Source organism: Xenopus tropicalis, chromosome 10, assembly GCF_000004195.4.
Source record: "Xenopus tropicalis strain Nigerian chromosome 10, UCB_Xtro_10.0, whole genome shotgun sequence".
In the NCBI taxonomy this organism is placed as follows: Eukaryota; Metazoa; Chordata; class Amphibia; order Anura; family Pipidae; genus Xenopus; species Xenopus tropicalis.
Window position 1 is genome coordinate 14,201,245 of NC_030686.2, and position 72,089 is coordinate 14,273,333.

Genomic DNA, 72,089 nt, shown 5'->3' on the forward strand with positions numbered 1-72,089 from the left:
GTAATATTAGTGTGTACGTAGACATTTCAGGACATTGTGCCTGATCCTGAGCTTTTATAAAGAACCAGCACTTCACAATGGAACTGCTTTCAGATAAGCTATTGTTTCTCCTACTCAGTGTAACTGGAGGAGTCATGACTTGGCTGTGCCAACTTGTTTTTTTTCTATTGAGTGATATTATCTACCACTAGGTGGGGTATGGGAGCATTTTTTTCACATTACTGTATAGGTGTCAGGGAGATGTTTTCTTGCTACCTTCCCATTGTTTTGCTGATGGGTTATTGGGAGGGAAAGGAGGGGTGATATGTCACATGACTAGGGGCAACTGGGAAACCAAGAATATGCCTAGCCCCATGGACATGAAACTGCTGTGTCAGGCCCATTGTTATATGTTCATAGGGTTGACCCCCTTACTGAGAAGAATTCAGGATAATAGAGTCTCTCTGGGTTGGAGATCAGGGAAAGGCATTTGAAAATCCCTTTAAAGGAACAGTAACACCAAAAAATGAAAGTGTATAAAAGTAACTAAAATATAATGTGCTGCTGCCCTGCACTGGTAAAAGTTGTGTGTTTACTTCAGAAAGTCTACTATAATTTATATAAATAAGCTGCTGTGTAGCCATGGGGGCAGCCATTCAAAGGCACAGGCACATAGCAGATAACAGATAAAACACTTTTGTATTCTACAGAACTAATATGTTATCTGCTATGTAACCTGTGCCGTTTCTCCTTTTTTCCAGCTTGAATGGCTGCCCCCATGGCTACACAGCAGCTTATTATATAAATTATAGTAGTGTTACTGTAGCAAACACACCAGTTTTACCAGTGCAGGGCAACAATGCATTATATTTTTATTACTTAAAAGCTCTTTCATTTTTTGGTGTTACTGTTCCTTTAAAAAGAGATTAAAACGGGGATTTAAAAGACATTTGAAAGAAAACTGTTAATATTATTGGTACAACCATTGATTGTGATAATAATGTTATACAAAAGAACTGGGAAGAGAAACTATACATTTGCTTTGGTAAAGTCAAAACATGGAGGAACAAGAAGTGGTCATACTGCAAAAAGATCCCGGCTATTTAGCACTTTTTTCTTCCTCTGTTCATATATATATATATAAATAGCAGCTTGTGTTTCCTTCACCAGATGTGTTGGTTCTGAGAATAACAAGTTCATTCCTTCAGTTTTTGTTGGGTAAGTGCTTGAATTTTGCAAAAAGAATTGTGGTATATGTCCTTAGAAAAGCTGGGGGGGGGGGGGGGGGGGGGGGGCTGGGAATGTTGTGTCCTGAATTGTTTATACATGTGTTAGAACCTTAGAGGGATAAGAAATATTCATGGGGGGTTGGATCTGTTCAAAAAGTAGATAAATGAATTTTTTTGATTTGGGTAACTAATGATAAAATCAAGCAGATGGGGGGGGGGGGGGGGAATATAAGCAGGGTGCAGGGTATACTCAGCAGTACATTCATACACTGATAAAGTGGTGGGTATTAGGGGTCATTTATTATTCCTGCAAGAGCACTTGCACCCTGGGGAATGCTGATCTCTGTGCAAAGTTAGTGCAGGTACGGGACCTGTTATCCAGAATGCTCAGGACCTGGGGTTTTCCAGATAAGGGATCTTTCCGTAATTTGGACATTTTTAGTCTGCTAAAAATCATTTAAATGTTGAATAAACACAATAGGTTTGTTTTGCCACCACCAATAAAGACTTATTATATCTTAGTTGGGATCAAGTACAGGTACTGTTTTATTATTACAGAGAAAAGGGAATCATTTAACCATGAAATAAACCCAATAGGGCTGTTCTGCCCCCAATAAGGGGTAATTATATCTTAGTTGGGATCAAGTACACGGTACTGTTTTATTATTACAGAGAAAAGGGAATCATTTAACCATGAAATAAACCCAATAGGGCTGTTCTGCCCCCAATAAGGGGTAATTATATCTTAGTTGGGATCAAGTACAGGTACTGTTTTATTATTACAGAGAAAAGGGAATCATTTAACCATGAAATAAACCCAATAGGGCTGTTCTGCCCCCAATAAGGGGTAATTATATCTTAGTTGGGATCAAGTACAAGGTACTGTTTTATTATTACAGAGAAAAGGGAATCATTTAACATTAAATAAACCCAATAGGGCTGTTCTGCCCCCAATAAGGGGTAATTATATCTTAGTTGGGATCAAGTACAGGTACTGTTTTATTATTACAGAGAAAAGGGAATCCATTTAACATTAAATAAACCCAATAGGACTGTTCTGCCCCCAATAAGGGGTAATTATATCTTAGTTGGGATCAAGTACAGGTACTGTTTTATTATTACAGGAAAAAGGGAATCATTTAACCATGAAATAACCCCAATAGGGTTGTTCTGCCCCCAATAAGGGGTAATTATATCTTAGTTGGGATCAAGTACAGGTACTGTTTTATTATTACAGAGAAAAGGGAATCATTTAACCATTAAATAAACCCAAAAGGGCTGTTCTGCCCCCAATAAGGGGTAATTATATCTTAGTTGGGATCAAGTACAGGTACTGTTTTATTATTACAGAGAAAAGAGAATCATTTAACCATGAAATAAACCCAATAGGGTTGTTCTGCCCCCAATAAGGGGTAATTTTATCTTAGTTGGGATCAAGTACAAGGTACTGTTTTATTATTACAGAGAAAAGGGAATCATTTAACCATTAAATAAACCCAATAGGGTTGTTCTGCCCCCAATAAGGGGTAATTATATCTTAGTTGGGATCAAGTACAGATACTGTTTTATTATTACAGAGAAAAGGGATCATTTAACCATTAAATAAACCCAATAGGGCTGTTCTGCCCCCAATAAGGGGTAATTATATCTTAGTTGGGATCAAGTACAGGTACTGTTTTATTATTACAGAGAAAAGGGAATCATTTAACCATGAAATAAACCCAATAGGGCTGTTCTGCCCCCAATAAGGGGTAATTATATCTTAGTTGGGATCAAGTACAAGGTACTGTTTTATTATTACAGAGAAAAAGGAAATTATTTTATTAAATTAAAATTATTTGCTTATAATGGAGTCTATGGGAAATTGCCTTTCCATAATTCAGAACTTTCTGGATAACGGGTTTCCGGATCCCATACCTGTAAATGTAAAACAGTGCTGCTAAATGTTCACCTTTGCCTAGCTTCATTATAAATCTCTATGAGGTGGCTCTTGAATTCATCACTGTCAGAAAGTATGTTTCTGGGATTCAGCTATAAAGGCCTGCTTCCTTTTCTTCCCAGAACCCTTTGCTACAGAGAGGATGTGGCTGCTTGATGGATAATTTCATCTAATTTGGCCTGCCTTTGCTCTTTGTGGCCCCAGAATAATGCCATAACAAGGGACATGGGTCAGTGGGATTTTCCTTCCTTACTGGGTGAGAACAGTCAGATTTCCCTCTGCCCACTGCTGCCTTGTTCCTGACAAACCCCAAATGCCCCAGGCCATAAATTCCAGACATCCGTCCATTGCAATCCTATAAGGCTGATTCCTCTTTAGAGACCCCAAATCCCCTGCAGCTGTTTAACTCATGAGACCCTGATACTAAAAGACTTGTCTACACATAAAGGCAAACTATGGCATTTGTAGCCAATGAGCACCAATTGACCAACTTAATCCAGTGACTTTACTTAAGATGACCTTATAATGGTGTGGTTGCCAAATGAGCGTCTCTTTGCCCAATTTGCCTACCCAGGTACATGCCCAAATTGGGCTGATCCAACCTTTGGTGCAGGGGACAATTGGATTATACTGCGGTACTGTGGAGACCCATTAGGTGAAAACTGCATTAATGCCCAAAATATATTTACCTGATGTTTGGACAGGCAGGTCCTCCCAGGAGTACCATACAGGGGCCATTTTAACTGGTTGACGTATGGCCAGCATTATTCCCTGGCTTTCACTGCATATGGAGATAGCTTTCTCACAAAATACATTTGCTTATTTAGTAAATAGGGTGGGGGAGGTGCTTGGCCAGGGGCCACTGGTAATGAGCAGCTTGCTCACTTATTTTGGCAGCAGTTTTTCCTGCTGCAGGGCATAATTGTCTATACACTGCTGTCCCCTAGTTACAGCCATGACAGCCATGACTTTATTCCTAACATATTGCTTTAAATACATGTCAGCCTGTACATATCAGTAAATAACAACAGAAGCAGGCTAAAGACTTTGGTGGTTGGAGAACCTGAACCAAAGAGCTTACATTCTTAATAAGTGCAGCTTCGTCTGATCTACAAACCAGGTTTTAGAATAGTCAGCCCTAATATAAATTTTGCTGAAATATTTTGTCTTTGCTATACACACAATGCTACAGTTACAGCGTCTGCCCCAACGCTGTCTTGCCTTACTATACACACTGTGCCACAACATAAGCTTTTCCCTATTACAGCCCCTTCGCCTGAACCCACTTTGCCTTATGCTACATAATACAGGTATGGGATCCGTTATCCGGAAACCCGTTATCTAGAAAGCTCCGAATTACGGAAAGCCTGTCTCCCACAGACTCCATTTTAATCAAATAATTCAGAATTTTAAAAATGATTTCATTTTTCCCTGTAGTAATAAAACCGCACCTTCTGCTTGACTCCAGTTAAGATATAATTAATCCTTATTGGATACAAAACAAGCCTATTGGGTTTAATTAATGTTTTAGTAGATTTTTTTAGTAGACTTAAGGTATGGAGATCCAAATTACGGAAAGACCCCTTATCTGGAATACCCTTGGTCCTGAGCATTCTGGATAACGGGTCCTATACCTGTACCATATGAATTGCTATACAGGTATAGGACCCATTATCCAGAATGCTCGGGACCAAGGGTATTTCCGTAATTTGGATCTCAATACCTTAAGTCAACTAAAAAATCAATAAAACATTAATTAAACCCAATAGGATTGTTCTGCATCCAATAAGGATTAATTATATCTTAGTTGGAATCAATTACAAGGTTCTGTTTTATTTCTACATAGAAAAAGGAAATCAGTTTTAAAATTCTGAATTATTTGATTAAAATGGAATCTATGGGAGACGGGCATTACGTAATTCGGAGCTTTCTGGATAACGGGTTTCCGGATAAGGGGTCCGATACCTGTACTATGCATTCCCACTATCCCACAGTTACAGAACTTTCTTTAAACCATCGTGCCCGACTTTACCCATAATCGCAGTTACAGCCCTGGGTTTGGCGGGGGGCACTGCAGTGGTGCCACAGTGCCAGCTTGGCAGATTATTTCCCGTTGCAGGCTGCTGCTGCGCAGACAGATGGAAGCAGTGTGCAGAGGCGCAGCTGTAAGTACAGTTCTGCTGTTACACAGGCTTTTTACAAACCCAAAGGGAAAACAGAGAAACTTATTTAAAGACAAGAGTGCTCAGTGTTCTCCCTCCCCATACATGATGTTGTATGATATCTGCCCTTGAGGATATGTAATGGCACCCCCAGACTAATTCCAAGAATGCCTAATGCCTTCCCCCTGGCACCCCTTCCCATTACCTGTGCCCCCTGCCCATTGCTTAAAAGCTCTATTATCTTCCTGCCAAACCCCAAGTGTGCACAGTAAGCCCCACTAAGACAATAAAGAGGAGATCAAGAGAATAAAAAAGGCTGCCTCTTCCTTTTCTTTTTTTCTGTCTCCTAATGAGCAGTTAAGTGTATATGGGGCTCCCATCCAAATAACCTTCCCTAAATCCAATCCCTGCCACCACCAGTCTTTGCTTGTTCAAGAGGCTCTCAGTGTAGAAGGGGAGGGGCTGTGGGTGACAGTGGGCGTGGCCTGTGGGGATGACTGGGCTTGCTGGTGGGAGGACAGCTAAGAGGGTGGTTTTCATAAGCAGAAGGGGATGGATTCTTAAGGCTTAAGGGGCAGGTGTTGCTGAATCCTACAGAGCTGCATTCTGCATCTGCTTATCTGCCCTCAGCCATCAGCTTTATAGGATCAGCATGGAAACCCCTCTGTTTATTATCCTGTGCTGCATGGTAAGTGCCTGAGATGTGCCGGCTGCCTGTGTGTGGGGATTGAACTCTGTAATGCAAGTGGTCCTTCTTGGCTGTCCAATGGGGTATGGAGGATGCTCTGAGCATCTCCCTGTGTGCTGCTTGGGTTATTATCCATACAGCTAAATGTGTGTTAGAATAGGAGTTTCATATTTGATGCTACCATAAAGTGCAGCCACAGCCATCAAGGTTTATTTTTCCTTTGCCTTAATATTTGCTTTTTGCCTAATATCTGGGCTCTAGGGTCACAATTTCATGGCACTAGTATAGTTAAAGTTTTATTGGGGAAGGGGGTCATACAGTTTGCCCTGCAGCCCCCAGCAGTTTATTGGCACTTTGAGTGCCCTGCAGGGGTTAAGACACCCAACGCAGCACCGTGCCATGGGGACTCTGCAGTATTGTATGGATTGTTGTAGTGTTTATGTTTACAGGGTGGGAAGCCCAGGGAAGGGGTGGTCTGAGGTCGGTATCTGCAGTGCACTAGGGTTTGGCTGCTGGATAATGCAGTGGTGATAATTACCTTCCTATTACTGCGCACACAAAATCTCTCCGTGCTCAGATTTCAGCACAAGCGGCACAATGCCTGCTCTTCAGTCCACAAGCTCCCAGGCTTCCACTCAAACCTCCCCCCCTCCTCAGCAAAAATCCATTAATGGAAGGGATGAGCTGGGCTGTCAGATGAATGGACGCTGTCACTGTCCCTTTCCTTGGCACAGTCCATCCTTGCTGGCTTTGGTAACATGTGCCACCCCCTTACTCTCTCACCAAGGGCTGTGTGCCAGTCAAAGGGCTGGGGAGGAGGCGGTGGAATTGTCGGGGATCCCCCTGTTCTGCGTCATCCATGGAACCTGTGCTAAATGAGACTTTGGTTTTCCTCCATCAGTCTCTGGAACTGGTACAGGAGATCTCTGTGTATAACACTAGCGTATGCTGTGGGATAGTGTCCTTATGTGGCACCGTGCCTATTAATACTGTAAAGCACTGAATGGCAATACAAAAGCAATGTAAACATAAATGCATGCAGGTCGCTACTGCTAGAACAGTATAAGAAGGTCCAAGCTGTCTGTCAATTGACTGCAATGTTAATAAAGTGTGCAAATGTGTAGCATTTATATCTAACCAATGCTGGGTTCTATGTGTGTATGGCACTTCCTATCAGTCTGACCCTGGCTGGCTCTGGGTATTTGTGTGCAGAACTATATAGCAAACTCAGTCTGGGTGCATGTGTGTGGGACTTTCTATCTATCTGACTTGGGTGCATGTATGTGGGACTTTCTATCTATCTGACTTGGGTGCATGTATGTGGGACTTTCTATCTATCTGACTTGGGTGCATGTATGTGGGACTTTCTATCTATCTGACTTGGGTGCATGTGTGTGGGACTTTCTATCTATCTGACTTGGGTGCATGTATGTGGGACTTTCTATCTATCTGACTTGGGTGCATGTGTGTGGGACTTTCCATCTATCTGACCCTGGGTGCATGTGTGTGGGCCATTCTGTCTGACCCTGGGTGCATGAGCGTTAAACTTTCTATCTGACTTGGGTGCATGTATGTGGGACTTTCCATCTATCTTACTTGGCTGCATATGCGTGGGACTTTCTATCTATCTGACTTGGGTGCATGTGGGTGGGACTTTCTATCTATCTGACTTGGGTGAATGTGTGTGGGACATTTTATCTATCTGAATCTGGGTGCATGGGTTACACTGGGTGAATGTATCAGTTTATTGTAAATGCTCTATATGCTCTACTTTAAACTGCACCCTGCACCCTGGGTGCATATGTGTGGCATATTATATCAGATTGACTCAGGGTGGTCCTTTATATTACGCTAACTGCTCATACAAATAAGGGCACCACTTCCATGTTATGTTTTATCTGTTGTTAGGAATTTAATAAACAAGTTGGGAAAGGCTAGGCAACGTGAGACATGTTTGTTAGTGAAATACTTGGAAGAGGCTTTTGGATGTTATTGCAGTTTGCCACAGACTTGTTCTGGATGGTGACTTGAGAAGGGAAACTATGAATGTACTTGTGATTTGTAATGGGGTGTCTGCATTGGTTGGCAAGTCTTCTCCTAGATGAGGAGCTCTGGAGATGACAAAGTGGTGAGTTTATGGGTTTATGTGTGAGGCCGCTCTGAATGGACACAAATTGGGCGGGTGCCTCTGTATAGGATAACAATCATAGGTTTATGTGTAAGAGGGGCTGTAATGGGGAGGAAAGTAGATTTTGGATGGAGCTCTGATTTTGGGTGGGAAGTTTTGCAAACTTTTCTGGATAGCCAAGGCTGGGTAAGTGAGTGGGTGTTGTAGATCAACTGCTAAATGCCTGTTGTGTTTTTAGATAAACAAAAACATTCATCCATCACTGTCCTGTTTCCTTGGGCTTCCAAACTTTTCCTTTGCAATTAAACGCTGTAGTCTTATGCCGGCAGAGGGACTGTGGGTTTTGCTAAATTGCCTTTGAGATGTTCAGCAATGGTGGGATTACTGCTCCTCAAAAGCCAGCATTAATTAGGAATGTGGAACTTTATATGGTTTGGCCACAGGCATTCCATTAAGATGACATGCGTAATATTTTACTACTTACTACACCATGGAAAAAATTATATACATAGTTTTGGCTTAGTGGGTTTAGGTAAGGCTTTTTTTTTGTTTATTTTCATTGTTTTTCTCATGTATGTATATATAACATAGAAGATACACGACAGGATAAGGAGAGCAATACTTTCATGTAGAAGACTGATATATCCAGGAATTATCCACATATAGAGGAAATAAATTGTCTAGATTTTCTACAAATGGGGTTCTTGGCATTTCTCTTGGGGGACCCAGATAAAATTGGTATTCTGCTTTGGAACCCAAGAATGCACTTTATTAAAATGAATGCTGTTAAAAGAGATTTAGAAGGATAATAGAGACCCACCCAGAACAGCATGGGGTCCCATTTTTGGATCCCCATGCATATGTTAAGAATACCTGTTCTAGAGAGATCTAGAGGATTTGTGGATTGTGGAAACATGTGAGGGAGCTATGTGTTTATGTCAGCCATGTCTAGTCATTCTTTGAATTCTCACGGAAATGCTTAAAAGAACTTGTAAATGTAGATATTTTGGATTTGTTGTTATAGTAATTGGAATAGTACAGGCTAGATCTTTGGGTTACCAAACAATTCCTGAGCTGTTTATGGTTAGGAAGTAACCATAAGAAAGAAAAGTACATGGTTTTTATTGTGGACATTCAAGGTAGTCTGCACCGCCCAACTCCCAGTTATAGTCTGGAAGCCCAGGATATAATATCCACCATAACTGCATGCTGAGATGCTTGTGCTTATAGCTCTGTTGGTGTGAAGGCTGGCATAGTTTGTATTTTATGGATGCAAGTCCTCCATGTATCTGCTAATAGGGGCTGTTATTTTCTATAGAACATCGAGGTTCTCAGGTAAAACAGTTCCAGATAGCATGAAACCACATTCCAAGCTGCTACTCGTTACCACGCCCAGAGCTAAATGCATTCTGGAGTGGCAGGTAGACAGAGTGACAGCTACTACGGCTGATGGAGTGCGATACACATCGCTCATATGCAGGTTGCGCAGGAATGGGCACGACCAGCCTTCCCACCAGTAAATGTGCTGACTCATAACCATCCCAGCTATTAAATATAGCACTAAAAGCCTTGGTTAAATTAGAAGCAATTGACCCATTATGTAGAGACCAGATAAAAGGCAACCTGAAGAGCATGTGTGGGACTTTTTCCTATTTACTTGTCAGGGCACCCAACCATCTGGCTCTGTGTCAGTCTAATCTATTTTTTATGGCTTTTATTATCAACATTTTTAATTTATTTAGTATACGTATATTGCATAGCAACTTTACTTGGTCCCAGTGGAGCTTACCATCTAATTTCCCTTTCTCTACACAACCACACAATTTGATCTTAAACCCATTAACGTACTAATCTATCTATCTATCTATCTATCATCTATCTATCATCTATCTATCATCTATCTATCTATCTATCATCTATCTATCTATCTATCTATCATCTATCTATCTATCTATCATCTATCTATCATCTATCTATCTATCTATCTATCTATCTATCTATCTATCTATCTATCATCTATCTATCTATCTATCTATTATCTATCTATCTATCATCTATCTATCATCTATCTATCTATCTATCTATCTATCATCTATCTATCTATCTATCATCTATCTATCATCTATCTATCTATCTATCTATCTATCTATCTATCTATCTATCTATCTATCTATCATCTATCTATCTATCTATCTATCTATCTATCTATCTATTATCTATCTATCTATCATCTATCTATCTATCTATCTATCTATCATCTATCTATCTATCTATCTATCTATCATCTATCTATCATCTATCTATCTATCTATCTATCTATCTATCTATCATCTATCTATCTATCTATCTATCTATCTATCTATCTATCTATCTATCTATCATCTATCTATCTATCATCTATCTATCTATCATCTATCTATCTATCTATCTACATCTATCATCTATCTATCTTTTTACTATACCATTCCAATGACAGCAAGATTTCAGGGGGGGATTCACCTCTCTTCATTGTTTTAGGCTCCCTTATTCCATTGTCGCAAAATCTGACCGGACACGGGGCAATAATCCTGCCCCCCCAATGGTGGCCCTGTATGTATTTCTGCATACTGGGTACTTTCTCAGTACAGCTGAGATCCAGACAACTTAATGTGATTAATTCTGTTCTCTGTAAGTGCAAATAGCAAGGATAGAAACATGGGCAGTTAAAGCCACTCTGGACCTAGCTTCATCTGTCCATGCTTGGTGGAGAAATCTGTGCAAGATGGTGCCCACCAACCCCACTGAGCTAATCTTCTTTCCAGAACAAGGTACAACAAGTGAGGACATTTTGGAGGACCCTATTGGTACAGTTCAGGAGGTGGGAATGATGGCTGTGGTGGGAGGCCAAGGTATTGAACAAGCTTTAGTTTAATTCACCTAGCCACTGTGACAACGCTGCCAATTGTAGATATTCAATGGTATTGTATTCCGAGTATTTAGTGACATTCCATCAGTAAATCCCCTGTAAGCAAACACACAGGTGTAACAGTTATGTAAAAGTGCTGTTAGTCAGCAGGCTGAGCCCTCTCACAGCTGATAGCATCGCCTTCCTTTCCTGATCCCCCGAGGGAGAGGTGAGGAGGAGAATCTGAGCAGGTTCGGAGCTGAGTCTTATGATTCATACAGTTTGTTAGAAAAGAAGCAAAGAAAGCTGAAAGATTGTGTGTGTCCTCTTCTGAGGGTGTGTTTGTGGGAACATACCTATGTGCCTACTCAAGCATTATTTGGTAAGCGGGCCCCTGCCCTGCAGAGCTTGCACTCTCATTTCTGAAAAGCAGTTGTATACGAACTCTGGGTCTCTACTTGTTGCAGAAAGGATGCTGAGACATGCAGTTCTGCCAGAAACATTTACAGTACTGCTTATAGAGCCACCATTAACATGCGGTGTCTCAGAAAAATCTCTTTTATGTGCTAATTAGACTCTTCCTTCTTTTTAATAAATATCCTCTTTCTTATTAATGCTTGGTAGGGCTGTATTTAATTTTGCGGGTGAGTCTGCTGAATACCCAAACTTAATGATTCAACTGACTGCTGAACCTTAATTTACATTTATAGATTTGAGCAAAATCCTCACATAATGATCAAATCATAAAAAAAGAGTTGTGTTGAAGTCAGTGGATAAAAGGAACAGCCTCGCAATGGGCAGGCAAGGTAGGTATTAGATTTGTCCGAATTCTAAACAGAATGCTGTATTTGGTGAATTCCCACTTGTTCTCAACTCCACCCCAGTACTATTGGGCACTTAAGGTCCCCATACACGCTGAGATCCGCTCGCTTGGCGAGATCGCCAAGCAAGCGGATCTGCACCCGATATCCCCACCTACGGGTTGGCAATAGCGAGGAGTGTTTAGGTAGGAAAAAAAATAATTTGATCGTTTGTCCCTGGGGCCAAACGATCGGATTATGTGGGGGGCAATGGGGCAGTCGGTTCGGGGACCACATCAACGAGCCGATGCGGTCCCCGATCCGACTGGATTTTCTAACCTGGCCGATTGATATCTGCCCAATTTCAGGCCAGATATCGGTTGGCCAGGCCCCTCGGTTCTGCCCCTACACGGGCTGATAAGCTGCCGAATCGGTCCAAGGGACTGATATCGGCAGCTATAATCAGCCCGTGTATGGTGACCTTTACATGGAGGCCTGGGCAGGAGATTGAAATGGCTGTCAAAATTTCCTTCTCACCTATCCCTAATGCAGGCGCGGCATGCCGCCCTAGGCTTTGGCCCTTTTTGGTCTTCCAAGAAATGGGACCTGAATGATTGGCTGTGAGTGGAACTATAAGCATAGAAATTCTTAACCAAATACTATGCAAATAAAAAATTGGAAAAGTGGGGATTGTCTATGGAGGCATTGCTATATATTGAGCAAAAGTAAAATTCGCTAAAACTGTGACCAACCCCTGAAAATAATAGAAATCAGACATAATTGTATTGATTTACAGAGGTTTAATTTTGTAATATTGGGTTACTCAGCTAGAAAATTTGCACAAAAACAACTATTCTTCTCCAACTCTTATAATTGGCTCAAGCAAGAAAGGGCGGTAACTTGCAGTGGCTCTGCCAGGGGTTGGCTGCAGGACTCCGAGGGGCAGCCTGCCATTTTACATGCCATTGGCTTTGTCCGGGAACAAGAGCACAGTGAAGTTCTTGACCCCTGTATTACAAACAGATGGTGTAGTATATGTATTAGTTACCATGTCTGTAGGGGGGGGGGGGAAGGTTTTCAAATCAGTTGTATATAGCCTGCTGTGATGTAGGTCAGCAATAACAGCCCAGAAATCTGGTCTCAGCGTGGGGCCCCAGGCACAATCCACATTTGCTCCACCTTAAAACTCTCTCTGTACCCATGGGAGACACAGTTGTATGTTTGAGTGTGTGCAGGTCACTAGGTACAGGTGCTTAGCATGACAGGTAACAACACAAAAACGGTACGTCCCATAATGCTCTAGGGCAGAGTCTCTTCACCTGGGAGACATGTGATCTGTGCTCATACAACCTTGGGCTAATGTTGTCCTACAATAACAACACTGACAGTAAGAGGCAGGTCTTGAAACGCAACAAATACACAAGATTTTACGAAAGCCAGAGTCTGTACTAATACTAATCCCATTCCAGGCATTGTCTTCTAAATAATATGATTACAGGCATTAGCAAATGCACATATTTAAATTAGAAGTAAAAACCCCATTAAGTCACCATGGAAACCAAAATATAGCAAAAACACGTCAGAGTGTATCCAAAATGACATAGTCCAGAGCTCAACATCAAATTACATTACAACAAAACAGAACCCTAACCCTGACATTGTTACATGAATAAATAGGGATTATAGGCCTTGTTTTTAATCTCTCCAAAGAGTATAATTATTTCAAAACAAAACTAATGGTAGACAGATAAATAGATATAGATATTATAGATAGATAGATGATATATAGATATATGATAGATAGATAGATAGATAGATAGATAGATAGATAGATGATAGATAGATAGATAGATAGATGATAGATAGATAGATAGATGATAGATAGATAGATGATAGATAGATAGATAGATAGATAGATAGATAGATAGATAGATAGATAAAAAGGTGCTCCACTGTTCTCCCACAATGTAACACTAGTATGTTAAAGGTTTAGGATCAAATTGTATCAATGTGTGGTTGTGTAGCAAAAGGGATGTAAGCTCAACTGGGATTAAGCTAAATTGCTATTCAATTATATACTCGAGTATATACTCGAGTATAAGCCGAGTTTTTGAGCACCAAAAATGGGCTGAAAAATGCAGTCTCGGCTTATACTCGCGTATATACGGTAATGAAGATGTCATTCAAGGCATGCACCAACACCTCCTCCGTGGCCGTAAGTTTGTGCACCCGCCCCCTTGGCTGTACGGTCTTGCGCTTGCCAAAGCCGTATACACTCAAGTATATACCGTATATACTTGAGTGTATACGGCTTTGGCAAGCGCCAGCGCCAGCGCCATCTAAAATAAATAAATTGTGCAATCAATAGTACCGTATATAATATACGGTACTATTGATTGTACAATTTATTTATTTTAGATGCCGCTAGCCAAAGCCGCCATCCCTCCGTCAGCGTGAGGGTGGGGGGTCGGCTGACGGGCGGGAGCGCCAAGTCTGCACATCGAGCTCCGAAGCATTGCGCACTGTTCTCAAGAGGTATCGGGTTTTTTTTTTACACAGTATAGCGCTGTTTTTGCGATCTGCGCCGGAGCGGAGCGACACAAAAGCACATAGTAACCGTGTGCTGCGACAGCTGCCTCTTATGGTTGGTGGGAGCTGGAAGTCGGCAGGAGTTGAAGCGCAGTTTTCCCACCCATTCCTTGTAGTGCTGTGTCCGCTATTACGTGTAAAGGCCTCTGTTTTATTTCAAGGGTAGCCGTGAGCTGAGCGCAACGTGTATAAATAAAGTTTAATTCCCAGTTCTCTATACAGGACATATATTAATTGGGGGCAATAATAAACCCTGAGAATAGGGAAATGATCTATGCAAATAGCTAGTAGTGTCATTTCCCCCCTCACACAAAGTTTTGCAGGGCCCCCACCAATAACCTGCACCTTCAGCAGAAATCCATGGACAGATATATTTTTTGTCTGTGCATAATTAGTGGGAAAGTATTTCTAGGTGCTTATTATTCATTCACTTTGGATACTGTCTTGTTTTTCATTATCTCAAATAATTTTTCTGTCCTTGCTGACCCCCCCCTTTCTAAGTTGTGCCTTTCCTAAGTTGTGCCTTTCCTAAGTTGTGCCTTTCCTAAGTTCACACATGCGAGTGTGCGCTCGCTCCCATGTGTGCCTTTCTAAGTTGGGAGCGCACATGGCAGAAATCTAACAAGGAGTTTTAGTTGCACAGCTCTGAAGGCAAGTTGCACAGCTCTGAAGTCAATGGGAAGCAGACTGTGGTGGGCATCAGGTATTTTTTATGGCAGCTTCCTTAGCCTTCCCAAACTTGCCTGACAGCTACAAAAACTTAGCAGTGGCAGCTGCATTTCCCACCCTAGGCTTATACTCGAGTCAGTACGTTTTTCCAGTTTTCTTAGGTAAAATTAGGTACCTCGGCTTATATTCGGATCGGCTTATACTCGAGTATATACGGTAAGTATTCTAGATAAATTAAGGATAATGATAATAAGAACAATAAGAAATAGATTAGACTGATAGATAGATGGTAGATAGAATAGTATATTAATGGGTTTTGGATCAAATAATACCAATGTGTAGTTGTGTTGGGAACCGGAGGGATAGATAGATAGATAGATAGATAGATAGATAGATAGATAGATAGATAGATAGATGATAGATATGTAAACAGACAGATGATAGATGATAGATAGATAGATAGATAGATAGATAGATAGATAGATAGATAGATAGATAGATAGATAGATGATAGATATGTAAACAGACAGATGATAGATGATAGATAGATAGATAGATAGATGATAGATATGTAAACAGACAGATGATAGATGATAGATAGATAGATAGATAGATAGATAGATGATAGATATGTAAACAGACAGATGATAGATGGTAGATAGATAGATAGATAGATAGATAGATAGATAGATAGAGACATAGATGATAGATAGATAGACAGATAGATAGTGTACAAATGAAGTTGCCCCTAATACTGTTAGTAGTGACTCCCATCACTGGGCAGTGGTTACACTTGTATCGGAATGAAGCTTGTACAGAACTAGATGTTGTCTGTCGATCAACATTCCACTTGGGATCCCCAGAGGCAGAAAGAGATTTTAGCTGATTCACTCTGTATGTCATAAACAGTCAGAAAAGGCAAGGAAGTCTTTTTGGAGCAGAGGCCTGTCGTGAGATACCAAGGATTCCAGACAAAACAGTCTGAGAGAAGGGTAGGCAAAGTTATTTTCCAGGGGGTTACAAAGGAAAAAATATATTTGGCAGGGGCATAATAACATCTTTATATTTTGCATAGAGCTGGTCATTGTTTGCAGCTTACTTTAGGCAAAGTGGTGCACAGATAATAATGGAACGAGTGCCCTTGCTGTTCTCACCAACAAATCAATTTGACCAACATTCTAAGCTTTCTATCTATAAGAGCAAACCTGCATTCTCCACCCTTCTTTCCTTCAGGCTAGCCCCCACAGCCACTGTTTCAGGTTTACTGAGGGCAGCTCCACAGTGTGGTAACCACTGGTCTAAAAAAAAGGCCACACAACTTCCAAAGACCAGCTTTGCCATAGTAGCAATGCACATATACCCTACTATTTGGTGTTCTGGGTAGGTATAGCAAGGAAACTAGTAATTATAACAAGGTGCATACATTTTTTTTGGACCCTAAGAAAGAGGTTTACAGGGTAGTTAACCTTATAATTAATGCTTCCCACGGGAGAAATTTGCTATATAAACCACGTTATGATTATCATTAATAAGAGATCAAAGCTGTGATGGGGAGAGATGCTTTACACAAGTCAGGGCAAGAATCTAAGATCTGTTTGTAGGAATAGACAGAACAGAGATCCCCAACCAATGGCTCGCAAGCAACATGTTGCTCACCAATCCACTGAATATTGCTCCCAGTGACATCAAAGCAAGTGCTTATTTTTGAATTCCTGGCTTGAAGGCAAGTTTTGGTTTCAAAAACAGACCCCTGTAGGCTGCCAGTCCATATGGGGGCCAATAGCCAATCACAGCCTGAATTTAGTCTTTATTCACTTGTGTTGCTCTCCAACTTTTTATGTTTAAAAGTGGCTGATCGGTAAAAAGAAGGTTGGAGTAGAGAAATGCAAGCATTGAAGCCCTGAGCTTTGGGACTGTGGAAAATAGGTAGTAAAGACTAAATGGAATTGTCTGTACTCTGTAGGATAGGACAACCTGTTCAGGAGTATGGCAGATATTACTGGGGATCTTCTAAAGAGAATAATGACTCCTTGTCCGCTGCACTGTGATTAAACCTGCCACAAATCACACTGGGAAAGAACAGGTGGAACAAGAGTTTCAAATGAGACGTCTTGCCCTACTTTTTCTTTCATTCTGTCAAAAATCTTGGAGTCAGGAAGGAATTTTTTCCCCTCAAATTAGAGTGCCTTCCTCTGGATCAACTAGCAGTTAGGCAGGTTATATATAGGCATTATGGTTGAACGTGATGGATATATGTCTTTTTTTCAACCCAACTTACTGTGTTACTATGTTACTATGACTGACAGTGGGTGGGAGGGCCAGGTACAATTAAAAATGTGGTATCACCATAAACCATTGAGAGAAGTCTTATCAGAGTACAGGAATTAAGTGTTTCTTCTAGACATGAGGTAAGGCCAAAACCCCTTTACTTGTCATCGGGGGGGGCTGAGCCGACCGGGCGCCCTTGGCTACCCGGTCGGCCGCCTCGCCCCTGCATCGCGCAAGCCACCCCCCACCCCTTTTGGTTTGACGCGCATGCGCAGTTTGAGAATCGCGCACCACCCCATACCCTTTTGTTTGGCGCGCATGCGCAGTTTGAGAATCGCGCACCCCTGTTTTGTTTGGCGCGCAGTTTGAGAGCGGGGCAATGTGCGGATCGCAGACTAGGGGTAGGCAGGAGAGGCTGCCTAGCGCCCCCCAATCGTTGCGCCCTAGGCAGCTGCCTCTTCTGCCTACCCCTAGTTCCGGCCCTGCTTGTCATCCTTTTACAGAAAACATATGGGGTTTTGTTTCCCAAAAGGAATGGCATATTAGTACGATCGTCAAATGACAAATGCCATGTTGTAATATATATATATATATATAGCAGCTTAGGAAGGTGTATCATTTTGATGATATTTACTCATCCCCCATAGAGTAAGTGAAAGCTTGGCCCAGGGTTTAAGAGTCAGGGCTAAGGATTTTGGTTATGGGATTAATTTTCAGATGGAAGAATTGTTGGGGATCTGGACAGATTACCAGGTTAAATCCAGTTTTACACCCAACTTTTAGGCAACCTCTCCCAATGCCTGCTGTTCTATGGATAGAAAGTTTATGAGCTTGGAAAAGACATGGATATGTGTCCTGTAATATAGAAACTAGACTTGTTATTGACCAAAGGGGAAGAAATACAAGGAGCAGTTGATATACAAATCAAGTATATTTTGCAGAAGGCAAATTCTGTCTGTTTTAATTATACTCAGGACATGTCCTGGGTTTCTTGAGAAAACACAACTTGGACATATCTGTCCTGTCTGTCTTAGAAGGAGACATGTCCTGTGTGTCTCATAGATCCTCAGGGAGAGAAATATTGTATTTTCTTAGGGAGAAGCATGTCCTGTGTATCTCAGGAATATTCAAATAGAGGCTTGTCCTGTTGTCTCAGGAACACTCAGGGGAAGATATGACCTGTGTGTCTTGGGGATACTTATGTGTAGGCTTGTCCTGTCTATCTCAGGGATACTCAGAAGGAGACATGGTCTGTGTGTCTTGGGGATACTTATGTGTAGGCTTGTCCTGTGTATCTCAGGGATACTCAGAAGGAGACATGGTCTGTGTGTCTTGGGGATACTTAAGTGTAGATGTGTCCTGTGTATCTCAGGGATACTCCGAAGGAGACATGGTCTGTGTGTCTTGGGGATACTTAAGTGTAGATGTGTCCTGTGTATCTCAGGGATACTCTGAAGGAGACATGGTCTGTGTGTCTTGGGGATACTTAAGTGTAGATGTGTCCTGTGTATCTCAGGGATACTCCGAAGGAGACATGGTCTGTGTGTCTTGGGGATACTTAAGTGTAGATGTGTCCTGTGTATCTCAGGGATACTCCGAAGGAGACATGGTCTGTGTGTCTTGGGGATACTTAAGTGTAGATGTGTCCTGTGTATCTCAGGGATACTCTGAAGGAGACATGGTCTGTGTATCTTGGGGATACTTAAGTGTAGATGTGTCCTTTGTATCTCAGGGATACTCCGAAGGAGACATGGTCTGTGTGTCTTGGGGATACTTAAGTGTAGATGTGTCCTGTGTATCTCAGGGATACTCCGAAGGAGACATGGTCTGTGTGTCTTGGGGATACTTAAGTGTAGATGTGTCCTGTGTATCTCAGGGATACTCAGAAGGAGACATGATCTGTGAGTCTTGGGGATACTGAGATGAACACATGGCCCCAGGTTCCCCGAGAAGACCAGGTACTAAAGTTTCCAAGTCTGAGCCATCTCCTATGACTTGCACACTATGTTTATCTGGAGCTGAGACTCCCCAGTACTCTGGACTGAAATTTATTACACATTTGACTCTTTTATGGTTATTATAGCTCAGATTTATTTCTGCTCAAGCTCTTTTCCCGCAACTGTTTATTCTTTAATAACATTCCTGTATTAATGCTGACATGTCTTTGCTAAAACCCTTTCTATTAGTGAGCTTTTACATTTTAATTAGTATTTGGCTTACGATACATTTGTTAGATGGCTGACGAGGTGCAAGGGAAACGAAGAGGCTGTTTCTTAGGAATTCTTGCTTGGCTTCGGGCTAAATCTTACCTCTCCAGGATCTACGGGACCTGCTAATGAAGTTTGGGCACTTCCATTCTGTCAGGATCACCCACTTCTCCACTGGAATTCCATCTTATCTGTTATCTCTGGGGGGTTCTTGTTACATATCTGTTTAACCCTGATCCCCATAGTTTATAATTGTCTTGTTTTGCTGGAGGTTTGATCCAGTCTTCATCAAATATAGTTAATTTACTAAAAGAGGTGGTGAATAGTATTGGTATTGTCCCCATTCGCTCGTGGAGTGCCTCAGTGTCACTTCAGCATGCTGCGCACATGTGAGAATCTCTGTAGTATATAATATGGGTTCCTTCTGTGGCAGGAATGCAGCACTCGCTTCTCCTTAACGTTGATATACATCTTGTTCACGGACTGAAGACCCTGTGATCTTTTGCTATGTGTAAACTTTGATGTGGATCATGTCTGCAGGGGAGTTGTTGCAAATAGCTGGGGGCACACATGTGCTTTATATATATATAGGGGATTAGCGAGAGGTAAAACCCATGCAGCCTGGCTTGGAATTGGACTTTATTCTTGGAACCAGATCAGCACTGGCTCTGTTTTGTCTTTTCTTTCCTGATTTATCGGCATCTCTCTCTTCATTTTTTTGTTGTTCCTCTCACCCTCTCAATTTATTGAATGCCAGCCACAGTATCAGCCTGTATTCCATCTGTGCTAACTTTGTGTGTTTTTATGTTGGCTCTGCCGACGTACATGCCTCACATATAGCAATGCACAGGAATGTAGAGAAGTGTTCTGGTTAGTAGTGGTGGGGCCCTGGCCTTTTCTTTCTCAGTCTAGTCAAAATCAGACACATCAGAAGGCAAATTATTAAAAAGGGTAAATTAATAATGAAGACCAGGAAAGTCTTAGACATCAGCCAGCAGGAGATTACCTTATATACTCGAGTATAAGCCGATCCGAATATAAGCCGAGGTACCTAATTTTACCTAAGAAAACTGGAAAAACTTATTAACTCGAGTATAAGCCTAGGGTGGGGAATGCAGCAGCTACTGCTAAGTTTCAATAATCACAATAAAAACCAGTAAATTACATAAATTGAGGCATCAGTGGGGTATATGTTTTTAAGTATTTAATTAAAAGAAAAACCGTAAACTAGCTCTTTAAGTGGAGAAGAGGGTCAACAAAAACAATATGAGTGCTACCCTATGCTCTTTGCGCATTGGCAAACTGGCAGCAGACCCAGTCTCGGAGGACACGTAAGGGGGAATAAGTATTGCGTGGGCCAGGGCACTGGAGGGTCTGGTTGCGGGTGGCCTAATTTGCACACAAAGGACAGAGGGTGCTAGTCTGGAGGGACCCATGGCACCCAACTCGAGTATAAGCACATTTTGGGTGCTGAAAAACTAGGCTTATACTCGAGTATATTTCTTTGGCCATACCTTGTTTTAGCACCCACTCTCCTGTTATGCCTACTCATAGTGAAGGGGATGCCAACACACCACCAGCTTCTCCCCATTTCAGTATATATGTCTTTAAGCCTTTACTAAGTTTTTCAGCCCCAGTGTATGATGGGAATTTTACTTTTCAGCCTCTGCACTGTTTAAAAAAAAAAAAAACAACCTTGGTGCCACCATTGTGAATAAGGCAATGGCAGCGTTAAGATCGAAAGCTGCTATTCTGTGCCCAGAAGCTAATCACTGTGTCTCCAGCTTAGTGCCTTTATATGGACAAGAAGCTCCTTTGGAACATTTAATCTCCCTACTAAAACTAGTATAATGTCTTTAAGTTATAACCCTATAAATGTCTATTGTTTTAGAAAGTGCCAGCTGCAACTTAAAGAGGTCCCTGTTATAATTAAATCCATCAAAGTGTAGCAAACACTTAATACAGGTACAGGACCTGGTATCCAGAATGCTCGGGACCTGGGCTTTTTAGTAGCAGCTACTTGTTGTGGCTACTAAAACAGACTAAAAATGCTGATCATTTACTGATAATTGTCTCTACGTGTGTTTTATTAGAGGCAATTCTCAGTATTGTCTATGGCAGAGGGTTTTCTGGCATTTAGGGCAGTGGCAGACTAGTAGCCCCGCGACAAATCTTCGTTGCCACGGGCGACTAATCTCCCCACAATGCCATCCCACCAACAAGAATGTAAATTGCCGGTGGGATGGCATATGTGTTGCTACAATTTCCCAAAGTCGCCCGAAGTTGCGACAAAGATTTGTCACGGGGCTACTAATCTCCCCGTCTACTGAAAAAGTAGCTGCTACTAGTTGCTCTGTGTGTCTTCACCCTTAAGGTACCCATACACTGGCAGATCCGCTCGCTTGCCGATGTCGCCAAGCGAGTGGATCTTCTCTCGATATCCCCCACCTATGGGTGGGTGATATCGGGAGAATCCAGGGTAATTCGATCAATTGAATTATAATGACGGGCATAGGTAATATCGGTCCGGGGACCGCATCAACGAGCCGATGCAGTCCCCGATCCGACTAGATTTTCTAACCTGCCCGATCGAGATCTGGCCGATTTCAGGCCAGATATTGGCCGGGCAGGCCCGTCGGAAGTGCCCATATCGGCAGCTACTATCAGACCCATATCAGCAGCTACTATCGGCCCGTGTATGGGGACCTTTAGGAATAAAGACACACCTTATCTTGCCACATGTGACTTGTTGCTATAAAACCCACACCCAGAATGTAGTGCATGTTTAATTAATACAAATTGGCTTTATTTTCTATTATAGCTTTTGAAACATGAATGGTTACAATACAGTTTTTTTTGTTTTTTTAAATGGTGCCCCTTTAAATTCGAATATCACATGGAAATGCCTCTGTGTTAGTGTTAGGAAGTCTGGCTTCATGTGGAAGCAATTGTCTATTACCAAAATTTCCCTAAATCTCTCATGTTATTTTTGCGTATGTGAATGGTAATTGCAGTTCCCAGGAAAAAATGTGTTTTTAGTCATTAGGAAGCCAAACAATTTGAGAGTAAATGATGCAGTCTGATAGCAGACTGAAGGAAACAGGACCAGTATGGCTGTCCTAATTATTTTTACAATGTTATCCCTTGGAGCATTTAATAAAGGATTTTAAGGTCCGAAGCTCTGTAGTGAACTAGGACTAGCAGCACTACCAAGATGTAGATGTTAGGCTGGTTTTTAGTTGAACAATACGGTCCACTTGATGGGCATATTTCCTTCTCTGCTTCCCTGTCGAGCATAGACCTGGATAAAAATTGACACTATTTACTGCATTACCCCTATATTCCTCTATCCCAGCGTTTTTTAACCACTGTTCCGCGGCACACTAGTGTGCCACGAGATGTTGCCTGGTGTGCCGTAGGCAGGGCCGCAATTTTTACTTTAAAAAAAAAATCCGGGCCCTGTCATTGGTTGCGCCCCGTGTGTACGGGTGACATCAGTACGCACAGGGCGCAACGTTATAAAAGGGCCTGTGTGCGGTCGCGTGTAGGCAGAAGTGCAGAGGCGGCGCGCGTGAGGGGAAGGTGCTGCTGAAGCCGCCGAAGAGTAAAATGCTGCTGGGCACCAATGTATTAGGGGGGGCCACGGGGCACACTGACTTATGGGGGCACTGCTGCTGGGCACCAATGTACTAGGGGGGCTGGCTCTTGGCACCAATGTACTGGGGGGCACTGTTGCTGGGCACCAATGTACTAGGGGGGCTGGCTCTTGGCACCAATGTACTGGGGGGCACTGCTGCTGGGCACCAATGTACTAGGGGGGCACTGCTCTTGGCACCAATGTACTAGGGGGGCACTGCTGCTGGGCACCAATGTACTAGGGGGGCACTGCTCTTGGCACTAATGTACTAGGGGGGCACTGCTGCTGGGCACCAGTGTACTAGGGGGGCACTGCTCTTGGCACCAATGTACTAGGGGGGCACTGCTGCTGGGCACCAATGTACTAGGGGGGCACTGCTCTTGGCACCAATGTACTGCTGGGCACAGAGTTAAATTTTTTAACATTTTCTAATGGTGGTGTGCCTCGTGATTTTTTTCATGAAACAAGTGTGCCTTTGCCAAAAAAAGGTTGAAAAACACTGCTCTATCCATTGTACAATGACAGTTCTAGTTGGTTGGCCAAGCGGTGAATGTTTGGGTTTATGTTTATGTGTTTCACAATGAATGAAGCTGGCTGGATCCCCGTGTAGTAGCAGTACTGTACGCAATCAGGAATTGTAACAGATGTCAGGCATCCCCGTGCTGAATTGTGACTAATCTTTATTTTACAATACAAATGCTTCAGATTAATGTCCCTAACAAACCGTGATGACCCGGACATACGTTTACTAGAACAGGGAAACAAGCTTTGATAAATTTGCAAACCCATGCCCCCGCCCCCACTGGGTTAGCTGTGACAGTTTGATTTATTTAACTAGTGAACTATTATACAAGGAAGGTTCATTACGTGCTCAGTTTGATGCTCTCTCTTACTGGAATGATCTGTCATGCTTAGAATTGTATGGCACAGGGACAAAATATCCAACTAGTTATTGTCTGTCAACATGTCCTCACCGAATTCACAGACCCTTCTCACTGAATTCATGCTACGCTGTCCTGTGGAATTTTTATTACCCTTAACTAGCAGATTCCTATTACCAAATTCTCACTGGTCTTCCATATCAAATGTTTATTCACTTCTTTTATCAGATTTATATTCTCACTCATCTTTCCTCCCATCTTGGTCTCTTCTAAAACATGTTTCACTTACCAGGTAAACCTGTGTAGAGATAGATGAAATGATAATTTCCATCTGTATGTTTTTCTATATCTGACCTTCAAACCCAACTCTACCACTTCATGTTCCCATATGTATGCCCTGTTCACTACCAGTAGGCTCTTTCTTTTGTTTTTGGCCTGTAGTTTTTGCCAGCTAATTCGCTGAGTTCTACTTTTCCAGAATCTAACCTGTTGTGTTCTCTTTGCAGACATTGCTGAATGCTGAGGAGGAGCCATGTTGGTCAGAGAAATACACAGCAAAAGGGGAATGTTGTATTTCTTGCCCAGCAGGCGAGGGGGTTATGAAGCCCTGTGGAGTAAACCAAACTGTTTGCGAACCTTGCCTTGACAGTAAGTACAAAGCAATTGTACATAAATTGTATGTCTTTGTTATGTATTCTCATTAGTAATACCCTGAAGTATTTTTATTAAACTCCTTATAAGCCGTCATTAGGGAAGATGGACTTCTTTATTACCCGGTATCTATACCTCCCATTTTGCCTGTAACTGACCCCTATTATTTATTCTATTAGTTCTTATAACACTTGTTCCTCCATATAACCCTTCCAATACCTCCTCCTATTGCTCCATGTAACCCTCCCTATAACTCCTCCTATTGCTCCATATAATCCTCCCTATAACTCCTTCTATTGCTCCATATAACCCTCCCTATAACTCCTCCTATTACTCCATATAACCCTCCCTATAACCCCTCCTATTGCTCCATATAACCCTCCCTATAACTCCTCCTATTGCTCCATATAACCCTCCCTATAACTCCACCTATTGCTCCATATAACCCTCCCTATAACTCCTCCTATTGCTCCATATAACCCTCCCTATAACTCCTCCTATTGCTCCATATGGCCCTCCCTATAAATCCTCCCATTGCTCCATATAACCCTCCATATAACCCCTCTTATTGCTTCATATAACTCTCCCTATAACTCCTCCTATTGCTCCATATAGCCTTCCCTATAACTCCTCCTATTGGCTCCATATAACCCTCCCTATAACTCCTCCTATTGCTCCATATAACCCTCCCTATAACTCCTCCTATTGCTCCATATAACTCTTCCAATACCTCCTCCTATTGCTCCATATAACCCTCCCCTATATTTCCTTGTACTGCTTCATGTAATCCAATGATTGCTTTATGTAAACTCTCCCTGTAACTCTAATCCCTAATAGCCCCTTCAGCTAGTTTATACAGCATGACATGAAAGCTTCTTTTAACTTTACCTTTTTTATCTATTATTAGACAACATAAATATTTCTTATAATTGATCTGAATGCATTATAATTACATTTAATGATTACAATTATTATAATTACATTAGTATGTAACTTTTGTTGCTGTTGGCTTTCTATAAAGTAAAATGTTAGCTTTTACCGTTTTTTTTTTGCAAAGAGTTTGGCATAAAGGTGGTTAAACCGGCAGCTGCTGCTCAGACCTGGGCATGATCCTACCCTCCTCTGTGGGAGGGTGGCGCTCCCTTTATGCCCTTCAAATCAAAATCTGGTTTCCATCTGCCATAATGTAAACCTTGTTACTGCAAAATCAATGGCTCACTCCTCTCTTCCTGCTATGTCCTTGCCGGTGACCTTGAGAGGGTAGCTAATGTTCATTGCCATAGACTGGAGCAGACAATCATGTCTAATATCATCAGAAGCTGAATATTGGAGAGCTGTCTCTCTGAATTCATTCTTTTATAGCAGAGCTTGTTGGGTGGCAATGTCACTCTTACAATAAGTAGTGTGGCTCAGCTTGTAGCAGTATAATTGTGCACGTTCCTGAAAGCCAGACAAGTCCACATATACACATCCTTAAGCCTTGTCTTGGGAATTATTGACCAGAAATATAACTTTTCCGTAATGTATGTAACAGCTCAGGCCTAGGCTGGGAACATTAAAATAGCACAGACTATTTTTTACCTTCAACACAACAATGTTAATGCATACGATTAACCATCAGATTATTATATTATATACTGTGCAGTTTCTGAAGAGGTAGGCAAGGCATATAGATGGAGCAGATCTGTGATTTTAATAGGAATAATGAATTCTTCCTATGTGGCACTAAGAATCTTTTATGATCCACTGACATGCAATCCTGGTTGCCTAGCAACAGGGTTACCAATATCTCCACCCCAATATGAGATGCTTATGTTGTAATCTGCCCAGATGTATAAGGTATTTAAGATAAACAGCTCTGCCTTAAGGGATATACTGTAAATACCACATGCGATGGATCTCCTACCTTGTATTTCCTAATAGAGAATTCATTTTAAAATCCTTGTCCCACCTTGGGCTTTAGACTTTTGGGCAGAAATGATCATTAATAATATGTTGGGGATAAGTTGTATATAGGGGGCAGTTGAGTCTGGAGTTGAAGTTGAGTGGAGTGTGTAGCCCCCAAAAATACACTGAGTAGAATGTAGGGGCTATAATGTATGTTCTTCACTGCATACATTGACATCTTTGCTACATAAGAAAATGTACACACAATGTGTCTGCCAATCAGACAGTGGGTGCTCCTGCAGGGGGTGGCTGTACAAAGCATGTTGTAAATACACCACCAGGCTTACAATGGGGTTTGTTGTGGCCATGCCGGGAATTTATTCATATTTATGAATACGTGGTATGATGCCATGCTCGCAAGAGATTGGTTTGCATTCGCCATGCAATTTTAAAAATCTAATTTCTAAGATTGGAGTCAGAGAGCAAAAACCTTTAAAAAGCAACACAATGCTTTATAGTTTCTTACCAAAATGAATTGTTTTGCTGAAAATTCCTGCATAATTACACCTGGGAGATAAGTACACTGAATATCTTCTACATCTTCCCTACATTAAGCCTTTGTGTCTCTATCTTGTCATTAGAAGTTATACGACTCTGCATACCAATGACGGGTCAGTGGCATGTTAGGACCATCTCTATTTTATCTAGAATGCCTCAGTGCCTCCTTCCCATCCCTGGAAAATGATATTTAGATAAGGGACAACCAGAGAATTGAGTTTATTGAGAAAGTACTGAATATGTAAAAAAGAAAGAGAAATGATACCCCCCATATTAGTTATGGGATGGGTGCAGGCATTCTTCCTTTGCATACTTGAAGTTCCTATATACAGGTGTGTGAATAAGCTGACACAAAATATATCAACAGGTTAAGACGCAGTAATAAAATAAGGCAATAAAAAGGCTTAGGATACTAAGATTGGCAAAAGTAACAAAGGTAGCATAGAGCAGCGTTTTTCAACCACTGTTGCCTGGTGTGCCGTAGGCAGGGCACCAATGTACTAGGGGGGCACTGCTCTTGGCACCAATGTACTAGGGGGGCACTGCTGCTGGGCACCAATGTACTAGGGGGGCACTGCTCTTGGCACCAATGTACTAGGGGGGCACTGCTGCTGGGCACCAATGTACTAGGGGGGCACTGCTGCTGGGTACCAGTGTACTAGGGGGGCACTGCTCTTGGCACCAATGTACTAGGGGGGCACTGCTGCTGGGCACCAATGTACTAGGGGGGCACTGCTCTTGGCACCAATGTACTAGGGGGGCACTGCTGCTGGGCACCAATGTACTAGGGGGGCACTGCTCTTGGCACCAATGTACTAGGGGGGCACTGCTCTTGGCACCAATGTACTAGGGGGGCACTGCTGCTGGGCACAGAGTTACATTTTTTAACATTTTCTAATGGTGGTGTGCCTCGTGATTTTTTTCATGAAACAAGTGTGCCTTTGCCCAAAAAAGGTTGAAAAACACTGGCATAGAGAACAGGCAAACACATACATGAAAATCACCTATACATGAAAATCTAAAACTACAGGTATCTCACAGTTGTTCATACCTACCTGAACAGCTCTTGCAATTATTTGCACAATATTTTTAATTTATGTTGTTAAATGTATATTGTATTGTTAATTCATGTTGCATGTATGTAGCATCTTGGTCCTGGAGGAACGCTGTTTGTTTCACTGTGTACTGTACTGTATATGGTTGGAATGACAATAAAAACCTACTTGACTTGACTTGAGAAAGTACAAATAGGCCAATCTGAGCTGCCATAGAACTCTATGGCAGAGAGACACTCAGTGGGGATCATTTACTGAAATGCAATGTGCAAAAAATATAATAAGTTTAACATATTTTTAACTATACTTTAGCCACCTTTCCCACATTAACAGATATTGGAGGCACAAATATTTGTGTTTGTTAATAACTAGCATAGGAACTCTGGCTTTCCAAACCGTTACAGCATTTCTGTGACTCTGCTGCGAAGAGTTTAGAAGCTTGGTGACATGCCTTTACAGACTTTATATAAGTTGGAGAAAAAGGAAAATGAGTTTTAAAGTGTGCATTTTAGAAAACATTAAAAAAACAAAAATAGGTAGCAATTGTAAATAGCCATTATTTGTCGCATACAATCTGGAAATGATACATTTTGTATAGATGAACTTCCCCTTTAAGTGCTCTGTTTTGTTCTTAAGGGAAACCACACAGACCAAGTCCCCATATCACCCTATGTAATAAATCCTAGATACAGCATTTTGGGAGCCTCCCAGCATCCTTTGTGCTGTAACTGTGATTCCATTACCATCTCAGACATCAAATCTTTTCCTTCAACTCAGCAAAAAAAGCTATCACATCTTTTTAAAGTTGGAGGACGTTCTTAATTTTATATCCAGGAATATGTAAGGGTTTAAATGAACTATACTTTACCAGTGGATTTTCCACTAACCCTGCTGATAAAATATACGTATTATATGGTGGACTGCTTTGGTTGAAAAGTACTTAATGTCACAGATTGGGACCAAATAAAAATGGCTTCCTGGACCTGTCAACATGTCAACAGCACGTGACATTTCTAAGTATGAAATTTCTAAGTATAAAACTTTTGAAGGGTGAAACTAATACCATTTGCCTTAATAGTTAACCCGCATTACCCTTTGTTCCAGATTAAGCTGGAAAAGTACAGCTTGACGTGAACAATAGCAATGAGATGTTCGCTGCAGCCCCAGTGAGCCCTGTCAACAAATCTTTACCACGGTGAATGTTCTTTCAGAGGATTAGACCGTACATATTCTTGTCTGTTATTTCAGTTACCCAGGCTTTGGGGATAAGTGTTAAAAAAGCTAGGATTTCCATGATTATGTCCAAAGCTGCATCCCGCTGAGCCTTATCTCTGAAAGTCAATGTAGTTGACCTGAGGGGATCTGCATGTGATCCCAGGCTCAATACCCATTCAGCTGAGGCCTGATTGCCTCTGAGCCCTTTCTGATTTTATCCTGATATCTGGGCCCAGTGTTACCTCAAGCTATGGCCAGTTATCCACAAAGTGAACAAAGTATTTTAATTGTACATTGGATTTTAACAAGACGTTGTATGATAACTACACAACTATGGTAAGAAAAAATGGTTACTTCCTACCATGGGCTATATGGTGTTTGTCCTTCAACATACATGAAGAGTTGCCCCCATTAAACATATATGGGGGGAAGACTATTATACAACAGTGTCATACATGGAGGTCTATGGTGAACTTGGCTATCCTGAGGGCCTCTAGTTAGACAGCCCTGATAAAAAGTGGCACCTCCTTGCCCTACTATTCATGATACCTCCAGCTTCTCTTACACAAATGGTGGCCCCCAAGGCAGTCATCCCTGAGACCCTTCCATAGACAGAGAGTGTCGGCTGCGACAGTCATTGCTCAGCTCAGTTATAGACAATGCCTTAATATTCCCAACAGAGTCTGAAATTGCAAGTTGCAAAAGGGTTTACACTTACCAAGATATTGGAGGTGGTATTGATTAATCTTAGCATGAGTTGCATGGATCTGGAGGTGTTTTTTGTCAGGGGTTTGGTCAACATGCAGTGATTGCTTATGTGGAAGTGTTGGAAGTTATGTTTAAGGTACATCATACATAAGTCACAGTATTTGGCAATGAGACTCTCACTGTTTGAGACCTTTCTACCCTATCCAACTGGTGTTATGGCAAATGAATTGTGGTTATTCCTTACTACAAGTAAGGGGAGTCATCTGGTCAACTTGATGACTTAAAGATATACTGTATTGGACATGAACATTAGTCAAGATCCCTCAGGGCCCTTTATACTACTGGGAATCTTAGCAACTGCTGCCCCTATTGGATCACCTCTGGGCAGAGTTTGCCCTAGTGATGACAGTTCTAAGACTGGGCAAAAAGCAGAAAGAGAAAGGATGGTAATAAAATAACTAATTGCCTTTATACAAGGGTGGCTGTTGCATCTGCACCAGTCCTTGTGTTACGCTTTCATTGTAATACAGGTATAGGACCCGTTATCCAGAATGCTCGGGACCAAGGGTATTCCGGATAAGGGGTCTTTCCTTAATTTGGATCTCCATACCTTAAGTCTACTAAAAAATCAATAAAACCTTAATTAAACCCAATAGGGTTGTTTTGCATCCAATAAGGATTATTTATATCTTAGTTGGGATCAATTACAAGGTACTGTTGCATTATTACAGAGAAAAAGGAAATCAGTTGTAAAATTCTGCATTATTTGATTAAAATGGAGTCTATGGAAGAGGGGCTTTCCGTAATTCGGAGCTTTCTGGATAACGGGTTTCCGGATAAGGGATCCCATACCTGTACTACACTACAAAATTCATTGTGCTATAGTCCTGGGTTCAAGCCCCAGGTTCATCTTTGCGCATAGTGCAAAAAATCAGTGAACTTGTCCTGGTAACCCAGTATTTGCCATGTGTTCAAAGATGGCTACTCTGACTTTTAAGTCTCACAATATTCATCATACAAAAGTGCTGAGCAAACACAGTGTGGTTTCCATTTATGCATCAGCATTATACTGGCTTTCCCAGGGCAGTTAAGCTTTTGCTCTTACATGCACGATATAAGTATCTGCACTGCTGCAGTCTAAATATACCACAGTACATAATATGGCAGCTCTCACTGTTGTGTAATCATGCAGAGAAGCAATGTTATCCTCCCTTATATTCATAATAAATGAAAGCTTATCCTTTTTTATAGGTAAGGTATATATTTATGTTAGGAGTAAGTAGCACTATCACTGTCTACTCAGCTGTTGAGAGAACAAGCCCATTGTAATCAAAGGCACTTTCCAGACAAATGCAACATGCAAAAGCTAATTATCCTTCAAAATGAGCTCAAATACCTTTTCATGTTCAGACCTGGTAAGAACATCAGTACTCTGTGTACATAGAATTAAAATCCATATACTTAAAAAGAAAAAAAAACAGTCAGCCTTGAATCTATCTGATGCCAGAATGGGTAACATATCCCTGTATATCTTATTCCCATATGCATGCAACCAAATGGGTATGAAGTGTCTGATAGTCCCTGTTCTCTGACAATCGACAGGGAAACAGATAAGGGATAATCAATCAGGCTTAGAGTGAATCAGCAGTAATGGCAAGCCGCTACAGAAGCACAGAATGATTTCACTAAACCATATAAAGAGGATATTTTTTCCCGTAATCATGCGTTCAGAGCAATTGGTGGCCCATTTCTGAGAAGGAGACATGCATTTTGTTCCTTGGTGATACTGTTCATATAAATATATACATCGACAAAATCCTGTTAAGCGCATCTTTCGCAGCCCATTGCTTTGTACCATACTGTTAAATGTATATTATTTGTTAACATGGAAGAATTAATCCCCAATTACCATTCCTCCCGACTTGTAAGAGCTAGTTTGTTACTGATTTCACGATGTACATTTTCTCTGCCACTGGAACTTATTATGTGCATTTCACGTTTGATTAGAACCCAATTTCAGAGATGGCCAAGGTACAGCACAAGGTGCCAATTTTACCCTGGCCCTGAGCCTCACATTTATGGCAGAGAACATAATTGCTAAAAATATAAATTATATTTTCATTTAATGCCATAAAAATATTTAATACTCCTTGTGCTTAATAATCCTAGAGTTCTGAGGAGTAAAAATAGGGGCAATTGCTCTTGGCCCCCACAAATAAATGATTGCAGGTTAGAGGAGTGGTCTATAGCAGGTATAGCTGAATAGGATGGCAACAACAACACTTTATATAAGTGTTGCCTAAAGCTGGGAAGAGTTGTTCTTCTGAAAAGTGACGTAGGTTACACAGATCTACTGAACTTATAATCGGCCACTGCAAAAGCTATTTTGCTCTACACCCTTCCACAACTTTAGATGACACATTCCCTGCTTATGGCTGTCCAGCTGTTGATGAGCCTTGGAGGACTTTATGGTCACTCTTGTCCTATTGAGGAAAGGAACTTACAGGGGTTGCAACCAAGCCCACCATGGAAGGCTGCACTGTGAAGTGACATGGTGTTGCCAATCACATGTCTGGGAATGCCCAATTCTGGTTATAGGCCAGCAATAGACATGGGTACCTTAAACCTCCCTTTGCATGTTAAGCGAGCGCTCTTCAGGGCAAGCTGTATGACGTGTATGATTGACCTAGCTGGCACTTTCTTGCATGGCTTTGAAATGAAGTCAGAATGTTTCCTGTCTGGTCCCAGCCTAAATGGTCTAGGCAGAAGAGTAACAAGGGCAGGCAGAACACAGTCAGAGATATTGAGACAGTCAATCTGATCTTGAAAAGGAAGACGGGAAGGCAAAGCACTGAGCATCCATAGAGAAGTGTGTTATGAGCAGGTGCTGCTGATCAATGGGTAATCAGGGCTGCTCAGATCGCTAATCACTGTAGCTTCCGCATCTGTTTATCATGATTAACGGGTGTTTTTGTGCTTTGCTGCAGGCAGCAGCTATCTCAATTCCATATTCAGAAAAATAAGTCTAGCAAACTCTCTCCTTTAGAAACCGCCCTCTCCCCTATAGAGTTTCATCTTAAAATGTTCCTTTTTTTCTACTGAAATGTCGCTCACCCTTGGTTCTCTTTCTTCTACAGAACTCCACCTGGCTCAGGGTTACCATTAATAGAAATGTCTCTTTCACTAGGTTTCACTAGGTATTTCTGCCCTTTTAACAAGGTTTTGAAGCCTCTCCCCCCACCAGATTGTTTAAGAGCCGACTCGACCGCTTGTGATTTCATAATTTTACTATAATCTGATATCAAACAAGTAGTATAGTGAATACATTGGGCCACTATATGAACTATATACAGTGGTGTGAAAAACTATTTGCCCCCTTCCTGATTTCTTATTCTTTTGCATGTTTGTCACACAAAATGTTTCTGATCATCAAACACATTTAACTATTAGTCAAAGATAACACAAGTAAACACAAAATGCAGTTTTTAAATGAGGGTTTTTATTATTTAGGGAGGAAAAAAATCCAAACCTACATGGCCCTGTGTGAAAAAGTAATTGCCCCCTGAACCTAATAACTGGTTGGGCCACCCTTAGCAGCAATAACTGCAATCAAGCGTTTGCGATAACTTGCAACGAGTCTTTTACAGTGCTCTGGAGGAATTTTGGCCCACTCATCTTTGCAGAATTGTTGTAATTCAGCTTTATTTGAGGGTTTTCTAGCATGAACCGCCTTTTTAAGGTCATGCCACAACATCTCAATAGGATTCAGGTCAGGACTTTGACTAGGCCACTCCAAAGTCTTCATTTTGTTTTTCTTCAGCCATTCAGAGGTGGATTTGCTGGTGTGTTTTGGGTCATTGTCCTGCTGCAGCACCCAAGATCGCTTCAGCTTGAGTTGACGAACAGATGGCCGGACATTCTCCTTCAGGATTTTTTGGTAGACAGTAGAATGCATGGTTCCATCTATCACAGCAAGCCTTCCAGGTCCTGAAGCAGCAAAACAACCCCAGACCATCACACTACCACCACCATATTTTACTGTTGGTATGATGTTCTTTTTCTGAAATGCTGTGTTACTTTTACGCCAGATGTAACGGGACACGCACCTTCCAAAAAGTTCAACTTTTGTCTCATCGGTCCACAAGGTATTTTCCCAATCATTGAGATGTTTTTTAGCAAAATTGAGACGAGCCATAATGTTCTTTTTGCTTAAAAGTGGTTTGCGCCTTGGAAATCTGCCATGCAGGCCATTTTTGCCCAGTCTCTTTCTTATGGTGGAGTCGTGAACACTGACCTTAATTGAGGCAAGTGAGGCCTGCAGTTCTTTAGATGTTGTCCTGGGGTCTTTTGTGGCCTCTCGGATGAGTTGTCTCTGCGCTCTTGGGGTAATTTTGGTCGGCCGGCCACTCCTGGGAAGGTTCACCACTGTTCCATGTTTTTGCCATTTGTGGATAATGGCTCTCACTGTGGTTCGCTGGAGTCCCAAAGCTTTAGAAATGGCTTTATAACCTTTACCAGACTGATAGATCTCAATTACTTTTGTTCTCATTTGTTCCTTAATTTCTTTGGATCTTGGCATGATGTCTAGCTTTTGAGGTGCTTTTGGTCTACTTCTCTGTGTCAGGTAGCTCCTATTTAAGTGATTTCTTGATTGAAACAGGTGTGGCAGTAATCAGGCCTGGGGGTGACTACAGAAATTGAACTCAGGTGTGATAAACCACAGTTAAGTTATTTTTTAACAAGGGGGGCAATCACTTTTTCACACAGGGCCATGTAGATTTGGAGTTTTTTTTCTCCCTTAATAACGTAAACCTTCATTTAAAAACTGCATTTTGTGTTCAATTACGTTATCTTTGACTAATAGTTAACTGTTTTTGATGAGCAGAAACATTTAAGTGTGACAAACATGCAAAAGAATAAGAAATCAGGAAGGGGGCAAATAGTTTTTCACACCACTGTATAACTGCTCTATAGAACCATGCCTCTCCTAGATAATCTTCTATAAAACTTCCCCCTTCCTAGAGGTGTCTGTCACCTCTATGGTTATTCTTCAAAACCTTCCCACCCCTAGGGATATCTCTACAAAACTGTCTCACCCTGTCCAAATTTCATAGCAAATAGAACATATCAGTTGATATGAGTGATTTTAAGCTATTGAAACTAATTAGTACATCTGTATTAGTAATACACTTTTTGCCACTTTTGGATGTGAGCCTGCATATAATATGAAATTGTGAAATGCGCACCTTGTCTCTCTTTTAAAAAAGTTTAATCATGCCAATAATGCACTCTGAGCCAGCTTTTCTCTACAATGAATACTTTTTACATACCTATAGAATCAGTGCTTTAAGACAGTAAAATGAATAGCAGAGGAGTGGAAGAAGGGCAATAATAGAAGGAGAGCAATGCAGAAAAATGATGGGGGGGGGTTATAAATGTAGAAGTCAAACCTGGAGCCCTGATTATTTATTGTTTTCAGTTTGCAGTTCAAACAGTCATCTTGCTTGGATCCCTTTGATTTTAGAAATCAGATAATGGTTAGAAAGGCAGACTGTAAGGGCTCTGGCACACGGGGAGATTAGTCGCCCGCGGCAAAACTCCCTGTTCGCGGGCGACTAATCTCCCCGAGTTGCCTTCCCCTGGCATCCCATCGGCGACAATGTAAGTCGCCGGTGGGATGGCAGACGCGGCGGGGCGAATTCTCGGCGATTTGCGGGAAATCGCTCCACCGCGTGTGCCATCCCGCCGGTGGGATGGCAGGGGAAGGCAACTCGGGGAGATTAGTCGCCCGCGAACAGGGAGTTTTGCCGCGGGCAACTAATCTCCCCGTGTGCCAGAGCCCTTAAGGCTGACGACACACAGAGCTACTAGTAGCAGCTACTTGTCACAGCTACAAAACTAGACAATGCTGATCATTTACTGATAATTGTCTCTACGTGTGTTTTATCAGAGGCAATTCTCAGTATTATCTATGGCAGGGGATTTTCTGGCATTTAGTAGCCATGACAAGTAGCTGCTACTAAGTGGCTCTGTGTGTCTTCAGAAGAATAAAAGATCATAAAAAGGAAGATAACAAAATAATAACAATATACATCTTGCCCTAGAATTCATCTTTTTTTGGTTAGCCAGGAAGTAGATAGATTATTAAACCTAGCAATCAGAGAGCAATGTGGAAGGCAAAATGAAAGATGAATAGTAGATGAACTAATTAGAAAGAGAAGCAATTAAAATCTGGAAGGCCAGCTTTTTAGGTGTGAGCTGGAAAGAGGCAGAGTAGGATGATAATAATTAAAAATACATGAACAATAAATAAAGACCAATTGAAAAATGTCTTGAATTAGGTCCATCTCCAAAATAAAGATGACTTCCCCTTTAAATGAAGTACCACAGTGCTAACACAGAATTGTTACAGTGTATTTCATGTCCCATGTTATTGCTCCCCTATGGGTATAACCATTAAACTCTTGAAACATGCTGTTTCCTTGGGTCACTGAGCCCATTAAATCTGTCACAGTCATTAAATGACTTTGTTAGGACAGAGGATGATCTCTGTAACAAAAAGGAGTTACGTTTCATTTCAGAAGAGACAATGGCGATTTTCGGGATTTCCTTGCTAATGAGCAGGTGTCAATGTGAAAATGACAGAGCAATGATTATGACTGTTGTTAAAAAAGCTAGTATGTGTAAAAGGCTTTGCTGTCTCTGCCCTTTTGTAATGGAGCTTAATGACCCTACACAAACCCACAAAACATGATCTGCAATGCACTAAATATGTGAACGTCGTTAGACCACTTTACGATCTCTTGGGACTCACCAAGTAATGCATTAAAGGCATCATTTTAGTCCTATTCAGCATTTGCATGTTTAAAAGATTTCCTAGGCACATGGCTGACCCTTTTTTCTTCCCTTCGTTGCTAGGTGTTACTTACTCAGACACTATCAGTCATACTGAGGCCTGCAAGCCCTGCACAGAGTGTTTCGGCCACAAACGTATGGAAGCACCATGCGTTGAGACTGATGATGCTGTCTGTGCTTGCGCCTATGGATACTTCATGGATGAAGTCAGTGCAGAGTGCAAGCTTTGCAAGAGCTGCCCTGAGGGCTTTGGAATGATGATACCTTGTTCAAGCATTCAGAACACCATCTGTGAGAAGTGTCCAGAAGGGACATATTCAGATGAGGATAATGACAGAGATCCTTGCCTGCCCTGCACTCTCTGTGAAGATGGAGAGATAGAGGAGACAGAGTGTACACCTACATCTGACACAGTGTGTTTTGGTGAGTATCTAGAGTAGTGGCAAATTAAGGACCTCGTCGGCTTATAGCATAAAATTATAATTGACTTTCTCCCCACAAGAGGTGCATATACAGCTTGCCCATGTTAACCAAAAACATACACTAGTAGCTACAATGGCCAATGGAAACACTATTGTTTGGCAGTTGCCAGAACCAATTGATACATTGCATATACATCCACCAATGTAAAAGAGTTATCAGGCCTCATTTTCAAAGCACAGGGCAGGGTGCAAAGTGCAAAACACAGAAATGGAGCACAAGGAGTGCATCTTCCTGTTAGTGGTACAGGGGGTGGGGAGCACATGAGCATCCCTTTGGTCAACCCCTACGTTAAGCATCATGGAAGCTAGGGTGCACCATTGGGTGAAGGAGAGTCCTGTAGTTACTTATGCCTGTGCCAAGCATTAAGTCCAGGGCTGCTTTGTATCATGAAGGATTGCTGTAAATATGTGCCACAAGTCCACAGGTGTCTGTTATCCCAGTTTAAAAATGTGTCTAGGGCCCCTTCTTACTACTATTTAACAGCAACTGTCCTCTGTTTCTTAATTCCACTCCATCATATTCCTCTGTTATTCTCAAGCCTTGTATTTAGCACCTTCATTTGCAATGCTTCTCTCTTCTGGGTTCCTTGAGACCTCAGGTACAATCTTGACTCCTGTAGGTACACCCCTACAGTCATATAGGTATGTAACAAGCTTATTCATACCCATTGTTTTTTTATTAATGAGTCCACAGAAGTTATAGTTCACATTAAAAGCTTAAAGTATGTGGAAGTTTTGGAAACTGTCTTAATTCCCAAAAAATCTTGGCAGGGTATTTGTAGCTCTTGGTCCATTTCCCTTTCCAGACAGCCAAGAAATATGCACAAAAAGCATTAGGGATTCTGCTTTTTTAAAGAAATACTAATGTTTTGAATGTGAGGAAAAACAATGGATAACTGGCAGCAAGGTCACAGTTTTATTAACATTTCATTCCTTAACCCGTCTCCAAAAATATCAATGCAATAGAGAAGTTGAAAGGAGTCATTGATGAAAAGAAAAATGGAAAACTCATATGGAGGATTAGGAGTTATTTGGAGGGATACATGACGCAACCTGTGCTTAAATGTCATACAACAGGCTCAAAAGCTCGGTACTTTAACTGCACACTGTAATCATCCTATCTCAAACATTTTGACCAAGTTACAAATTCTCATCATTCTGTCCCACACATTCACACTATTCCCCACCAAACTGCCCCACACATTCTTATTGTGCTACAGTATTTTGTAAATTTACACTATTCAATCTCATACAAATTCCCACTGTTGTCCCTCACATTGTTTCTGTTATTTCATTGCATCTTTAGTATTCTGTTGCATTGATTCTGACGATTCTATCCTACAGACCCTCACTATTCTATCCCATGCATGATCACATTTTTATCCCTCCCATTTTTCACCATTTGTACCAACACATTGTTACCATTTTCCCCACATATTATCAGTCATTGTTCAGCCCAACATACTAGCTTACACTTTTCCATATAATTTTACAATTTTATCCCACACAAACATTATTACAGTTCTTTCCTACACATTCTTACCATGCTACCTTAAGCATTTTGACCATTGTGCCCTGAATATTTTCACCATGCCATTTCACAAATACCCCCTACTCTGATCCTCACCATTTTAGCTTGTGCATCTTGCCCATATATTATATAGGGATACTGTTATATTTATTACAAGCATCTGATAAGTTTGTGATTCGATATATATATATATCCTAGACATTGTGTATATATACAGTATGTATTGTCAAAAGGGGTTATATTTAAGTTTTCCTACTTCTGCTGGAATTAAGTTCTAATGATCCACTATCCATCGAGTAACATCGCACTGCCTTTCATTACTTCTGAGTTTCCCACCTGAGCACTTCGGGGCATAATCCTTTGTTCTTTCCCCGAACCCTTTGATGTACATATATATATATATATTTCAGTTATATCACACTACTCTCTTTGCTCCTCCAGGCTGTATAAACTTCTTTGAGTCTGTCTTAATTTATTAATTATGTTCTTAAGTGTACAAGAGTATGTGTCATGTTAAATAGATTTTCTTGGAATGGGTCCCATTCTATTGATGTTATTCTAGGGATATGGTATCCAGAACTCTATACTCTAGATGTGGTCTGACTAAAGATAGATAAAGTGAAATTGTGACCTCTGTTTATATTACCATTTTATTATCATCAATATACACCCAAGTGAATTTAACTGGTTTTATTATACATATATATGTTGTGTATATATATATATATGTATATATATATATAGAGAGAGAGAGAGAGAGAAAGAGAGAGAGAGAGAGAGAGAGAGAGTACCGCACTCTCAGGGACTTGGTGCAAAAGAAAAAAGTTTATTGAATAAACTCCAACTTTTTGAGTACAAACAGTACTCTTCTTCAGGAACAAGGTTTGTCCAGGGCTGTTATTTTGGTGATGGGTATGCTCCACTCTGTTCTCTCTCTCTCTCTCTCTCTCTCTCTATATATATATATATATATATATATAATTTGAAACCACAAGGAAGATATCAGAAATGTTAAGAAGGGGTAAAGTTATATGGAGTACAATCTAACCTACATTCACAGTCCTGGCATGAAGATTCAGATTGGTCTAGGCTACTTCTGCTGACCTCTTACAGTGACTTTATTGTGTGACTTAGTGAGGGCAGTAAACAGCCTGGGGGCCATTCCATTGTCTCTATTTGGAAGATCTGTCTAAAACCCTGCAGGGTCTAAATACAATCACATTAACATAATTGGCAGAGGCTGATACAGAAGGAGAACTTCATTAGGACAAAATAGTCCTAAACGTTTCCACAGTTAGTTTAGAACCATCATACCACTCAACATAGAAATAAAGGACTTTAATGTAGGAGGCAAACCTCACTTATGTGTCTCTGGGCCTGATAACTGTGCAGAAATGGACATAGATTGCATTGTGTCCCTGGCTGTGGCGCTGTAAGTATTTCTACAGTCCCCATGGCTGCTCATATTGGCACATTTATGTGTCAGGATTTGAACCCACTTCACTGTACATTTATATTACATTACATTAACATTAACATTTATTTATAAAGCGCCAACATATTCCGCAGCGCTGTACAATAAGTGGGTTACATACATTGGACATACAGAGTAACATATAAAGCAATCAATAACCGATACAAGAGGGGAAGAGAGCCCTGCCCAAAAGAGCTTACAATCTACAAGGAGAAAGGGTTGAGACACAAGGTGTGGGAATGGGCATGACCAGAGTTGTGAGAGGTGGGGCACAGGGTATTGCTAAACTAGATTAGGGTAAGCCTCTCTAAATAAATGTGTTTTTAGAGATTTCTTGAAGGCAGAGAGATTTGGAGAAAGTCTGACAGTTTGTGGGAGCGAATTCCAGAGAAGGGGGGCAGCCCTTGCAAAGTCTTGAATGCGAGCATGTGAGGAGGGAATGAGAGAGGAGTTGAGGAGCAGGTCAGTAGGGAGCGTAACAAGCGGGTTGGATGGTACCTAGAGATGAGTTCAGAGATGTAGGGTGGGGCAGAGTTATGGACTGCTTTAAATGTGAGGGTCAATAGCTTGAATTTTATCCTGGATGGTAGGGGAAGCCAGTGCAGGGATTGGCAGAGCGGCATGGCAGAGGAGGAGCGGTTGGAGAGGTGTATGAGCCTGGCAGCAGTATTCATTATGGACTGGAGAGGGGACAGTCTATGGAGGGGAAGGCCAATTAATAGGGAGTTACAGTAGTCCAGGCGAGAGATTATAAGAGAGTGAATAAGAATTTTGGCAGCATCTTGGGTGATAAATGATCGGATTTTGGAGATATTTCTTAGGTGAAAGTGACATGATTTGATAAGTGATTGGATATGAGGGGTGAAGGACAGGGCAGAATCAAGGATAACCCCAAGGCACTGGGCCTGGGAAGATGGGGTGATGGTAGAATTGTTAACCGTTATAGATACCTCGGGAACAATGTGGGCGTTGGATGGGGGAAAGAGAACCAGTTCAGTTTTAGAGAGGTTTAATTTGAGGTAACGTTGGGACATCCAAGTGGAGATAGCGGACAGGCAGGAAGAGACGTGAGTTAGAAGCTCTGGGTTGAGATCAGGAGAGGAAAGATAGATCTGAGTATCGTCAGCATAGAGGTGGTACTGAAAGCCAAAAGAACTGATTAATTTGCCAAGTGAGGAGGTATAGAGAGAAAATAGTAAGGGGCCCAGGACAGAGCCTTGGGGAACCCCGACAGAAAGAGGCAAGGGAGAAGATGATTCCCCATTGTAAGAGACACTGAAGGATCGACCTGAGAGATAAGATGAAAACCAGGATAAGGCAGTGTCACGAAGGCCAAGAGAGCGGAGAGTCTGGAGGAGAAGAGGGTGATCCACAGTGTCAAAAGCAGCAGAGAGATCGAGAAGTATCAGTAGCGAGTAGTGTTTTTTGGCTTTAGCCGAAAGGAGGTCATTTGTTAGTCGGGTTAGAGCAGTTTCGGTGGAATGTTGTTGTCTAAAACCAGATTGTAGGGGATCCAGGAGGTTATTGTCAGAGAGGAATAGCGCCAGTCGGTTGTATACTAGGCGCTCAAGCAGTTTGGAAATGAATGGGAGCAGAGAGATAGGTCGGAGGTTAGTAGGATTGGAAGGATCAAGGGAGGGTTTTTTCAGAATAGGGGTTACAAGTGCATGTTTCAGTTGGGAGGGAAAGATTCCAGTAGAGAGCGAGAGATTGAATAGATGAGTTAAGGCTTTGATAAGACAGGGGTTGGCATTACGTAGAAGTTTGGTAGGAATGGGATCAAGCGGGCAGGTAGTAAGGTGGGAGGAAGACAGCAGTTTTGAGACTTCCTCTTCAGTCACTGGGGAGAAGGAGCCAAGAAGAGACTGGGGAGCATGTAGGGAGGGAGGGGAATGGTTATGGGGATTTAGTTGTGCAATGTCACTTCGGATGGTGTCAATTTTATTTTTAAAGTGCTCAGCAATAGCTTGAGCAGTGACTGAAGCACACGGAGGTGGCGGAGGAGGGGACAGCAGAGAGTTAAAGGTAGAGAAGAGTTGTGCAGGTTTTTTAGAGAGGGAGTTAATAAGTGCAGTGAAGTAGGTTTGTTTAGCTTGGCAGAGGGTGGTGTTGTAGGAAAGCAGAGCAGATTTGTAGCTGCAGAAATCTGACTCAGACCTTGATTTGCGTGACTGTTTTTGGAGGGATTTGGTATGAGCAGTGTGCCAGGGTTGGAGTGGTTTGGGCCTCACGCATCTATGTCAGTGTACCTCCCCCCAGTTATATCCCTCATGTCCCCCACTCTCTGTGCTATCTTTTTATAATTTTTTCACATGTCCCATTCTCTGTTATCTATCACATTTTTTCTCTCTCGTATCGTTGTCTTTAGCCCACTCTTTGTCTTTGTCTTACATTCATCCACTTCTGCCTCTCTCTCACATACCCTCACTTCCTGTTATCTCTCCCATTCCTCCACTTTGCTGTTATCTTTCACATTCTCTCACTCTATTTTATTCCAGTAACTACTCTTTTGTACATTTCTACACTCTCTCTGTTATCGTCCACATTGCCTGTCTGTTATATCTCCCATTTTCCTCTTCTTTTTACATCTCATATCTCCCCACTCTCTCTCTAATTTCTCTCAGTCCCCCACTTCCTGTTACCTCTCATTCCCTCACTGTCTCTTGTATTTCATAATCACCCACTTCTTGTCACTTCTCATATTCCCTTACACTCTCTCATATCTCACAGCCCCCCACTTCCTGTTACCTCTCATTCCTCACTGTCTCTTGTATTTCATAATCACCCACTTCTTGTCACTTCTCATATTCCCTTACACTCTCTCATATCTCACAGCCCCCCACTTCCTGTTACCTCTCATTCCCTCACTGTCTCTTGTATTTCATAATCACCCACTTCTTGTCACTTCTCATATTCCCTTACACTCTCTCATATCACACAGCCCCCCACTTCCTGTTACCTCTCATTCCTCACTGTCTCTTGTATTTCATAATCACCCACTTCTTGTCACTTCTCATATTCCCTTACACCCTCTCATATCTCACAGTCCCCCACTTCTTGTTCTGGTTATGCCTCCTGAGTGTTTAATAAATAGTACCAAAACACCCAGAATTGCTTGTGATACTGCAGTGGCTATTTCCCAGACCTACATAATGCAATTTTCAGCCTGGGGATTGTTGCACACAAATGCACCAGATAGTGTTTTTGAGCAAAAATGACCAGACCACCCGCATTATTAATTTGTTGGACAATGACCCTGTGTGTGCTGCCCCCTTAGCTGCTGCTCTACTTCCTGTTATCTCTCCCATTCTGTCTCTCTATGATCATCTCTCCCATTTCTGTTACATGCCATATCATTGGCTAACATTCCTTCCCCCATGTTTGTCCTTATCCACTAAGCCATTTCAACCACTCAAATGATTACGTTCTTTAATTGTTACTGTACTAGAACAATAAAAGTGCCAGCTGACTGGGAGCTTTTGCTACCTTTGCCCTGTTACCTCAGTACTCACATGTATTTGTGCTTAGTGGTTGGCTACACTTACATGTATATAATGTAAATATTACAATCTTATATGTCTATTTTATTATCTACTTATAAATATGCTCTTATTTTATTCCTCAGACCCCAACCCCCGCTTTGCTTCAGTGACGCCATCAAACTCGGATATTCCCTACACAATCACGTCTGTTGCGCCTTTTGATTCAAGCAGCACCACTTCAGGAGCCTCCTTTACTGTGTCTCCCCCTGGGGTAGTAGAGAATCTTATACCTGTGTACTGCTCCATCTTGGCAGCTGTCATTGCTGGTCTGGTTGCATTCATTGTTTTTAAAAGGTAAGACCCCATGATGGTATTATCATTATTACTAAATGACTGACAAATTTTATGGGGTTTCTGATTCAGATGTACCTGTCCCTGCCACGGTGTGGTATACTGTATAAGAAATCTTTATTATTTGACCATTTTTAGTGAAAGTCTCCCATTAGACACTATGCTGACAAATGTTTCTGTTTTTTTTCAAGAATTTCTTTTTTTTTCAATGTATTTACAAATAATTTTGAAGTTTCAATAGTATTTCCTGTTCTGTGTGTCTGACTAGTGCCTGTCTATAAACATTTTCTTCAGTTCTGGACAGGCCTCACCCACACCAGACCGGCCATGGTCCCTATCCATTTCATTTTACTGGCATTATAAAGGGGCAGTAAAACAGACAACTTGCCTTTGGAAGTAGAGAAGAGAACAAGAAAATAAAATGCCTTCTACATACCTTACAATGGTCACCAGTAGTCAGTGGCGTAGCGTGGGCTTTCGTCGCCTGGGGCCGACCGGAAATTTGCCGCCCCTCTATTTAGTTATTCTTAAAAAGTTCCCCCAATAGAAAGTGCCCCCATACACAGTGCCCCCATAAACAGTGCCCCCAATTGCCCCATACAAAGTGCCCCCAATAGGAAATGCCCCCATACACAGTGCCCCAATTGCCCCATACACAGTGTCCCCATAGACAATACCCCCCAAAGACCTTGCCCCCCAATAGAAAGTGCCCTCATACACAGAGCCCCAATTGCCCCATACACAGTGCCCCCAATAGGAAGTGCCCCCATACACAATACCCCACAAAGACCTGGCCCCCCCCATGGAAAGTGCCCCAATTTCCCCATAGACAGTAGCCCCCACACAGTGCCCCCAATTTCCCCCATAGTACATACCCCCAACAGACCATCGGCGGCGGCTCCTTCTCTCTTACAGGCAACAGGCGCTTCTATAAGGTTGCGCCTCGTCGCTGACGTGTGACGTCATACGCACGGGTGCAACCTTATAAAAGTGCCTGTTGCCGCGCCATAAGAGAGAAGGAACCGCCGCCGATGGTCTGTTGGGGTTACGTTAAATATCATGGTGATTGCCGCCGCCCCTTCTGATACGCCGCCCGGGGCCATGGCCCCCTCGGCACCCCCCTCGCTACGCCACTGCCAGTAGTCATTATTTAGGCAGGACAGTCCTAAATTTCAGACCCCAGACTGGGCAGGTGTAGAAAGAAGATGGGGTGTTTGGTGGGTTAGGAGGTTAAACATGGCTGGAAAGGTGTACTTACTTATAGAAAAGAAAGATTTAGCCAGCAACGTTGGAAAATGTAACTTAGAATTTACTTGATATGATGAAATATTAAATGGCATCTCCACCTAAAATGTAATATACATTAGTGGAAATGTTTAAGTAGTTTTAAAGTTTTTGACAGCAGTATCTGTGTATATATCTGGCTGTATATATTCTTGGAACTTCTGACTCTGACTCTTGAAATGGTGTAGCAGAAGGAAGCTGATCAGCAGATCTGGAGGAAAACTGACTTCTGATAGAGAATGGTAAAGACAGATAGCTTTTAATCAGGCATCCCTTTTTGTCCTTAAGGGCTCTGGCACACGGGGAGATTAGTTGCCGTGACAAATCTCCCTGTTCGCGGGTGACTAATCTCCCCGTAATGCCATCCCACCAGCGAAAATGTAAATCGCCGGTGGGATAGCATACGCGGCGGCGCGATTTCACTGAAATCACGGAAGTTTCCTCTCAAGGCAACTTTTCACCACGTAAATCACCGGTGGGATGGCATTTCGGGGAGATTAGTCGCCCGAGACATGGGAGATTTGTCGCGGGCGACTAATCTCCCCGTGTCCCAGAGCCCTAAAGAGATACTGACACCAGAAACTAAACTCTTTTTTAACTTTTATCAAAACATTGTTTTTGCAGGCTATTTACAATTTATCTTTAAAGTATTTGCCTACATATCTGATCCCCCATGTTCCTCTATGAGGGGGCTGCCATATTTGTGCAGCAATAGTCCATTAGCATTTGAAGCTATAACTAACAGGCTGAGAAGTGACAGTCAGGTTGGCAAAACAGTCAGGTTTAGGAACTTCAAGTAACAATTACTTACAAAAGCAGCCCTATCAGTAAAAAACAATCAATGCGACCTATAGGTAACTTTTTATGTACATTAATATTTTGAAGAGTAGTTTTTTAATGTCAGTATCACTTTAATTGAAATAGCACCTTCATCTGCAGAACCATTATTCACATCAGCCCCTGCCCCGGTGAATATGAGCCCTGCCCCGGTGAATATGAGCCCTGCCCCGGTGAATATGAGCCCTGCCCCTGCCCCGGTGAATATGAGCCCTGCCCTGGTGAATATGAGCCCTGCCCCTGCCCCGTTGAATATGAGCCCTGCCCCGTGAATATGAGCCCTGCCCCGGTGAATATGAGCCCTGCCCCGGTGAATATGAGCCAAGCCCCTGCCCCAGTGAATATGAGCCCTGCCCCGGTGAATATGAGCCCTGCCCCGGTGAATATGAGCCCTGCCCCGGTGAATATGAGCCCTGCCCCAGTGAATATGAGCCCTGCCCCAGTGAATATGAGCCCTGCCCCAGTGAATATGAGCCCTGCCCCGGTGAAGCTTACAATCAAAGGCCCTTATCGGATCCACACACACTAGGGTCAGTTTTATCAGGAGCCAGTTAACCCATCTGTATGTTTTGGAATCCGGAAAAAATACAATATAGAATATATAAACTCCTTGCCTTGGCAAGGATTCCAGAATTACATTTACACCACAAACTTTGTAATTAATAGATATGAGAGAGTTGGTTACAATTAAATGTATTTTCATTGTGCAAAGTGTTATTCTTGTTTTTACACACAGTAATAAAAGAATACAGGGAGTTAATCTGGCCCAAGGATTTGTGGGTGATGGTATGCAAATATCACCTTTGTTCCTCTGGGCCCTATATTAGCTTAACTGCAGCATAAACAGCACGGTGCACTGAGATGTCCGAGTGATATTAACAACTTGCAGACAAATCTGTTCCATCTGATTAGAGTTTTTTGGGACAAGCAATGAATAGACATCTGCAGTGCGAGGCTTGGGAGCCTATTAAGGTCCCTAAATACTTCCCTTCTCTCCACAGGTGGAACAGCTGCAAACAGAACAAGCAGGGAGGTAACAGCCATCCAGTAAATCAGACTCCATCGCCAGAGGGGGAGAAGTTGCACAGTGACAGTGGAATCTCTGTCAATAGCGATAGCACCGCCGAGCAAACAACAGGACACCCCCAAGGTATTATCCTCACATTGCTTCTTTCGCCTATAGGTTGTGTTCCTCTTATATATTTTTTTTTTTTAGCCCTACTTGGTCATTGCATTCTTATTTTAGGAGTGATGGAACATAAGATGATTCTCCATCATCATCATTTATTTATTTATATAGTACCAGCAAGCCACACGTTACTAAAAGCAAGACTTTAAAGGGTGTCTCTCTCCTAACAGAACTCCATAGGCCCCAATTGTTGGCTTGGGGGCAAAATGATTGAATCAGCCCAATTTGGCCCAGTACAAATAAGGCAAAAATCCACTTATTACAACTTAGTTGACCTTACCATTACCATATGAGCTATCTTCAGCCGTATGGCTTTTTTAAGACAAAAGTCACAACTGCAAATAAGTAATGGAGAATAAAGGTCCCTTGGACTGATTCGGCAGCTTATTGGCCTGTGTAGGGGCAGGAACGAGGGGCATGCCCGACCGATATCTGGCCTGAAATTGGCCAGATATTGATCGGGCAGTTTAAAAGATTTAGCCGGATGGGGGACCGCATTAATGTGGCCCCCGAACCGACTGCCCAATTGCCGCCAATATAATTCAATCATTTGGCCCCAGGGCCAAACGATCAAATTAGTCTACATGTTCCCCGATATCGCCCACCCGTAGGTGGGGATATCAGGTGATATCCGGTTGCTTGGCGACCTCGCCAAGCGAGCGAATCTTCACGTGTATGGGCACCTTTACACAATGTCAGTAGGCCACATTTATATGCTTTTATATGGTCACTTTCTGTTGCAGAGAGGTGTCTCTAGGAGCCTTTTAATAAGCATGTTTCTCAAATAAAAGACATTTATTTAAAATAAAGTGTATGCTGATTCTCTGGATGTAACATCACTTTCACATTTTACTCTAGGTAAAAATGACATGCATCTTCACAACAAACTTTCTCCTCATAAGCAAGAAGAGGTAGAGAAGCTTTTAAGTGGGTCTCTTGAACAGACCTGGAAGTCCCTGGCTGGAGAACTTGGCTACCAGGATGAAATCATAGACACATTCACAAGAGAAGAGTTCCCTGTACGAGCTATGCTTTCTGATTGGTCCTCCAAGGACAGTGCCACCACTGATGCCCTGTATACAGCCCTCCGTAAAATTCAGCGGGATGACATTGCCCAGAGCTTGAACAGTGACTCCACTGCTACCTCACCAGTGTGAATAAGAGTATAGGGACAGAAGGAAGATGTTCATGTTGACTTCACGGAACATCCTACCCGAGATGTGAAGGAAAGTTTGCCCCTTGACCCCGCAGACCCAGGCAATCCCTTTTTACCCAGTATTAACAGACAATCCTTCTGCACTGATGCATTATTTTCAGTATTGTGGTGTGTAATCTTTTTTCCCTATGAACCTCTCATGTCCAGGATCTCTAGGTCTTTTCACTGTGATGGACAATAAGGCTCTGAGATAAGGAATCATGAACTTTGGATTTTCAGACTTCCTTTTAAAATTCAAAAGTGCATCCCTCTACCCTTTTCTTCAAAACGTTTTTATCTTCTACGTTTCTTGCTTATTTTCATAGGCCTCTACTTGTGACCCCTAAAAATTCAAGTGGCTACTGCCTCACAGCACCTTTTTTTTTGCAGGGTTTTGTGACACAAAAAGTCATTATCTAAAGGTTGTGTCACATTCGCACTTAGAAAGACTCAGTGATTGTGTCATGCCTTTAGATTGAGTTTCTTCCATTTCAATTTTGTACCCACCCACTCTATGTCTCACCCAGACATAAGTGGCACACGTCATACAATAATATGACCTTAAAGAGACACCACGAATGGGGTTCTCTTCCACCATTATGATGTCCTATACACACATAATGAATGTGCCTCTAATCCATCCACACTGTTTATAAGATATATACTGTGTCTTATGTGTTATATTACAAAAAAGGGACAAATTTAGGCATTTGAATATGAGGAAACCTACTGCAGAGGCCAGTTTGCCTCGACCAGTGTTATTTCTGTTACTGAGTCTGAACTTAGGTTGCCTTCAAACTAGTTTTGAAATACCTTACTGAGGTCCCAGAAATCAGGGGATAACGATACAAATAGCACTGTGATAAAGCTTACTAAATTAGAATGTTCCCTATGTTTTAATCTCTAGCTCAGTGATCCCCAACCAGTAGCTCAGGGGCAACATGTTGCTCCCCAACCCCTTGGATGTTGCTCTCAGTGCCCCCAAACCAGGGAGTTATTTTTGAATTCCTGACTTGGGGGCAAGTTTTGGTTGAATAAAAGCAAGATTTACTACCAAATAAAGCCCCTGTAAGCTGATAGGGTGCATAGAGGCTGCCTAATAGCCAATCACAGCCCTTATTTGGCTCCTCCATGAACTTTTATGGTGCTTGTGTTGCTCTCCAAGTCTTTTTATGTGTGACTGTGGCTCACAAGTAAGAAAGGTTGGGGATCCCTGCTCTAGCTCATGGTGCTGTTGTGCTGCAATCTCAGTATTCAGTACAGGCTGATATCTTTTAGTAGGACAACAAACCAGAGCTTTCAAGTCCTCATATGTGTTTACATATGAAAAAGGACTTTGTGCTACCTAAGTGGACAATCTGTAAATTGTATTCCTAAAGCTGGCCACATATGACGCACAACGATGTAGCGTTATTCAGCCTTTTCCAAATGAAAATACCCTTAGTCAACCAGTGGAGGTCGGCATACTGATCTCAACCAAACTATAATGTAATCACAGCGTTAATAGCTCAGAATTGAAATCCTGGTTGTGTAATACCTGCATTTACAGGGCATGAGACAACCTGTACAAAGAAATATTTGTAGTTGACTTGTTATCTGATCCCCAGGCTGAACAATTAAGAGACCCAATGGTTGGCACGTGTGTGGCTAGCTTTTGTTCAAAGGAACTATATGAAAAGCTAACTCAAATGGGACAATCAATATTTTCTACTTCAAATTATAATAGACATTTAATACCGAATGTAGATACAGTGTATAACGTACTCTTGGGAACAAAAAGGGAATATTAGGTGACATCCAAAAAAAAATGATTGCAGAGAAGTACCTGAACTAATTCAGCCTAATTGTAAATATATGTCTTCTGTGTTTTATGAATGTTTTTGGTTCCCTGATATCAACCAAATGAATGTAAATAGAACCTGCGGATAATATTATAGAAGTTGTATACAGGGCAGGCAGCGTGCATTGCCTACACAATACTCTGCCCCGCTGGTCAAAGTCCGTAGGTGGTATTTCCAGCGGGTTCAATTACTAGAGTGTAGATCTGACTTAGTACCTTTGGAATAAGGTGCAGGTTATATTGGCAAGGTCTTCCATACACTAAACCTGCGCTCTGTACCTAGTCTCACATACAAGAAAATGCAATGTCCACATTTAGGGCTCGTCTACTTGCAGTCCTGTCTTGCTAACCCCAAGAATGCTGGGTAAAACGATTTTGATGTCGAGAGATGGGGCACAATTGCGTTCACTTTACAGTTTAGCACTACTTTAGCCAAATGAGGTGCTCTAACAATTGTCCTAGATAGGAACAACAGATCAGTATAGAGTCTTTATACCCCCTCTATGTTGAATTCAGGAGTTTCACAAACAAGTTAAACATCTTATGATGATCCCATGCCATTATATTATATTCAGAAAATTAGTGTTATACCTGAACTATCATGAATATAAACATGTACACAAACTGTAAGTGGTTTATTAGTGTGCAAGCTCAAGCTAACTTAGTGTTATATATATATATATCTATATATATATATATAACACTAAGGACTGTTTGTAAAACAGATCCACCACATTGTAGAGATTTTTTTTTTTTTCAACAGTCAGGGTTTCCCATTAACTGCAATGACTGCCACAGAACACCCATAGCTGACATATCTTTGCAGTGAAACTGCCTCGGTACCAGGGAAGGTTCTGCTAAAAAGAAATCATTTGATGGCCATTTTTAATACCTCCTGCCTATGAGAAGCTCAGGGATTTTAGTGAGTGGAATTAGTACAATTCAGATGTAAAGAAAAGTGACCAGATACTAGTGAGTAATCCTTATGTTAACAGGGCAATTATTCCTATCACTGTGCACCCCTGTTAAGCGCTCTCCAAAACATCTCTCTTGAGATAGAACTGTGTTCTTAGGTGTCATTTCTATTAGATTAGAACAAATGATTGCAAAGGTGACTTGATATACATAGCAGCTTGCTAATATGTTTCCGATGAACCCTCAGAATTCTGTACCTTTTAATAGAATTTATATATATAGTCCATCCTCCTATTGTTCCATATTAGCTATAACTTCTATTGCATCATATTCCTATACTACTATAGGTGAGGGGGTTCCTATAACCCCCTCCTATTGCTCCATATAACCCCTCCTATTGCTCCATATGGCCCTCCCTATATCTCCTCCCATTGCTCCATTTAACCCTCCCTATAACTCCTATTGCTCCATATAACCCTCCCTATAACTCCTCCTATTGCTCCATATAACCCTCCCTACAACTCCTCCTATTGCTCCATATAACCCTCCCTATAACTCTTCCTATTGCTTCATATAACCCTCCCTATAACTCCTCCTATTGCTCCATATAACCCTCCCTATATCTCCTCCTATTGCTCCATATAACCCTCCCTATATCTCCTCCTATTGCTCCATATAACCCTCCCTATAACTCCTCCTATTGCTCCATATAACCCTCCCTAAAGCTCCCCCTATTGCTCCATATAACCCTACCTTTAACTTTTTCCATTGCTCAATATAACTCTCCCTATAACCCTTCCTATAGCTCCATATGGTCTTCCCAATAACCTCTCCTATCGCTCCATATAACTCCTCCTATTGCTCCATATAACCCTCCTTATAACTTATAATTTCCTTTCTATGAAATCTAGTTTACAGAACTGATTGGGTGTGATGGGCTGTGTTGTACATACATCACCTAATCAGATTCCATTCCATGGTACAATATTATTAACAAACAACTTTATTGAGTTGTTGAGTGTTGCGTGTATCCATTTCTATCCACCAATCAGCCAGCTTCTATGTATTTCTGTCAAATCCCCAGGAACATTTTGGGAAACAGATTAGTCATATTTAGTGTGAAGTTCCTTTGACTTGGAGTTAAATAATGGAAACAAAATCTAAACAATGAATTTGATTGTGTACATGAGATTTCACTACTTTGCTTACCAATGTAACCTACTGATCCATAGAGCAGTTTTACAACATACCTGCCAACTGTCCCCAGGATCCACTAGGCTTAGGCTGAGTACAACTGGGTGTGGTTATTCAGACTGGGCATGCTGTAGGCAGATTTGGGGAGGGGCTAAAATGATTTTTGCTTTACAAATATTGGCAGGTATGTAGTGGTGGTAGTGACTGCTGAAGCTGGAATATTCAATCAAAGGTTTAACGCACACTTTTTAAATCAGTGTCAGGGTTAATACGTTTTTACACGGGTGAAGATGAAACAATGACCTTGTAGCCATTCTGATGGTGACGCCATGTCACCAGCAACAGCTAAGCACTTAAACAGAGGTCACAACCTACCCCCAATCACAGGTCAGAGGTCATGTGGCAGGCCTAGTTACCGTTATTTTTTAGAAAATGTGCCTTTATTTTATTATATCCGTTGGTTTCTGTAACAGATCCCAATCGCAATGTTTTTTGCTATTTTAAAACAAGATAATTTTTTACAGCACTTTTTATATAAATATATAAAAATGTCAATTTTTTTTTTTTTTTTTTTCTTGGTTTAATATTTTTGTTAATGTTCAGCCGTTTCCTACGTTCATTTTGTTATAAACTGTAAATATTTGATGTGTTTTTCTGTGATAGACCTAAGTCCTCTCCTCTCGCCCCTTGCCCCATCCTGTGTAAAATAATTTGACTGATAATTACAGAAACATTCTAATTATTCTCAGAGTCCCTGTCTGTTTTTTACTTTGCAGTTTTCAATACTATGGCAGTTTTTTATTTTAACGTCTATTAATGGCAAAGGCAATAACACAAGCATATACCTGATGTCACATCCACAAAAATAATGTTGGGTACGTATCCAAGCGATGCTTAAGGGAGCATATCTGTATGTTATAGGGCTGATTATGTGAATTCAAGATTTCCGATTCAAGTTTTCCAAACTCAGACTTTGTACATTTATCATTGAAAAAAAAAAACGTTGGACTGGCCCACCAGGATACCAGGAAAACTCCCGGTGGGCCCTCCTTCTCCTAATCATTTGGCCTGTTTCATGGTCATTCCCTATTTCTATTGATGAGTGATTTTTTTCAGCAGACATGGATTCGCAGCCAATTTCAGCATTTCGCCATTGGTGGATTGTTTTGCGAAACTTGGGCAGAAATTCATTGCAGAAAAGTTCAATGCGCGTCAAAAAAGTCGAGGCTGTGTCAAATTAGGTGCGGTCATGTCAAACTGGGCATGGTCATGTCAAATTTGGTGCGGTCGTGTCAAAATGGCCGCGGTCATGGCAAAAAAAGACACGGACAACAAAAAAAGACGGTGGCAACAAAAAAAGTCGCGGGCGGCAAAAAAAGATGCGGGCAAATAATGTTCAGACTTTTCGCAAATTTTTCACCAAAGTGAAACAGGACAGATTCGCTCATCATTACCTATTTCTGAATGGGAAGAAACAGGAGAAATAGATGGAAGAATAGATGCTAGCATGTAAATAAAAGAGACTAGGAGAATAAAGGGGTTGGGTGAGGAAAGGAGGGAAAATAGTTTGGAAAGCGGGCCGATGGTCTAAGGTTTTGTGGTGGGCCCCTGGGGTCCCAGTCTGACACTGAGCATAGATATAAACATATATAAAACCTGATGTTCATGTGCATTATCAACTTTCAGCATTATTTTTCAAGTCTTTAAACAGTCCTAGTTTGTCCTAATGAATGGAATGATTCGAGTTTTTTTATCTCGATTTTACACAATCGAGTTTTTGCATTTCAAAAGTTTCATAAATAAGCTAGCTAGCAAACTATCGAAATTTTACAGTGAAAAAGAAACTGAATGAAAAAATTAAGTGGTAAGAAATGAAATAAAACAAATCACACATTGAAAACGATGCCTTTTGAAATTCTGAAATGTTATTTCATCACCAAATTCCTTACTTGGAGATCAGATACTTTGTACATTTGTTACTGAAGATATTGACCGTGGCATTTCTTGAGTAGTAGTGGTCCCTCCAAATGTACAGAATATATTCTTGGGATTTCTTTTAGTTAATCAACAGTGTACTATATTAATTTATCTAAATCATAATCTAAATACCCATACAAATAATTTTGAGCTCTATAGCAAAGATGTCCCTTAACACCTGATTTCTGGCTTGTTTGGAATCACTAGCTCAGTTGCCTGGTTCTGACTGAGGTGCTCCCACCCTTTGGCACCCATGTTCTCTAGCCAACCCTAGGAACGTGATCCAGAATAAAAACTCCACTGCCAGAGCAAATGAATCCCCCAACCCTGGGCTTCTGGGAGTAAAGAATGATCCACTGGTCATTCCCCTGCTGGATTTGAACCTGTCACCTTAAGTACCAGATGACAAGTTCAAATCCAGAAGAAGACTAATCAGTAGAAAATTATTTCACTGGGCTTAATCTTATTGTAGCATGAAAGTTCTAGATTTAGATGTAAATCTTTAGTAGGGCTTAAAACGTTTTGGCCAACCATAGTGCTTGCAATTGTCATCCACTGCATAATCGCAGTGAAAGAAATCCAAGCTAAATGGCCAATTATTGTTTGAGATTAATAAACTTGTGATATATATCTCGTAGGCTCAAGTCAGCCAGGGTTTTTCTGTAGGTTAAACTCATTGACTCCTTGGCTAAACTCCTCAAGTACAGAATAATTAAGTCATTTAGTACCAGTGCCTTTACCCACTAAGTTGACCATGGGATGACTTTCCAGATATCCGACCAATATGGCTGCAGACATGGATAACCAAAGTTCTCTTAGCCAAACTAATGATTGTTGTCTGTATGTGTGGTGTTATAACAATACAGGTATGGGATCCCTTATCCGGAAACCCGTTATCCAGAAAGCTCCGAATTACGGAAAGCCCGTCTCCCATAGACTCCATTTTAATCAAATAATTCAGAATTTTAAAACTGATTGCCCTTTTCTCTGTAATAATAAAACAGTACCTGTACTTGATCCCAACTAAGATATAATTACCCCTTATTGGGGGCAGAACAGCCCTATTGGGTTTATTTCATGTTTAAATGATTCACTTTTCTCTGTAATAATAAAACAGTACCTGTACTTAATCCCAACTAAGATATAATTACCCCTTATTGGGGCAGAACAGCCCTATTGGGTTTATTTAATGGTTAAATGATTCCCTTTTCTCTGTAATAATAAAACAGTACCTGTACTTGATCCCAACTAAGATATAATTACCCCTTATTGGGGCAGAACAGCCCTACTGGGTTTATTTAATGGTTAAATGATTCCCTTTTCTCTGTAATAATAAAACAGTACCTGTACTTGATCCCAACTAAGATATAATTACCCCTTATTGGGGGCAGAACAGCCCTATTGGGTTTATTTCATGGTTAAATGATTCCCTTTTCTCTGTAATAATAAAACAGTACCTTGTAACTGATCCCAATTAAGAAATAAATAATCCTTATTGGATGCAAAACAATCTTATTGGGTTTAATTAATTTGTTATTATTTTTTTAGTAGAATTAAGATATGTAGATCCAAATTATGGAAAGACCCCTTATCCAGAATACTCTTGGTCCCGAGCATTCTGGATAACGGGTCCTATACCTGTATATGTACTCCAAACTGATCTGGTGTTTCTAGACAAACATCTGAAGCATCATTAGATCCATGATATTATCCATTCCTCTGCTGTCTGGACAACAAAATTTGCAGCCCAGCTGTATTTAGGACTATTAGGATAACTGAGTAACTGCTGAGCTGGTTTTAATGATTAGTGATGCAATGTCAAACAGTGCAGTATCTTGGATCTTTGGGGTTGTTAAGTTGACTGTGTTCATTTTAACTGGCAAATTATGACCCAGAGCACTGTGTATGTATGTATGACCAGAAGTACTGAGTACAATCCAGAGCACTGCCATTATTCATATGCCCTAGAGAGCTGCCTTTGTATATAAGCCCAATGAGTTTCTCTTGAAAGAGAATGTGTCAGATCTAGTGAATCAATGCTTCTTGGCTGGGCAAGATTCTTATTACTTCCAGGCCTCTGATAATACATTCTTGGCAGCCGTCAACATGTGAGAAGTCATTGTCTAAGAAAATGCTGATTGATGTTTGCCAAGTAGTGATTCCTACGGTTCTAATTTCATCTCTTCCTGCAAAAAAAGTCGCAGCTGGTTGTGTAATGGACTTACTGTGTTTCTGGTTCTTTCAGCGTTTCCAGCCAGTAAAAAGGCCTTTTAATGTTCCAGACAGTCTCTAGAAAAAACTGAATTCCCAAGTCTACAGTAGATTGCACTCATTCTAGAATAAGGGTGATATTTTTGGGGGGGCAGGAGTCTAACCAAGATACCTCCAATAATTACATGTTGAGAAGAAGCAGAAGATCAGCAGGGTAGACAGTTGCCAATCCTCGCAATTAAATCTTATCTAACAAGGGACTGCAGAAGCAGAGCATTCACTATTGAAGCCAAGTCCGGATCAGCTTCAGCTGCAGGTTTAGTGTCGGTGATCACTTACAGCAGAATGTTAACCCTGTTGTGCTACTTTGCTTCATGTAACATAAATGGGGTATTATTTGGGGGGCTAGCTGCTGCAGTTGAGAAGGAAGTGCTCTTTAGGGATACAGCCTTTTATGTAAGGGGTTAGTTCCCCTTTAAAGGAGAATAACAAACAATAGACAAACTATAAATTTCCTACAGAGTGGTGACATTATGGTTTCCCAAACCACTATTGTTTTTTCCCTAAATCATTACCTATCAAAGTCAATCCAAATGCTTCTCCATTGAGCCACTCAATTGCTCTCGCACAGGGCAGGAGGATAAACCACTAAACAGGACATGTACTGGCGGCACCCGGTGCACTTTCCTTGTCCTTTAACACGTCTATGCAAGATAATAAGCAAGAGTAGGGATCCCCAACAATTCTTACTCGTGAGCCACAGTCAAATGTAAAAAGACTTGGAGAGCAACACAAACACCATAAAAGTTCATGGAGGTGCCAAATAAGGGCTGTGATTGGCTATTAGGGGCCTCTATGCACCCTATCAGCTTACAGGGGGCTTTATTTGGCAGTAAATCTTGTTTTTATTCAACTTAAACTTGCCCCCAAGTCAGGAATTCAAAAATAACTCCCTGGTTTGGGGGCACTGAGAGCAACATCCAAGGGGTTGGGGAGCAACATGTTGCCCCCAAGCCACTGGTTGGGTATCACTGAGAGAGTGAGTAGAGTGAGCTGCTATCATACACTCAGTGAGATATGGGCAAATGGCACCCACTACCCTAACAACAAAGAAAGTTCACCCAGCACACCCTTACCTCCTCCAACAATTCTTACTCGGTGCACAACCCAGAGAGTCGGCACTCCCAACACAATCCAGCAAAAAATAGTTGACCGGCACATTTAGTGTGATGTAAGCGGGGCTTAGCCTTAGCCCGCTTGCATCACACTCGTTGTGCTGGTCAACTATTTTTTGCTGGATAGTGATGGGCGAAATGTTTCGCCAGGCATGCATTCGCAGCGAATTTCCACGTTTCTTCATTGGTGCATTGTTTCGCGAAACAGATGAAAAAATTTGCCGTTGAAAAATTTGCATGCATCCAAAAATTTTGCACGAATAGTCGCGCGTCCATAAATTGTCACAAGAATAGTTGCACGTCCAAAAATTGTCAAAATAAGTCGCGCGTCCAAGAATAGTCACAAGAATAGTAGCAGGCGTCAAAAGAATAGTTGCGCTTCCAAGAATAGTCGCACGTCGCAAGAATAGTCACACGTCGCAAGAATAGTCGCAAGAATAGTAGCAGGCGTCAAAATAATAGTCGCGCGTCCAAGAATAGTCGCGCTTCCAAGAATAGTCGCAGGCATCAAAAGAATAGTTGCGCGTCAGGAAAAAGTCGTGGGCGGCAATTTTTTTTTTGCCGCTCGACATTTTTGTTGTTTTGCGAATTTTTCACCATTTTGTGAATCTTTTGAAAGACTCATAAATTTTTCAGCGAAGCGAAATGGGACAGATTCGCTCATCACTATTGCTGGACCCAAAACCTTTAGGCATTTTGTCTAGATCCCCATTTCAAACCAAAGTTGCAGGGTGTTTAGAAGGACAAAGAGTAGCAAAATAGCTTAAGTGATATAATTAATAGCACATAGAAACATTATTGAACACAATATTTATTAGCCTTCTAAGTTATTATTGTTTCTAATGAATGTCGCTCAGCTGCTGGCTGCCTGCAACATTTTTGGCATCTTTCTTGCGTATTTGTAATGCCACGGAAAGTTCATCTTGTCTGGCCCCCAGCTAAATGGTCTCATCAATAAACCATAAGATCAATGAATCTTAAAAAAACCCTTTTCTCGCAAAAAAATGTTCTCTCCAGAAATTCATTCCCTTTATAAAGACATGGTTTTACAACTAATTGAACACAGGTGTCACTGTTTAGCAATCAGCTTAAATACAACCTCGGTAGTAGGGATGCTTTGGATTAGCTTCAGCAGAGACTCACTAAGCAGAAAAACGTAAAAGGAAGCACAAAAACAGTACAGAAAACCAGCAACTGAGATTTCCACCAGAAAAGCTGACAGCCAGTGTCTACACTCAGAGAAATTAGATATATACAGTGCCAGTTGGTTTATATAGGGCCATGGTTGAATTAAGAATGAGTTTATGGCAATTCTCCTATACGGAGGCACACAAGGGCCTGGAAGAGTTCAAATAATCAGATGATCATCAGCCATGGATACGATGGTTTTGACTGATCTGGTTGGAGTACATCGGTGGATATTGGGTTTTTATGTTTTTTATTAAAAATCTCACAAGAAAAGATTAGCATAACTCAGACTGACATGCCCACCCCCCCCCCCCCCCCTCTGGCTAAATGTCCTGATGAAAATCTTGACGATTGGACAAAAGCAGTCTCAGTCCTAGGACTGACAGTTGGCCAATCCAGCCATGGAGATGTTTTCAATTTTTTATGGAATACATTTTATTAGATTAAATGGGAGACCCCTACCCATTTTACCCATGAGTCACAGTCAAATGTAAAAAGAGTTGGGGTGCAACACAAGCAGGAAAAATGTACCTGGAAGGTACCAAATAAGGACTGTTATTGGCTATTTGGTTGGCTCTATGGCTGGATTGGCCAATTGTCAGCTTCTAATGTCCACCAATGTACTTCAAGCAGATCAGCCAAACCCATAATATCCAAGGCTGATGATCATCTGATCATTTGAACTCTTCCAGGCCCTAGTGTGCCTCAGTCTAGCACAGCGGTTCTCAACCTGTGGGTCGGGACCCCGTTTGGGGGTCGAACAACCCTTTCACAGGGGTCGCCTAAGACCATCGGAAAACACATATTTCTGATGGTCTTAGGAACAGAGACACCGCTCCTCTATGGTTGGGGGCCACCACAACATGAGGAACTGTATGAAAGGGTCGCGGCATTAGGAAGGTTGAGAACCACTGGTCTAGGAGAATTCCCATAAGCCCATTCTTATTTCTACCATGGTCCTATATAAAAACCCATACCAACAGGTACTATATATATATATATATATATAATTTTTGTGAGTGTACTTGTGAGAGTATCAGCTTTTCTGGTGGGCTTTAGAAATCCCAGTTTGATGCTGGTTTTCTGCACTGTTTTTTCCCTCCCTTTTAAGTTTTTCTGCTTAGTGAGTCTCTGCTGACGATAATCCAAAGCATCCCTCATTGAACTTATTGTAAAACCTCCACTTCACTGATAATTAAACTATTAAAATTTGTTCCATAAAAAATGGAAAACATCCCTATGGCTGGATTGGCCAATTGTCATATTCTCCGTACAAGGGCTGTGGAATATGTTGGAACCATTTAAATAAAGGATAATAATACATAGATATAAATTAGGCAGTGAAAGTACCAATTAAACCACAGTGATATCTTTTTAAGGACTTACTGACCAGAGAACTTGAAGGAATAATTCCATGACATTTTCTGGCAGCTCCTCTATCAATATGACATTGTTCCGCAATGATAAAAAGGAGCACAGAATTCCAACAGACTGTGGTTCTCAAATGGATATTTTTGATCCATAGTCATGCTACATCCCAGTCTTGTGGTTAGAGACTCTCAGCGAAGGGCAGCGCTCTCTTTGGAGTTTGCTGAAAAGACTGAAGTTGTTTAATGCGAGGGTGGAATGTAATTATGAATGCAAGCTACAAGTCGGTTCCCTCCCTTTCCCACCGTTCTTGAGTGATGTGTCTTAGAACTAATTCTTAGCTTTTAGGGAACATGCGCTCCTAACTCCCCAAGACGCTGACTGCACTTTAGATAAATAAAGCACTTCCCTCACTACAATGGTGGCTTTGTGTTGGTATTAGAATTCATAACTATTTATAGGCACAAATGCAGGATCAAAGGTATTTCTCTATAAAGCCAGAAGAGCTTGTCTCCATTCTTGCTGTTTAACTGAAATTTTAATACAAGTAGGTCAGTATAAAATGATTTTCCCTTTGGTTTTTTGGTTGTTAACTCTACATTCTACCTTATCATTTCTGTAGCTAATGAATAATACCCTTACTAGATGCAAGCAAGGGGCATGAACTAGTAACCAATGGTGGATGTTCTGACATCACTGGGGAGGGTATAACCAGTGGAAATTGGTTGATAATGGCTCTTCAAATTTGCTCAAATTCAACAAGAAATGTTAACATAATACATTATAACATTCACTCACCCCTGGTCTGGCCAGTCCTACACTCACTCACCCCCGGTCTGGCCAGTCCTACACTCACTCACCCCCGGTCTGGCCAGTCCTACACTCACTCACCCCCAGTCTGGCCAGTCCTACACTCACTCACCCCCGGTCTGGCCAGTCCTACACTCACTCACCCCCGGTCTGGCCAGTCCTACACTCACTCACCCCCGGTCTGGCCAGTCCTACACTCACTCACCCCCAGTCTGGCCAGTCCTACACTCACTCACCCCCAGTCTGGCCAGTCCTACACTCACTCACCCCCAGTCTGGCCAGTCCTACACTCACTCACCCCCAGTCTGGCCAGTCCTACACTCACTCACCCCCGGTCTGGCCAGTCCTACACTCACTCACTCACCCCCAGTCTGGCCAGTCCTACACTCACTCACCCCCAGTCTGGCCAGTCCTACACTCACTCACCCCCAGTCTGGCCAGTCCTACACTCACTCACCCCCAGTCTGGCCAGTCCTACACTCACTCACCCCCGGTCTGGCCAGTCCTACACTCACTCACTCACCCCCAGTCTGGCCAGTCCTACACTCACTCACCCCCAGTCTGGCCAGTCCTACACTCACTCACCCCCAGTCTGGCCAGTCCTACACTCACTCACCCCCAGTCTGGCCAGTCCTACACTCACTCACCCCCGGTCTGGCCAGTCCTACACTCACTCACTCACCCCCAGTCTGGCAAGTCCTACACTCACTCACCCCCAGTCTGGCCAGTCCTACACTCACTCACCCCCAGTCTGGCCAGTCCTACACTTACTCACCTCCGCTCTGGTCAGTCCTACATTCACTCACCCCTGGTCTGGCCAGTCCTACACTCACTTACCCCCGCTCTGGTCAGTCCTACACTCACTCACCCCCGGTCTGGCCAGTCCTACATTCACTCACCCCCCGTCTGGCCAGTCCTACACTCACTCACCCCCAGCCTGGCCAGTCCTACACTCACTCACCCCCGGTCTGGCCAGTCCTACACTCACTCACCCCCGGTCTGGCCAGTCCTACACTCACTCACCCCCAGTCTGGCCAGTCCTACACTCACTCACCCCCGGTCTGGCCAGTCCTACACTCACTTTGATTCTTTAAGAACTCGCTTTCAAGGTTAAAACCATCAAAATGGTTGCCCTTTTTATTGGCTCCACTTGGATCACCTGACTTTCACATGACTTGGACATAGTTGGCCAGCTTGAAGTATAATGCAATATATGGAGAAACAATCCCTGTTTTGCTTAAAGGGGAGGGCATTGCTTGGTAGTAGTGATGAGCGAACTTTTTCGCCAGGCATGGATGCGCAGCGAATTTCAGCATTTTGCCATTGGCGAATTGCTTCGCGAAACTTCCGTGAAAATGCGCCGTGGAAAAAATGTTTTGTCGCCCGCGGCTTTCTTCAAAATGGGTGTACAGGGGAAAGTACAGTGTTAGTCTGGGGCCCCACCCCAGACCCAGTCTGAATTTCAATTCCTGCCGCTGTCCCCACCCTGTACCTCAACAATGACCACCACCTGCAAGTTCATACTGCACAATCTCTCTTTAGGCTAATGCCAGACAAGGCTTAGGGCGGATATTTTTGGCAAGCAGAAAAGCGCTTGCTGAAAATTCCGCCCTACGCCTCCTACATGTGCCTGTACCCAAATGAACGGAATACACTCGGGTGCAGGCACATGTAAACACATGAAAACACTAGATAATGCAAAGTCTCGCATTTTCATGCGTATATCGGCTACATGTGCCTGCACCCAAGCGTATCTTATTCATTCGGGTGCAGGCACATGTAGGAGGCGTAGGGCAGAATTTTAAGCAAGAGCTTTTCCGCTTGCCGAAAATATCCGCCCTACGCCTCGTCTGGCATTAGCCTAAAGAGAGATTGTGCAATATGAACTTGCACGTGGTGGTCATTGTTGAGGTACAGGGTGGGGACAGCGGTGGGAATTGAAATTCAGACTGGGACTGGGTTGGGGCCCCAGTCCAACATTGTACTTTTCCTTGTACACCCATTTTGAAGAAAGCTTGCTTTGATGAATCGTGCACAATTTGCACAAAGGTGCCAAGCACATTGGCAAAATGGAATTGATACCATTTGGCACAGTCTAGTTATGAAATATTATCACCGCACTACACACACATTTTACCCACAGAGATGCTAGTTTGCACGAGCATTAGTGAATCTTGAATATTTTGCAATCCATTTTATTTTACAGGTACCTGGAATTTTGAAAAAAACTGCATTGTGGGTATGAGACATGGAGATTCGACTGTTTGCACAACCAGTACTTTGAATCTGAGTTAGGAATTCAGCTCTGAGTTATACCAATACAATGACATAACCAGTACTGGCTGTGACTGTGTTGGAGAGGAGGGAGGAAACATTACTCTTAGTAGAACAGCAGTTGGGGCAGAAAGGGACCCTGAGGCTTTTAGTGTCGGTTTCCACAATCCTATGAGCACAAGTGAGCCTTAAGTAGAAGGGAAAGCATACGGTTTGACAGATCATAAAACAACATGACCTATGTAATCTTCCACTTCACCTCTATACTCAAAGGACTTAGATTTATTTAATCCACAGGACAGTATGGTGTGGATCCCAAGCACACATTCCAATCACACAATACTGTACATCTCTATTTATGACTGTTAATCCCCTATATTGTAACCCTCTTTGTGTTTCGGCTTTCTATGATGTGCAAATGGAATTTTCTCAAGGATAAAGAAGGTGCAGATTCTTCAGTTATTAACCTGATGAGGGTTGTTACAAAAATTTACACTTATAGTATGAAACCCTTAGTGATCCCTTATATCTGCGCTGTTCAGCTGGAGGCCCGCCGGCTGGATAAAACCTTTCAACCAAGAATGGTTCGGAGACTACTCAAGAGCTCAACCGACCCCTGATGCACACTATAAGGCCAAATGTGTGTTGACAGCTGTCCAAAACTAAGGCTATTAATATGAAGTTGGTCCCCTCTCTGCTTCTTAAACAGCATTTAGCCTCAAGTCCTCTGAAAAGCCTCACTACTAGACGTTGGAGCAGGGATCTGCAGCCTTTTTTATCCATGAGCCACATTCAAATGGATAAAAGAATTTGGGAGCAAGGCAAGCATGAAAAATGTACCTGGGGGTAACAAATAAGGACTGTAATTGGTTATTTGGTAGCTCCTATGTGAACTGGCAGGAGGTTCTGTTTGTTAATACACCTGTTTTTTATGCAACCAAAACTTGCCTTGCAAGCCGGGAATTCAAAAAGAAGCATCAGCTTTGAGGCCACGGGGAGAAACATCCAAGGGGTTGGGGAGCAACATGTTGCTCAGGAACCACTGTTCGGGGATCACTGCTTTAGAGCATTGCTGGAGGATTTGCTTCCAGTATTTAAAATAACTTGCTGAGGGCATAGCAAAAGGAAATAACACTACAGGGCCCAAGTTAATAATTGAACTAAATCACTATATCTGCCTTTGCATTCAGACAGCAACAAAAGATCCTCTGCACTCACCCATTATCTATATATATATATAGGGCATAAAGGCATTCTGTGCATTAAGCTACCAAGAAATACCCCCCTCCCCCTTTAAGCAAAACAGGGATTGTTTGTCCCTATATTGCAATATACTTCAAGCTGGCCAACTACATCAAAGTCATCCCCAGTCTGGTCAGTCCTGCACTCACTCACCTCCGCTCTGGCCAGTCCTACATTCACTCACCCCCGGTCTGGCCTGTCCTACACTCACTCACCTCCGCTCTGGCCAGTCCTACACTCACTCACCCCCAGTCTGGCCTACACTCACTCACCCCCAGTCTGGCCAGTCCTACACTCAGTGGTGTAGCGAGGTGGGTGCCGAGGGGGCCATGGCCCCGGGCGGCGTATCAGAAGGGGCGGCGGTGGCTCCTTCTCTCTTACAGGCAACAGGCGCTTTTATAAGGTTGCGCCCGTGCGTATGACGTCACACGTCAGCGACGAGGCGCAACCTTATAGAAGCGCCTGTTGCCTGTAAGAGAGAAGGAGCCGCCGCCGATGGTCTGTTGGTGGTATGTACTATGGGGGAAATTGGGGGCACTGTGTGGGGGCTACTGTCTATGGGGAAATTGGGGCACTTTCCATGGGGGGGGCCAGGTCTTTGTGGGGCTCTGTGTATGAGGGCACTTTCTATTGGGGGGCAAGGTCTTTGGGGGGTATTGTCTATGGGGACACTGTGTATGGGGCAATTGGGGCACTGTGTATGGGGGCACTTCCTATTGGGGGCACTTTGTATGGGGCAATTGGGGGCACTGTTTATGGGGGCACTGTGTATGGGGGCACTTTCTATTGGGGGAACTGTGTATGGGGCAATTGGGGCACTGTGTATGGGGACACTTTCTGTGGGGGGGCAAGGTCTTTGGGGGGGTACTGTCTATGGGGGAACTGTGTATGGGGAAATTGGGGCACTGTGTATGGGGGCACTTCCTATTGGTGCACTGTCTAAGGGCAATTGGGGGCACTGTGTGGAGGGGGCTGTCTATGGGGACACTGTGTATGGGGCAATTGGAGGCACTGTCTATGGGGAAATTGGGGCACTTTCTATGGGCAATTGGAGGCAATGTGTGTGGGGGGCACTGTGTATGGGGCAATTGGGGGCACTGTGTATGGGGGTACTGTCTATGGGGCAGTTGTATGGGGGGACCGTGGCCAGAATAGCGTTAGGGGGGCCTGGCCAGCATAGTGTTAGGGGGCACTGTGGTAGGGTGACCCTAATACTTTTTATGTCTGTGTGTTCTGTACTGATGGGAGGGGCCCCGTGATTTCTGATGGCGGCCCTGCCACAATGGGCAGCCACGGACGCACAGCTGAATCCACTTTTGACAATTATGACATGCGCACCGCATTTCAAATTCAATCAAAAAAAAAAAAAATTTAATGCTGCTTTTTTTATTTTGTCTATTTTTTTTAAGAATAACTAAATAGAGGGGCGGCAAATTTCCGGTCGGCCCCAGGCGACGAAAGCCCACGCTACGCCACTGCCTACACTCACTCACCCCCAGTCTGGCCAGTCCTACACTCACTCACCCCCAGTCTGGCCAGTCCTACACTCACTCACCCCCAGTCTGGCCAGTCCTACACTCACTCACCCCCAGTCTGGCCAGTCCTACACTCACTCACCCCCGGTCTGGCCAGTCCTGCACTCACTCACCCCCGGTCTGGCCAGTCCTACACTCACTCACCCCCAGTCTGGCCAGTCCTACACTCACTCACCCCCGGTCTGGCCAGTCCTGCACTCACTCACCCCCAGTCTGGCCAGTCCTACACTCACTCACCCCCAGTCTGGCCAGTCCTACACTCACTCACCTCCGCTCTGGTCAGTCCTACATTCACTCACCCCTGGTCTGGCCAGTCCTACACTCACTCACCCCCGCTCTGGTTAGTCCTACATTCACTCACCCCCCGTCTGGCCAGTCCTACACTCACTCACCCCGGTCTGGCCAGTCCTACACTCACTCACCCGCGGTCTGGCCAGTCCTACACTCACTCACCCCCAGTCTGGCCAGTCCTACACTCACTCACCCCCGGTTTGGCCAGTCCTACACTCACTTTGATTCTTTAAGAACTCGCTTTCAAGGTTAAAACCATCAAAATGGTTGCCCTTTTTATTGGCTCCACTTGGATCACCTGACTTTTACATGACTTGGACATAGTTGGCCAGCTTGAAGTATAATGCAATATATGGAGAAACAATCCCTGTTTTGCTTAAAGGGGAGGGCATTGCTTGGTAGTAGTGATGAGCAAACTTTTTCGCCAGGCATGGATGCGCAGCGAATTTCAGCATTTTGCCATTGGCGAATTGCTTCGCAAAACTTCCGTGAAAATGTGCCGTGGAAAAAATGTTTTGTCGCCCGCGGCTATTATTTTGTCGCACTGCTATTATTTTGTCGCCCGCGGCTATTATTTTGTCGCACGGCTATTGTTTTGTCGCCCGCAGCTATTCTTTTTTTACGCCGGCAACAATTTTTGGCCGTGCGGCGAATTTTTCTGCTGCAAAATTTTTCATCCGTTTCGCGAAACAATCCGCCAATGGCGAAACGTGGAAATTCGCCGTGAATCCATGCCTGGCGAAACTTTTCGCCCATCACTAGTGAGCACAACTTTCCCTGGTTCCCTGGTGCCTTTGCACTGACAGACTGATAGGTTACTGAGCTTTTGGGCAGAAACAGATGCTACATAGGTGCAGATATTTTCTACAGAAGATTCTGATGTGTATTGCTTTGAACGTAATTTAAAATATGCTTTATATTTATGTAATACTGTGATGGTGAGTGCAAGGGTCTTTGTGAACCCCCCTAATACAGAGACATTTCATAATGCAATAAAATATAATTAATACAAGCTGGATACCTTGACTGGGTCCCTGGAGAAAAAGGTTAAGAAACACTGGTTTATAGGGCAAAAATGTATCTCTTGGACTCCTTGTGCCTATAAACATTGCATAGTAGGGGCAGAGTGAACATTCTCTTGTACCGTAGAACACAAGAACAGGTTTGCATTTGCCTCCAAAGTCTTTAAAGGAGAAGGAAAGGTAAAAACTAAGTATGTAAATCTATGTCTAGGTCTATGTAAATACAGCCATAAGTACTCACAGAAACACTGCACTGAGTTCTCTGTGAAAAGATTTGTTGTGTCTGTAATTCATGTGCCAGAGACATGGAGCTCTCTGCTCTCTCCTGCTCCCCCCTCCCTCAAGAATGCTAAGAACTAACTCCCCCCCCCTTAGGAATGTGGATCTGAGCCAATCAGCAGGAAGCTGACTCATAGGGGCACATTTACAAATCCTCGAATCCGAATTCCGAATGGGAAAAAAACGAAAATTTAGCGATTTTTTCCGTCGCCGTCACGATTGTTTCATATTTTGCACTACTTTTTCATCACCGCCACGACTTTATCGTATTTTGCGCGATTTTTTCGTCGACATCGCAATTTTTTCGTATTGAGCAATTGTAAACGGCGGAAAAACCAATCCAAATTTTTTGCGACGGCGTTGAAAAAGTCGCAGAAAATATACAATAAAGTTGTAATGGCGACGAAAAAGTTGCACAAAATATGAAACAATCGCGACGGTGACAAAAAAAATTACAAAAATACCGATCATTACGAAAAAAACGCATTCGGATGCTTTCGGACGTTCGTGGATTAGTAAATGTGCCCCATAGTCTAACTAACTGAGCATGTTCACTTGGTCTGGGTGTTTGTGCAGGAGTGAGGCATTATGGGAACTTTCTTCCTGTTTGGCTTCTGATCATCTGAACGGGAGAAATATGGGGAGACTTAAGGGCACTATTGAGAGAACTGAAGGTATGCCTGCAGCTTGAGATTAACTCTTTACTAGCCTTTCCTTCTCCCTTAAGCCACCTAAAGTTTCTGACTCTTGCACACCCAATCTTTAGGTAAGGAAGATAGAGATACCGAGGTGAGTGTGACAATCATTTAGTCCATCCGTTGCTATTGCATTTAAAAGGACAAGTTCCAATCCCCATTAAGCAATATTCTGTAGACTAAAGCGAAGTCTACTTCATAGTAACTTTTTTCTAACCCTACTTTTCAAAGCAAAGGTAAGGGGTAATTAAGGTCATATGTTAAAGGCTGATTCCCCTGTTTAAACATCATAATCCGTATAAACATTTTGTCAAAACAATTGAGTTGTCATAAAGAAGACACATTTTGTACTAATTATCAATATAGACAAATTGTTGAACCTTTTGTTCACAAAATCCAGAAGAAAGATTTAAAAAAATGACTCTTGGGCAGTTTCCCATTTACTTGAAAGATAAAAAAAATTCCAAGCCTTGTAGTTAATTTAATCACCCTTTCTAGACTCACCCTTTCTAGAGGCTTGATAAAGGGCTGGTTTAAGCCCGAAACGTTGCTGTGTGCACTTGCGTAAAGTCACTTTTTTCTACAACATTTCCGGAGTGCTGCTGTTTTTTCATTTTATCCTGGATATTGTTTTACCCTGGCTGAGGGTTCAGCTTGCACCTGGGGCTACAACTAGCCAGTTTGTCCATTGTGTAGCACACCTTAATCAATTTGTCAATTCCTTCCTAGACTCTAGTTCTTTACTGTCCTTTTGATGGTCTGGAAGCAAAACTGTACTGCCTGTTTAAGATTAGGCCTTAGCTGAGACAAAATGGTACTTTCTTCCTTTGAGTCTAAAAGGTCTTTTTACTATGGGTAGGAGATATTGTTGAAGTGTTCACCTATATCTAGCATGCTACACCCCCACCCCTTCCACTTAGTTACTCGCTTTGGAAAGATCTTAAGTAGACATCTTCAGCTGTATGATTATTCTAGTTTTTTTTAAGAGCACTCAGACCTTGTTTGTGCCCCAATTCATCTGTCACATATTACTCTCTATGAGCTCTTGCAGCTTCTGTGGAAGGTTTAGGTTAAATTAATATGGACAGTATCCAAAATATGGGTGCATTGATCATTTGTACTGGTTTCTAACACCCTAGAGCAGTGATCCCCAACCAGTAGCTCGTGAGCAACATGTTGCTCCCCAGCCCCTTGGATGTTGCTCCCAGTGGCCTCAAAGTAGGTGCTTGTTTTTGAATTATTGGCTTGGAGGCAAGTTTTGGTTGCATAAAACCCAGTGTAAAGCCAAACAGAGCCTTCTGTAGGCTGCAAATCAACATAAGGGTTACCAAATAGCCAATCATAGCCCTTATTTGGCACCTCCAGGTACCATTTTCATGCTTGTGTTGCTCCCCAACTCTTTTTGCATTTGAATGTTGCTCACGGGTAAAAAAGGTTGGGGATCCCTGCCCTAGAGTGTACCCATTGCTTCCTCAAGATTTTCAGTATGTCAAGAACACAAGCCTCTAAATTCTAATGTCTAAATTCCAACACCTACTATGGTCCCATTTATATCAACTCTTTACGTTCAACCATTGGTGCATAAAAGTACTTCAAGAAGAAACAACATTTTATAAACTTGTGAGTTATCTTATGAACACCCCACTATGGCCCAGTCTGGAAATTAATCTAGAGGCCATTTTATTAATTCAAAGTGTTTTGTAAGGGTTTCTCTTACTGTACCACCCGGTGTTGGTACCGGTGACCATGGGTAATAATATGGGGTTGTTCCTCCCTTTTAAAGATTTTCTACTCCTCTGGAAAGCCTTCCACTAGATGGAACATCATTTGTGGGATTTGCTTCCATTTTTATGTAAGACATTGGGCCCCGACACTGGGGATCAGGACAGATTAATGCCCACAGTTGTTCAGTTGGGTTGAGCTCAGAGATTTGTGCAGGTCAGTCAAGTATTCCAGTCCCATCTCTGCAAACTAGTTCCGAATGGACCTTACTTTGTGCATGAGATTATTATTAAGTATGGCTTCCATAGCCAATTCCAATAATCATTTGGCCACAGAGTGTATATAAAATACTTCTTATTGCAAAGATCTTTTCTTCTTTTTTTTCTTGGACTTTTAGGAAGGAAGAGACCATGGATTATATTTCATTTCACTTATGAGAAATGGGGAATGATTATTTATTAACTGGCGCCGGTAGCAGAAACACTGAGCCTACATAACAGTCTGGCATGGCAGCATCTCTCAGACTCGAAAGCCTTAGGAACAGTTTTTTAATCATTCTTTAATTGCGGTGATAAAGAAACATTTTCAGATCATCCACCTGCGTAATACCACTGGGTTTTGTAAATGAAGGAAATCAGAGTTCTATATATAGATGTACACACACACAAGATGCGGGAGTCTTCTTTAATTCTTCAAAACCAACCACATTGGGCTGCTGTTGTTCAGTGCCTAGCATTCTGCAACACTGGACTGTTGTGCATCTCATGCAACAAAACACAACCATACAGCCACACGCTGCCATACAATGCACATATGGGGGCATCCTGGGGCATTTATAATATCAGACTGTGTCCTTTTGGTGTCTTAAGCTGGCCATACACGGGCAGATCCGCTCGCTTGGCGATGTCGCCTAGCGAGGGAATCTTCACCCGATATCCCCACCTACGGGTGGCGATATCGGGGAGGCATGTAGGCGAATTCGATCGAATTCTCCACGCGGCAATGGGGCAGTCGGTTCGGGGACCGCATCAACGAGCCGATGCGGTCCCCGATCCGACTGGATTTTCTAATCTGGCCGATCGATATCTGGCCAATTTCAGGCCAGATATCGGTCGGCCAGGCCCCTTGGTTCTGCTCCTACACGGGCCGATAAGCTGCCAAATCTGTCCAAGGGACCGATATCGGCAGCTATAATCAGCCCGTGTATGGGGGCCTTTAGTGATGTATTATGGCTACATCTCTACATGAACCTTATGCTCACATTGCATTCTGTTCTGCTCCCTCCCTGTAATCTGGATTGGTTGCCAGGACTTTGTACTTCTACCTTTGTCAGCCCTTCTCCATGCTCCTTCCTCCATCTACTTCCAATCCTCTTGCATGTGTTTTCCTTTCTCTATACTCCACACCCTAATGTTCTCCTGAACCGTTAATCAGTACAATGGAGGAGTCCTGACAACAGAGGTAAAATACAGAGCTCTGACAAATGATCTAGATCAGTGATCCCCAACCAGTGGCTCTGAGCAACATGAGACCACCA

General features: G+C 42.3%; 1 protein-coding gene across 1 annotated transcript; it reads left to right on the forward strand.

Annotated features, from left to right (window-relative positions):
* The first annotated feature begins 5,849 nt into the window (after positions 1-5,849).
* Positions 5,850-49,312, forward strand: ngfr (nerve growth factor receptor). Its single transcript, XM_002935711.5, has 6 exons — positions 5,850-5,997; positions 24,567-24,708; positions 37,053-37,412; positions 44,102-44,312; positions 47,432-47,580; positions 48,478-49,312. Exons 1-6 carry the CDS (start codon positions 5,962-5,964, stop codon positions 48,774-48,776), a joined length of 1,197 nt encoding a protein of 398 aa, XP_002935757.2. The 5' UTR covers positions 5,850-5,961; the 3' UTR covers positions 48,777-49,312.
* Positions 49,313-72,089: the final 22,777 nt, after the last annotated feature.

What these genes read in the sequence shown, in the direction of transcription:
- ngfr (XM_002935711.5), top strand. Translation starts at nt 5,962, where the DNA reads ATGGAAACCCCTCTGTTTATTATCCTGTGCTGCATG. An exon ending in TTATTATCCTGTGCTGCATG is followed by an intron (nt 5,998 to 24,566) that starts GTAAGTGCCTGA and finishes TTCTCTTTGCAG; the next exon opens with ACATTGCTGAATGCTGAGGA. An exon ending in ATCTGACACAGTGTGTTTTG is followed by an intron (nt 37,413 to 44,101) that starts GTGAGTATCTAG and finishes TTTATTCCTCAG; the next exon opens with ACCCCAACCCCCGCTTTGCT.